This window comes from Cajanus cajan, chromosome 7, assembly GCF_000230855.2.
Source record: "Cajanus cajan strain Asha chromosome 7, NIPB_CcT2T_4, whole genome shotgun sequence".
Taxonomy (NCBI): domain Eukaryota; kingdom Viridiplantae; phylum Streptophyta; class Magnoliopsida; order Fabales; family Fabaceae; genus Cajanus; species Cajanus cajan.
The window spans coordinates 16500779-16572867 of NC_138523.1; positions in this window are offsets into that span (position 1 = coordinate 16500779).

Here is a 72089-nt window from a genome sequence, read left to right on the forward strand (position 1 = left end):
AGTATTAAATGACATACATTTGACCTAAGATTATATCATGCAACAAGTAACTAAAAGCATGTACACAATTATATGTAAGAAATAAAAAGAATCGTAATAGTTCATGTACATATGTGCTATATATAAAATATACAACTATGTGCAAGATATCTAAGTGTTAGTTGATGTCTATACAAAACCAAAACTACATTAAAGCAGCTACAATAAAAGAGAACTGACCATCTCCAATATTACCTTCCACAACTAGACAAGCTAACCTACTAGTCTTGTCTTGCTACCATACCAAGTTTGATCATTGTAGTTTCAATCACAAGAAAAGAACAAGATAAACTTGTGAAAAGAAATATCATATAATCATAATTAAGCATCTTTCAACGATACAACATAATTAACTCATCATTTTTAAAACATCTCAACACATCTCAACTTACTATTCATTAACAACACCATCAGATCACAACACCACAACTTACAATGTCAAAATAAAATCAACACAAACAACTTTAAACAATTAATGCGTCGTTACGCATATCAACTAAAGAGGTCTCCTATAATAAGGATGAGCAGTTTTAGTGGTTTGATCTTACCAAATCACAACGTGTGACCTATCTTAACCAGGTTAGCTTACAATTCAATTTGATTTTGCAGGTTTTCCACTTAATCTACGAAGTCTATTACTACTATCAAGGTAAAATAATTTAGCTATGAGTTTACCACAACATTAACTTGCATCATTAAGCCACTTATGAGATTAGCCTACTGACTACCTTCCAAGTACTACACCCCTCCAATACTCGGTTAGCGATTGAGTCCTCAACTTCATACTTTACTCAGTCGCTTTATACATGTATGTCTCAACCATGCTTACATACAAATACCACATAAATCCTATAGGAGACAACACAACAACTTACCATTCAGAAGTCAACTTACTTACTGAAGGTTTTTCAACAAATGGACTCGTTGAACATCACATCTCATATTCATACAATGGGATATTTAATTTTGAAATTGATACTTACTATCCTCTAGGTTTTATGTATTTTAATTAGGACATGTATCTCAACCACATGCCTAATAGTTTAACAACTTAACGGCTTGAACTACTCAACAACATGCAACTTTAAAACTTAATCATCTATCAACTCACAACTTATAACATGAACCATCAATTATTCATCAACTTACAACATATAGGTTTTCCATCATACATCATCATCCATACAACTTTTCCATCATCATTCAACTTATCAAACCACTTAAAACAACAACTTCATCATGCAACTTGTGCTTAGTGCCACTCATAGGTTGTTTGATGCCATTAAGGCAGGGGTTCCCTATCTCAATCACGCCTGATGCCAAACCACTCATGCTTAACGTGGTTGAGGTAAAGAGTCTATTACACTCTTATGCCTAGCATGACAAAACTCACGCTCGACCCAAATTAGGCAGAGGGTCTCTACCTGATTCATGTCTGACACTACTCCATTAGCACTTAATGCGAATCTAGATAGAGACGAGTCTCTCTCTTCACATCTGATGCCATTCAACCCATGATCAGTGTGATTCCAACCTGAGATAATTCTTTCTCCTCACACCCAGTGCCACCAATCCTACACCTAGTGTGAACAAGACAAAGTCCCCTCTTTGGAATCACGCTTGATGCCTTGAAGGCACGCCTATTGCGATATCGATTTTTGCACTTATGCAAAAATTGATTTCGTCAAATCTACGTACCTGAAATCCATTTCAAAACCAAATTGCAACATAATATATAACACATAGATGCCATAAGGAACTCATTTCCATCAACAAAACAACATAGATTCATTAAGGATTAAGAATCGTCACATTCAACCCATAAGTAGCTTCAAGAACAACCAAAAAACTTCAACCATTCATCAATTCATCTGCTTACATTTCATAGAAATTAACCTTTTGATGAAATCTAGAATAATTAACATGTAATTCAAACAAACATCAAAAAGCTTTCCTTACTTCTCGAAGAATCAAATCAGCAAGAAGAGAAGAGGAAGGAAATGATTCCGTATGACCCTGATAGCTCAAATTTCAAGTTTAGCAACTATGGATTAGCTACAAAAAGGGAGAAGTGAGAGTTTTTAAAAGAAATGGAAGAAGAAAAAGAAGAAGAAGAAGAATAAGAAGATTCGGTTCAAAGAATTGTTAGAAAAGAATGGCCTAATCCAAGAGGGGGGGTGAATTGGATTTAATGACCCTTTAAAAATTTATCAGAGTTTTTTGGATCTTAATTTCACTCAAAACTTTTCTATGACAGAATTTTCAAATGAAGCACTCTTAAAGACTTGTTACAATGATATGAATGCAATGTGCAACTTGATTACAAGATAATGATGTTCAAATATAATATCCAATTATAGATTTAACCCATCTAAATTCACATACACATGTTAATCAAGTTTTATCTTCTTTAAAGCTCAACCAAGAAATTGCAAAACAAGAGATAAGGTTGAAGAAGATTGCACAAGTCTTTTATACTGGTTCAGCCACTCCACATGTGACCTACATCCAGTCCTTAATCACCACCTGATTAAGATTTTTCCACTATCTTTAAGCAAGAAGGTTTACAAGCAAACACACATGCATATACTTCACTACTAAAAGATAATCACTTTCTTGACCCCAAGAAAGCACCCCTTGTAGATCCCACTACAAGAACCTTAATCACTTGAGAAACCCTTCTCAAGATTTTCCACAAAGATTCACAAAGAAACAAACATGAAACGAATTCACCTGGAATTCTTGAACAATTCTTTGTCTTTCTCTTTCAAGGGTATGATGATGATGATGATTTTCACAAGTTCTTTCACAAATGTTTTTCTTCTTGGATTTTCACAAAGAAACCTCTCCAAGATGTCACACAGACTCTCTAAAGCGTTTTTAGAAGTTGAGTATCAGTTCTCACTCAATGTTATTAAGTTTCAAAATAGTTCAAGTCTATTTATAAAAGTTCAAACCCAGATAATCGATTATTTTAAAGAATAATCGATTATTTTGTTCTTCAGATTTCTGGAAATCAACCAAGAACAATTTAATCGATTATTTAACTGGATAATCGATTATTCCAGAGAGTTGTTTCTGAAATAATCGATTATTTTGACAAATAATCGATTATTACAGCAAGGCATTCCACTTAGCCCATTTGCTGAAATAATCGATTATATTTAACAATAATCGATTATTTTGAGTCAGTTCTTAAAACTTCATTTTAAGTCTCAAAATAATTTTCCAATGTTCTCAACTCATCATCATCTACTCCCTACTTGATTTTAGACAAGTTTTGCTCAATGCACAAAGCACACACACAAGTATACACAAATATAAAAATTCATCTCTTAAGTTCTATTACATAGTCTTAGATCATAGCATTCTCTTGACTCTTCTTTAACTTTGTTTTTGTGTTCTCCAAGTTGTTGCATGTTGTGATCATCAAAACTCCTTAAGCTTCAAGCTCTCCTAAGCTCAACAAGAATCTCTCACTATCCTTTCTCTATGTTTTCTGAAAAACTTGAGTTATGAGCTCACTTCTAAAGAAAACACTTATATACTTTTTCATAAGTTAACACAACTTAACTCTACTAAAACTTATCACTTAGCCACACAAATGAAGTAAATAACTAAAAATGACAATGTTACATGCGTTACGATCCCAGTTGCGAAAGTTGTATATGTAGAGAATTTGTATGACTTTTAAGATAGTTATTATAATAATTAACAAATTTATCATATATGTGAATTGTGATTGGATCACAAGTGTATCATCATTAAACTCAATTGTATATATTTTTTATTGTTATATATATAGTTCTATTAAAAAAATCTTAAATATGTGTTTACCCTTTAAATTCAGAGTAAATTTATTTTTGGTCTCTTAAATTTAAAATTATTTTTAGTTTCTATAATTTTTAAAAATCTTGTTCTAATTCTTCAAGTTATCAATAATATATCTAAAAGTGATAGATATTGATACAGTCATACATCATTAACTAGATTTAATGTAATGTTTTGACTAATAAAGACATAAATTTTATATGAGAGTATTTGACATATTTCTTAACAAAATTTGAGAATAAAGATTAATATAAATTTTTTTGAAATCACATGGACTAAAAGACTAATTTCAAATTTAAGAGATTAAAAATAAATTAACCTTAAATTTAAGAGAATAAAAATATATTTAAATTAAAAAATAAAATAAAATAGGATAAAACCGGCCGTCCAAATTCCAATGGCATTTCGTCACTGATTTTTCATTGGTCAAAGTTCATTAATTGTATAAACGTCAACGTACTCTCTCTCAACGAATTATATTTTTCAAATAAATAATACCCTTTTTCTAAAATTTTGTTGTTGTAGTATTATGAAAATTTTGAGCATGGTCTACAGATAGTCTTCCTTTGTGTTGTCTCTGCAGAAAAAAAAAATAATAATAAAGAAAAGAAAAAAAGAGGATGGATAAATGAATCAAATGATAAAGAAAAAAAAATACCTAGAGATATAGAGACTGGAAAGGATTGAGTAGGAGATAATTCAAATATAAAATTATGTATGTTGCTAACTAATTATGTATGATAATACCAGTATGGTATGGTATGATTGACAAACCATTGCATCTCTTAAACACATGGAATAATATATTTCTTGAGTTCTTTAAATATATTTTGGTACTTTGAGTTTTATTTTTTTTTAATGTAACAAAGAAAAAAAAATCAGAATTGCATATACATATAAATTATTTTCATTTAGCTGATTAATTATATATTTTTAAATAATTTTTTAGGTAAAAAAACTATAGTAACAGCAATGAGAATTAAATTCAAGTTATATGTATCTACTTCAATTCCTACTGGGCAAACTCTCGTTAAGCATTTATCTCAAAATACATAATATATAATCATTTTATTAATTTAAATTTTTTATCTAAAATATTTATAGTTTTAAGTTAGTTTATTATTTAATAATTCATATAATATTAAGATATATATTTAATTTTCATCAAATTGATTACCATTTAACTTTGGTTAGATCATTAAGTCTTAAATCAATTCTTTCACCAATTAAATAAATAATTACTCCGGTTTTAAAATAAAAACGTTAATTTTTCTTCCCTTAATTTGAGTAAATAGATGTTTTTCCTCCTTAGATCATACTAACGATCATTTTCATAGATCATTCACGAATATTTAATCGTTTTTTTTTCTTTCTAAATCCTATCAATTAGCTAGTTAAACTTTTTATAATCTCCCGATCAGGATTAGGATATGCAAACGAAAGGGAACATTCATTTCAATTTGTTGGCCCAACCCATTTTAGGTCATCTTGGTCCAGTTCAACTTGACGGACCCATTCACTAATAATATTATAATATATATATATACCTCTATTTTTTTAAAATACCTACACCTCATTTATTTTTTTTAAAATATCCATAGTTTTTTATTCTTTAATTTTTTAATTTTATACCTCTAACTTTCAATTTATTATTTTCTTCTTCATTTTCACATTTCCTTCTCTCTTTTAGTTTTTAAATTCTTTTATTCTTTTAGTTTTAGAACAGTAAATTTAGTGTTCCAAAAACTACTTTTTGAAAGTATGTTAAAAATCTAATTTTGAAACATATTTTTGGTAATATTAATTTTATTATTCTGAAAAGTACTTTTTGAAACGCTAAAATTATTTAATGTTGTTTTTTCTGGACATGTAAATAGGATAAGTGCTCGAAGAAAAGATGCATATTTGTCTCAACACTTTTGACATTGTCAAGAAAGTCACATGCACTTATATGTGTTGTCAGAAACTAATTCTACGTTCTGAATGCGTGTAAAAACTAAAAGAGTGGAGGAAGAAGATAATAGTGAGAAAATTGAAAGAGAATGAGGAAGACAGTAATGTAAAACTAAAAGGATTAAAACTACTTTCTAAAATAGGTAAAGGTACGGGAAAGGTAAGGTTGTACATGTGAAAACTAATAAGAGGATGAAAGGAGGTGTGTGAAAAAATAAAATAAAAATACTAAATTAAATGTTGGATGTAAAATTAAAAAATTAAAATTATAAAAATTAAAGATATTTTAGGAATTTAATTATTTTTTTAAAAAGAAGGAGTACTTAATATATATATATATATATATATATATATATATATATATATATATATATATATATATATATATATCATAAGCTATAATATAAAATTGGTTTTAGATGTTTAATTTATGGGCCTTTTATTTTCACACTCTCATGTTAGTTCATGTTTGATTTATAGATGAAAATCTACAAAATGGTCTAGAATGGAAAAGACTAAATTTTACTTCTTAGTTTGGCTTATTAGGATAGGTGAATTTTCCTTTGCATTAATGCAGTTCTCAGACACACTAATAGTCTCTCCAAAATTAAAACAATGTCAAATAAGATTGAAAATGTAAATCGATAATCATATTAGTCCAATATTAAAAAAATTGTATATGTAACACTGTAACTTAAATAATAATAATAATATTAACACATGTTTAGAGACTAAAAGAACATTAAGTAATTAAATCTAGAGACTTATTTGGCATAAGTTTAAGATATTATTGTTTTTTGTATAACAATTAAACCATAATAATCACCGTGATAATATACTCAATAAAATAAATTAAATATGAATGAGTAATATAATAATGTGATCTCAACATACTTATATAATTCTTAATTAGTCATCATTTAGTAGTTAGTGAGAGATGAATTCAAAGCTTTTAAATGCACCATACAATGCATTTAAAATAAAAATAAGAAACTTCAAAATATGTTTTTATAGAATATATATAGAAACTAAAATAGAAAAAAATAAAGATCAAAATAAATAAATAAAAACCTCTCGTATTATAGAGATTAAAGTTGTTTAGTTTTCATATTAAATACGATGGCTACGTTTAAGACAGAAAATGTAAGTTCCTATGGTTGTTTGTTTATGAATATACGAAGTTTAGTGGAAAACACACAAAAGGGGGTTGAATGTGTGTGTACGCAGGATTTTAAAAGCGTTTTCACAAATGTGCTACTTTCCGTTAGAAAATATTGTTTCAGCTGCATAAAGAAAGTGCAAGGTTGATTAAAACACTAGTACAAAAATGACTTTTAAAATCGGGATTTTAAAATCGGTCATAAGGTAGCCGATTTTAAAAGTGACGCGGTGACAATTTTGTAAATAATGGCATTACTTTTAAAATCGGCTACGTTATGACCGATTTTAAAAGTCTCTGACGCTACTTTTAAAATCGGCTCTTGAACAACCGATTTTAAAAGTCTACTTTTAAAATTGGCTATTTGATAGCCGATTTTAAAAGTCTACTTTTAAAATCGGTTATTGTATAGCCGATTCTAAAAGTAGCATCAGAGACTTAATCTATGCTATCTCCGCTCCCATTCTTCTCCTAACTCCATTCTCTACTCTTTGGCTTCAATAGTTCATATATTCTTCTTTTTACTCTCTCGGGCTCTCATCTGAAGTGTGCAGTTTCTCATTTTCTTGGAAGAATACAACATCAAGGTAACATTCTCGTCTCATGTCTCTTATTTCGTTGTTGCTGGGCGAATTTTGAGTCTGGAACGGCCCTAGAACGGCCCGTTCTACAAGCAGAATGGCCTGTACTGCTTTCAGTACGCCCCGTGCTGCAAGCAGAACGGCCTGTGCTGCTTGTAGAACGGGCCGTTCTGGGGCCGTTCCAGACTAAAGTTTTAGGCACTACAAGCAGTTTTAGGCATTTTTCTAAATTAGACCCCTTGTATGTATGTGTTATATATTTGTATTTTATTAATAATTTGTGATATATTTAATGTCTACCTAGTAATTTAGTGTTTAGAAAAATTAGGTGCTTTATTTGATTTTTATAAATTAGTATGATGTTATATTTATGCACATATTGAGTGAACCTTAGTTTCCCTTTTGAAATTTAATACAAATGATTAAAATAGTGAGATTAACATTCATGGTCTATGTTTTTTATGAAAAACAGAAGTTATGGATAAAAGTTGGTTATTGAATCGAAGTTGGATACATGCATCACGTATAAGTGATGAGTATGAGACTAGAGTAGAATATTTTATTGAATATGTAATACGAAATGCTAATGATGATATGAATGGAAGGTTTTTTTGTCCTTGTGTTAATTGTTGTAAAGCGACTCGCCTAGAACTTGATGTTATAAGAGAACATCTTTTGTGTGATGGATTTCTTAAGAATTATATACGTTGGATATGACATGGTGAAAATGTTGACATTTAAAGTGTATCAGTCGAAACTCAAACTCAAACATTTACACAAGAGATAGATATGGATGATCGGTTAGAGGAGATGCTTCGTGATGTGGGTCCAGAATCATTTAGTCTGCACATATGTATGAAACTATGTGCAACGATTTGGAGAAGCCGTTGTATCCAAACTGTACAAAATTCACAAGACTTTCAGCGATATTAAGATTGTTCAATTTGAAGGCAAGAAATGGATGGAGTTATAAAAGCTTCACAGAATTGTTAGAGCTACTGAAAGAAATGCTTCCAGAGGGTAACACATTGCCTAATCGTAACTACGAGGCAAAAAAGGTGTTGTGTCCTATGGGTTTGGAGTATAAGAAGATACATGCGTGCCCAAATGACTATATGTTATATCATGGTGAGTTTGAAGGGTTGCATCAATGTCCAAGATGTGGGTTGTCACGAGATAAAAAGAAACAAGATGATTCTGATTATGATGTGAGCACTAAGGTCCTCCAGCAAAGGTTTTATGGTATTTGCCAATTGTTCTGAGATTAAAACGTTTGTTTGCTAGTGCGAATGACGCAAAGCTAATGAGATGGCATAAAGATGAAAGGAAGTGTGATGGAAGTCTTAGGCATCCAACAGATTGTTTGCAATGGAAAAAATTGATTCTATGGTTACAAATTTTGCAAGGAGCCAAGAAATGTGAGGCTTGGACTAGCTACGGATGGAATGAATCCGTTTGGTAACTTAAGTACTAAGCATAGTTCATGGTCTGTTTTGTTGATAATTTACAATTTACCTCAGTGGTTGTGCATGAAACGCAAATATTTAATGCTATCTATGATGATTTCTGGTCCAAGGCAACCAGGAAACAACATTGATGTTTATTTAAGTCCATTGGTGGAAGACTTAAAGATGTTGTGGGTAGAGGGAATTGATGTGTTTGACGGGTATTCAGGTGAATTGTTCAGGTTGCATGCCATGTTGTTCTGCACAATTAATGAATTTCCAGCATATGGAAACTTGTGCGGCTACAGTGTTAAGGGGCATAAAGCTTGCCCTATATGTGAAGAGGACATTTGTTACCACCAACTACTTAATTGGAAGAAGACAGTTTACCTTGGCCATCAAAGATTTCTTAAACCTAATTTCATTATATGATACTTTTGTAGGTGAAAAGAAAGAAGGCACAAGAGACTCAGTCAAAGAATGAAACCTATGTTGTGACGTCTCATGGAGGTTATGAATGCCTTTAGAAGAAGATCATAAAGGAGAAAGCTATGAAGCGCCAGACTAGCCAAGATGACAGTATAGTTAGTGATCCTCCATCTCCACCTGGACACCATGAATTATGGAAGGTTGCCCGCATAAAAAAAATGGCGAGTTTACAACTGAGGCAGCAAAGGAGATTGTTAGCAAGATAGTAAGTATAATTGTATTGTTCATATGATGCAAATTAACATATTGATTGATAAGAATTTGTTAAATTGTTTATGTGTCATATATTGTAGGATATATTAGATCAGCAGGCGAAAGAGAGATCTTTTGTTTCCCATGGACGACAACATATACTCACTGTTGCCATTGGGAAGCCCGAGCACACAGGTCGAGTTCGGGCAGCAGGTAGAGGTCATACCTTGCAAACTTACTTTGGACCACAGTCATCTTCACATTCATCTAGGTCGGTGGACCAGTTGCTGGAATTGAAGGTCTCTCAGGTTGTAGCAACTTATGAGGATAAATTAAGCCAATTGAAAGAGGAGATGCAAAGGCAATGACAAGATGAGAATAGGCAATTGAAAGATGACATGCAAAGGCAACTGCAAGAGTATATGCAGTCACTTAGCCAACAATTTCAACGGAAAACTCCACCAATTGAACCAGTTGTTGCACATGTGAGTACAAAAGATTCATGTGCAACTACAAATCCCTCTACTTCTGCTACTGACCATGGTACATCTAATAAGTTTGAGTTATTCGTTGATGGATTACTCGATCTTGTGGGCATAGGGAGGATTCACATGTTGGGGTCTGTTGTGCACCATCAGACCATGGGAAATGATATGGTAAGGGTTTCAGTGTTGGATGTTAGAAACCCAAAGGCTAGAGTTCATGTGCCCACACAAGAGGTTCAGACGATGGAACAAGCCCTAAATACATTCCTTCAATGGCCTTATAAGTTGGTAAAAGTGATACGGAGGTAAGTTATTTAACTATTTAATTTTAACTTGGTGCTATTTTATTATAATGTAGTATAACATTATTTGTGTACTTTATTTAATAGGATGTTGTTGCCCCACCAAAGGCTATGCTTAACCATTCTAGAAATCTAACTCCGATGAAAAAGCTATGGAGATTGGTTGTAGATATGGAAGATGACAATCGACCCAAACAGGTCCCTTGGGCTCCTGAAGTGTTTGGCTTCTGTAGTAATGTCCCCTTGTATATAAACCAGAGCAACATATCAGAGATTACAAACGGGCACTGCATGCTGAACATATCAATTTTGCAATTGTGGTTATTGTAAGTATTTGAATTAATTTTAATTATGTTTTGTTGCTTTTTTCTAACTTTATTTCTAATCTTGTAGATTTATCCATAAATTGAGTGTGGATAAAGGGAATGATCACATTTATGGATTTTTGGAACCCGAGTTAATCCAAAATATTGGGAACAAGACAGAAGAAATTCAAGCTTACATCCAAAATTGGATGTCTGACTCAAATAAAAAAGTTTACTTAGTTCCTTACTTTTCTAAGTAAGTCTATTTGTATATAATTGATTATAAATTTTTAAAAAATGTATTGTCTATTACTGATAGTTTCTCAATGCAGTGCTCATTGGCAACTTCTGATTATTTGTCGTATGGACAATATATCTGTATGCATTTGTTCGATGCACAAACCTCCTCCTACAGACTTTAAACAATTATTAGATAAGTAAGTTGTTTTAAAAAAGCTACTTTATTTTATTTATCATTACATTTTATTTTAAAATATAATAATGATGTCCTTTTATCATTAGGGCTATGGAAGGATACCATATACTTAAAGGTCTAAAGTTGAAGAAAAAAATGCTTTGGGTCTCTCTTAAAGTAAGTTATTTTAGTAATGATATTTTTTCTAAGGTATTTTCTTTTGAATTACCATTACTACTAAAATTGGTTTTTATATTATTTTTGTAGTCTCATAAGAAAAAAGGAAACTATGAGTGCGGATACTATGTAATGAAGGCAATGCATACTATTGTTGATTCACAAATAGTATTTGGGTGGACTGAAGTACGTTTTAGAATTTTAAAATTTTTTATTTTAAGTTTGCATTTTATCATGTTTTAAGAGTTACTTCTAATTGTTCTAACTTTTCTTAACAGATATTTATAGATCGATCACCATTGTCACTAGAAGATATAAACACCATTAGGGAGCAATGGGCTACATTTTTCATTGAAACATTGGCTAGCTATGAGATATGTTTATAGTTTTACTCATTTTGTAGTTTAGGATGCATCATAATTCGTAAGTTACTTTGATTACATAAATGGTTGACATTTACCAACTCTTGTCATTTGTATGTAATTTGGTATATTAAAAACATATGAATTGTCTGGTATTTTATTAATTTGCAGGTTTTGATCAGGGATCTTCCTAAAATAAGTCAAATATTTAAAAAAAAATTAACCACTTTTAACATCGGTCATGCCCGATTTTAAAAGTCCAACTTTTAACATCAGTCATGGCATGACCGATTTTAAAAGTCCCACTTTTAACATCGATCACTGTTGACCGATTTTAAAAGTGGGACTTTTAAAATCGGTCACTGTTGACCGATTTTAAAAGTGAGACTTTTAAAAATCGGTCACTGTCGACCGATTTTAAAAGTGGGGACTTTTAAAATCGGTCAGCGACCAATGTTAAAAGTCCCACTTTTTAAAATCAGCTCTTTTAAAATCGGTCAGAGAACCGATTTTAAAAGTAAAAAATGACCGATTTTAAAAGTATTTTTTCCACTAGTGAAAGGAACTATGTGTCTGAAGTTCTATCGTCTGTTCGAAAATGATTTTTTCAGTCAAACAAATATGAGTTCGTCTAAATATTATTTAGAAGATAGATAGTAGTAGACGAAGTTTTTCAAAGTGATGAGTCAATATGAGTGAAACTGCGCTTCTAAGTTAAATAATAGTGCAAAGAGTTTTTATACCGGTTCACTCGTTCTGAGCTACGTCCAGCCTACTTCAATTGAAGGGTTCCACTAATCACAACAGATTACAAGTATTCTTAACCACTTCTGGTTCGTCAACCTCACTTGCTAACGCTAGTATTCTTAAACCACTTCTGGTTCCCCAAGTATTCTCAACCACTCCTGGTTCGTCAACTTCACTTGCTGACGCTAGTATTCTTAAACCACTTCTATTTATCCAAGTATTCTTTTGCTAGCCTCTTCAGGCTTTTACAAACGATAATTATTTTGAGTGTGTTTGTAACTCTTGCAAAGAGGATGAAATGTTTTCAACACTCACTAAGGTTTTCAACCTTAGTTTTACAAGAATGAGTTTAGAGTGTGTATGTAACTCTCACAGAGAGGATGAAATGGTTTCTTATCTTAGTTTTACACGAATATTCAACTTTTTCACAGGAAGAGAGGTAAGTTTGTTTTTGACGGTTGTTTTGGCTTATTGCTTGTTGCTTTCTCTTCCCTTTTTTTTTCTTTCCAGGTCTTGATATTTATAGCCTTGTGTTGGATCTGCTCGTTATTTCAACTTGAATGTGTCCGTTGAGGCCGAGCTTTGCGTTGGTGTAGATAAGCGTTCGTTCATGGCTACACAAATCTTCTTCATTTAATGCATTTGATTTTGCATTAAATGCTTTGCTTGCTCAGTTTGTCTCACGTGAAGTCTTTTGCATGATTTGTCTCCTTTTATTTCTGACTTTAATCATGCACTAGATATGTTTGTCCTTTTTCTGTCATTATAGCTGTGAAGGCCTTGCTTTTCTGAAAAGTAGGTGTACTTGCCCTAACACATGCAGTTTTGACTTGTGGATTCACGCTCTTGCATTTTTCTCCCTTCTTTTCGTATCTCTGATATCTCTGTGCATTTTTCTTTTAACTGAAGATGATGTATCATCTTCTTCATTGTGACTAGTGGATCCTAGACGCTTTTCATTGTGCTTCTTTTGCGTCTAGGAAATTTAGTCTCCGTCTAAGATTTAGACTTTGACTTTTTCATTTCGTCTTATCAGTCTTGAGGATGAATAATTTTTATTCCGTCTGAAATGCTTCTTTGTCTTGAACTATCCAACGACTGATGATTGCTTTGTTGGTTTAAATATGTATGATTGACCCTTGAGTTTCGTCTGAAGTTTGTTTGGTGTTCATTATCGACCGATACGCAAGCCATGATTATTTTATTGTTTGACTTGTCTTGTTAGATCCTTGTTTTGCTCGACCTTGCTCTTATACATATCTGAAACACTACTACACAATTTAGTAATAACAATATATATTATATTTGTCATATTCAAAACTTTTCTGAAAATTGCTTTTTTTGACTTAACAATATATATATATATATATAATTTTTATTTTTACTTTTAATTATAAAAATGTCATGTTATTTCCTGTTTTCAAGATTTTCTAAGAAACAATAAAAAAGCAATTTTATATCATTTTCATTTTCCTATATACAAACTTAAATTAAATAAAAAATATTTTCTAGATTAATCAATGCTAACATTTTTTTTCTTAAATACTTTAGTTTTATGATAAAATATATGTGAAAAATGTACTTAGTGTCTAACAATATTTTGGTTAGTGTATTTTATAAGTTAAATATTTATTACATATAATTAAATTTTATGATAAATTATATATATAAATAAATATTATATTTGAATATATATAAATTATATTTAAATTTTTTATAAATAGATATTTTTAAATATATAAATTATATTTTACATATAAGATAAATAATTTATATAGTGGCATAAAAATTTATAATTATTGATAATTAGTTTTAAGAATATTGAATTTAATTCTTAAATAAATATGATAAATAAAAAATTAAATTTGATAAGAAGTTAAAATAATATCTAAAAGTTTTCTTACGGATGATAGTAGTTCATATTTAACATATAGATATTTAATTAATTAATAAATAAATATGATAAATAAAAAATTTGAATTATATAAGAAGTTAAAAGAATTCTTACAAATGTTCCTATTGAAGAATAACTCCTAAAAGCACTCTTATGAAAGAGAATAATTCGTGTTTAATATATAAAAGTTGATTTAGATAAACTTCTTTAAAATCACTTCTAGTAGAAAGAATAAAAATAAAAAATGAAACAAATTCTTCAAAAGTTAAAATTAGCTTATGCATAAGTTAATTAGTAAAATCTCTCACATGTAGTTTCTAAAAAAAAAATATTATTCACTTATGTATAAACCAATTTTAATTTATAAAGAAACCTACTTTTTTTTTCCTTCTAAAAATATTTCTAGAAAAATTTATCCAAAAACATGTACATAATCTTTGAAAGAAATGTACCATTATATGTTTTGCTTTTGTGCATGTAATGAGTTGTTTGAAAATAATGTGATGTTTTATGATGTTTTAATGTTGTTGAGTTGTATTTTATGTTGTTTATATGAGCTCTAAGGGTTAAAAAATCCTTATGAGATGAGTTGTTTAGGTGGGGTCAAAGTTGACCAAGAATAGAATGAGGTATATAAGATTTTAGGAAAGCATGAACTTCATAAATTCATTTTTTTTCAATTTTGGATAAAGGTTTTTAGAAAGAATACTTTAAAGTCGAAGAAGTTTGATCTTCATTCTGATTCCGCCAGGACCATCCTTATCCTTCCCTGAGGTTAAGACCAAGAAGTAGAAGCGAAGATTCTAGATGAGGAACTTAGAATTTTATAGAGAAGTCAACCCTTAAGGGTCTTGTTGTTCTTCCTTGATTCTTCTTACTTTTGATGCAATTGAGATAAGGGAAGCTTATAGATTGATTCTTTTTGAGTTGTATATGTTGATTCTAATGTTGTTTCGCCCATTAATGACATTTGTGTCAAATTTGGTATTGTTGGTGAAAGTGAGGTTTGGGGTTTTGGAACCTAACTTGAGAGTTTGATGATATCTTGCCTTGTGATGAATGCATGTGTTGTTTTTCATGATCTTCATGTTATGTGAGTTGTTTGGAATTGGTTAATCAATTTGCATGTTGTTTTGTGTTGTGGAGTGGCTAGAGTTGAAGATAGAAGTGTGAGCACCACGGATGTGTTGCACATTCTCGCCCATCAAGATGGTGAACTCATTAAGAAAACCTTCAAAATGAAGGCCTCTTAGCCTAGTGAGAATGGGAGTTCTTGATGGATAGTTTGAATGCGTGCTGGATGACACATGTGTCACCTAGCATAAGGTTGTGGTTATGGAGGGGCAGTGTGGGAAGCTTGCCTAATAAGTTAGAGCTCTTCCAATGAGGGAACCCATAGAAGGTCCAATTCTCTTAGTGAGTTGTAGCCACCCAATGAGGTGACCCATACAGGGTTAAGCTTGCTCAAAGAGCTAAATGTCATGCAACAAGGGGAGTCATAATTAACAAGTTTCTCTCATTGTGCGATAATAGCCCACCTAGTGAGGATCTTTAGTTGGATTTGGGCGCTTGATGAGACTATGTAGGCTAAATGAGATTCCCCTATTTTTGGTGTGTTGTGTTTCTTGTGTTGAACATTGTTGAGATGTTTGGTGTGTTGAGTTGTTAATGGAAGTATGTTGTTACTTAATGATATTATGTTGTGTTGATCCTCTTATCTTGTAAGATAACAAATATTTTATATTGGTGATGTTGAGTTGAGGTATATTATGTTGTATCAAAAGAGAGTTGTTTGAGTTGATTATCCGTGATGAGTTTTTTGTGTTGTGAGTTGAACTTATAACCAAAGAAGAGTGAGTTGTTTTCTATAATGAAATATTCCATTGTGAGGATCAGAGTTGTGGTACTCTAAGATCCCAAAAATGAAAACCCTTTATTGAGATCGAGAGTTGACTTGTAAAGTGGAAAGTTGTTTTAAAAGTTATTTTCTCTATGTTCTTAATTAATATAGTATGTGACAAGGTCAAGTTGTGACGTGACCGATGAGTAAGGCATGGAGTTGAGGGCCAAAATTCCTAATTAAGTGTTGGAAGGGTGTGTAGTATTTGGAGGGTAGGCGATGGCTTAATCCCATATAAGCTTAGTTGATGTATTCTAGTGTGGTGATAGGCCCACTTGCATTATTCTTGACAATAGTATTAGACTTTTTTTTAGTTTAAGTGGTGAAATTCAAAAACTATTTCTGTGTTGATAATGACTTTTAAGCCATAGTTGTGTCGTATGACCTAGAGAAGAAAGGTCTTTATGTGTTGTTGGTTTGATATAGTCAAACCACTTAACTTTCTCACCTGTGTTGTAAGAGATCTCCTAAGTTTAAATGTGTGACAAGTATAAAGACGTTGTGTTCTTTATTGTGATGTTGAGATATGAATTTGTGTTGATCTGTTATCTAACTATGTTGTTGAGTTGTTATGTATCTTAACTTTGTAGATGATACATCATGAATTTTTTCCCATCTCAAAGGACAAAGAACATTAAAAATGATCAGTCTCCATTACACGCAAATGCACCATGAACAAAGTACCCAAAATCTAAAAAGCCACACAAACACTTTGCAACCTAGAGAGCATGCACATTCACACAATGCAAGCGATTTAAGAGTGAAAAATGTTGGAAACCAAATTTCCTAATTACTTTACTCAAATGGCCTCAACCAGATAAAAAGAGACCTATACCATTTAATAACATAATCCACAGGTTATAACACCCAATTTTCCTAACAAAATATCAATTTCTTAAAAAAGAAACTAACATATACCTTTTCCCCAAAATCCAAACCTTTCTAGTCATCAATTGTTTCCCAATCTCCACTGAATTTCTATTATCAAGGAAAGGAGCTCCCAAAGCATGGAAACAACAGAACATGACATCAGAAGGCATAAAGGCCAACAAAGGGTGACTTAGTAGCCCAGAACGGGCTGTTCCCAAAATGGAACGGGCTGTTCTCAATATGGAATGACCTATTCTAAAACTGGAACGGGCCATTTTAAAACGGGAACGGGCCGTTCAAAACCATCACAAAGGCCTAAAACCTTAGTTTGGAACGAGTCATTCCAGCATAGGTTGTTATGAGTAAAATTTGAACCCAAAACGGGCCGTTCCAAATTCTTATTTTACCCATAACGGACTGGTCCAGAACAGGCCGTTCCAAATCCAGAACGGGCCGTTCTAGTCAATTTTGACGTCTATAAATAGATAACTCAGACACTACTCCAAGGGCTGGGAAATTTTGTATAAGACTCCTTTGAGCTCAAAAATTCTCTCTCTCTCTCCCTCCTATTGTATTTCTTGAGATTTGTGAGGCATATTATACTGTGAAAGGTTGCCACAAAGCACCTAAAGATGTCCATATTTGAAGATTCAATAGAGCTCAATTAAGAGGTATTTCAGTCAATTCTCTCTTCTTTTCTCTATTCCCTTATATCAAATATTGTTATAATAAGAGTAATCATGTAGAAGTTTTAGAATTAACCGTGTAATTTAACTGGAAAGGCCAGTTCTAAAATTGAGTTTTAACACAACTATCACATTGGAACGACCCATTCCAAACTAGGGTTTTAGGCCTTTTTGGTGGTTTGGAACAGCTTGTTCCAGTTTTAGAACAGATCATTCCAGTTTCAAAACGAGTTGTTCCAAGATGTGAAATTAACACATAACGTAAAGATCCAGAACGACCCGTTCCAAATCTAGAACGGGCCGTTCTGGAAATTTCTGATGTTTATAAATAGTAGACTAGGGAACAATTCTCAAGGCCAGAAAATTAATCCAGAGCTCCTTATAGCTCGAAAATTCTCTCTTTCTCTCCCTTTTTGTATTTCTTGATATTTTTGTGAGGCATATTGTAGTGTGAAAGGTTGCCACAAAGCACCTAAAAGTCTCCATATTTGAAGATTCAAAGAGCTCGTTCAAGAGGTATTTCAGTCAATCTTCTTCTCTCCTTTTTATTTCTTATCTTTGATAGACATTGTTATAATAAAAGCAATCATGTAGACATTTTAGAATTAATTATGTAATTTAAATTTCAAGCATGTAAATAATCATTAATAAAGGGGATTAAATATATAACTTATTAATTCTTATGCTAGCTTCATCATAGGGTACCGATTAAGGGCGTTGTATGGGTGCTTAATACCTTCCCTACACGTAACTGACCCCCGAACCCAATTCTAGTTATCAAGGCCATTATTGGACTTTTGAAAAACCTTTTCTTTTTCCAATGTTTTGAGTAAAATATTGGTGGTGACTCCATGAACTCATTTTTCAAAATCATTAATTAAGGATTAGTCTGGTGTCCAGGCATTCCTTAATTGATGAGATTTTCAAAAGGATGTCTAAACCATAGGTCGCGAGATCAAAAATTTCCAAGTTGTGACACATGGCGACTCTACTGGGAACGTTTAAAGATGGTCAGGCCCATATAAATGATGAATTTAATAAAATAAGAATAATAATTTAAATATTTTCCCTTTTACTTTTTTTGTTTTATTTGTTTGGCTTTAATATTATTTTGGTTGTTTAAATTCTGCACCTGTTTGAATAAAAATTGTACACAAACCTTTGCACACAACAGTTTCCCTTACACCCGGGGGCATGAGAGTATTAAACATAGGGAGTGGTTGATGTACGATCGACCCAAGTTTGGCCTTGGAGCCTGTGAGCCTTGTCAGAAATCACACTCAAGGTGATAACCGTTACTCTAGCCCGAAATATTGCGATAGACCTTAGAGTTTGCCACGTGATGGCGACAAAGATATTGGGTTCGTATAATGGGGGCACCTTGGGGCCTTAAAGACCAGTGAGATTAGAACCATCCTATACAATGCACTTTTCTCGACAAGGACCACAGACCAAGGATTTGAACATGATCGTTTGTGGGTGTACGTTGTTTGAGCATGTGTGTGTGCATTTATTTGTATTATTTTGTTCTAAAAAGATGGATTTGAATTTTAAAATAAGCAAATAGATAATAAAGAAATAAAAAAAAAATAATAAAAATTTTATACCCCTTTGTACATTCTTAGGTCATCATTCCATTAATATCATATAGGTAGTTTCCTTTTTTTTTAAAAAAAAATGAATAAAAGAAATCTCATCTTCATGCATCATTCCCCTTTAGATAATAGAAACATGATAAAGATTAGGCAAAAAAAATGACATGCATTCTAGATTTGGTCATTAATTTCATTCATTTTATTTTATTAGCTACGAAGGATTAGGTTGCAGTACATATAGAAAGTTAAGAAAAGTGAATACTCTAATATGCGACAGTATCTGCGCTCTAAAGAAAAGCCCAAATCAATTTTTAAAAATACTATGGTTGGGCCCTTGCTTTGATATGTTTGTTGAAGTAAGTCTTCTTAGAATCTAATATAGATTCTCGCTTAATACTGTCAAAATCTATTTAAGCCTTCATAGATAAACAAATCAATGAGACTGATATTTATTATTCTCAACTTTCTCTGCATTCTGCATTACATTCATTTAGAACATATCCTTCTTTGTAAAAGTATAAACGAGTATAAAAAGGGAAATTAACCTATGTGCGTTAGTCGAAAGTAATGGAAAGTAAGCCATGCATAAAGAATTTAGAGTAAAGAACTCCACAATCATCAAGACGCCAACTCTTTCCCTAAGAGGACAAAGCCGTGTCGTGCAACTGTGAAATCCAAGCGGAATAGGAAAAATGACTAGGAATGGACGAATCCACACTCCTAACGAGTTGCAAGCTAATAAAGAGAACCTGAGGAGGACGAATCCCTCAAACACTAAGGCAAAGTGAATAGAGCTTTCTTGAAAGATGATTTCAACAAGAGAGAAGCCTTGCTTGTTAAGAAGTTGTTAGAATGAAAACCTGCAAAAGGCATTCTAGGAAAAAACAAAAAAGAGCAATGTTTGTTCGAGTTGAAAATCGAGAGATAGCTTGAATGTTCCTCTTGAGAAGCAAGACTTCATGGAAAGCTCTATCATCTCTTCTACCCATTCTTACTTCTTAGGAAAGGCTCAGGATATGAGTTGACAACACCTTCATGAGAGAAGAAGCCAAAGGACCTCCCTCTATACGAGATCATCTGAAACGTCACATCCAAGCAAGTGGAGGACTAGCTCTATAGTCATACCACCTAGGCCTCTCTAAGGGGCAACCTCCTTCTACTTCTCTGTTTATGAATCACGAACTCAGGGCATGCCTGAGCCCTCGAACTACATTAAATGGGCATGTGTAAATTGAAAATTCTATTTTAATGCCATACATTTTTCTACTTCATTTTTCTTCTCCCTTTTATCTACTCTAAGCCGCGTTAACCAACCTTAAATGAACAAGTACATTTGAAATAAGGATGTCATTAGAAACAAAGGCTTAATACGCGATAAGGAACACATAAAGACCAATCAAATTTGGCATGACTTGTGGATAAAAGTCTAAATGAAATCAGTGCAAGGGGCATCCCCCTTTAATGAAGGAATGAAAGATGATCACAAATGCTGCAAAGACAAAAGCCTCACAAGAAACCAATTGAGAGGGCAGTGCAAAGATTAGGGCAAGGTCTGCTAGGAGACCCACAAACAAAAAAGGTAGCCTAGGCAAAAGTGAGGATCAAAAAAGAAAATGTCTGCTAGGGAACACACCTCAAGTAACCTAGGCAAAAGTTAGGACAAAGCAGCATCTTGAGCTGAAAACCAAAAGGTGGCTCGGGAAGATCATTTAATCAAAATGCAATCCCAAGTTCTCATTTAACTTTGAAGGAAATAATAAGCTAATGCAAAAAAATGATTTCCTCATTTTTAAACGTGCTCGTTCATTATCCTAAACCACTAGCCTACCTCGGCCAACCATTCTTCTAAAAACCATTTTTGAAAAAATTCTTTCTAACAAAACATCTGCAAAAAAAAAATGTATATATCTCTTTCTTCTCTTTCCTCTTGACCTATATGGCATTAAGATAAATTTGAGAGATACATGAAGTATGCACAGTGAACATTCACAGGGAAAAGTTGAAGGTGTCCTAGAACAGGGTCTAGGTACACCTGATCTAAGGGCTAACATATCATATTCGGTGATGGAATAGCATGGACCAAGGGTCCAATCACTAGAGCTATGGCCAGGAGATTACTTGAAGACTTGACTGCTTCAGAGCTTAGTGGACCTAATGGGCTTGGGGGGCCTAGGGTGCTTCTCACTTGGGCTTTACTAGATTGACACGTGTCGCCACCGGCCCGAAACGGGCTTTCGGCATTCGCGAAGGATGGTTGGACTCTTTTATTTGTTTAAAAATATGGATTGCTAGAATAACTTATTCTCAAACTGAGACCTTGTCAAACGAGCAATTTTATTAAAAGGCTCACCAATCCATGTTAATCCCAAGCGGTACCCTCCATGGATTAGCGGTTTTCATAAAAAAGGAAGGGTTCTTGGAGTCGCCACCAATATTTTACTCAAAACATTGGAAAAAGATTTAAGGCAATTGATTTTATAAATCAACTTTGGCCATTACAACCAGAGTTGGGTAAGGGAGTCGGTTACGTGTGGGGAAGGTGTTAGCACCCCACAGCGCCCCTTTCGGGTTCCCTATGACAGATTATTTCTAAAAATAATAGTGCGAAATTACTAAATTACCCCTATTTATTCTAAACAATTATAACTTAACTATCTACATGATGACAGTTAAATATACACACAGAAAGCAGTAAAAGGAAGGTCTTAAGAAGAAACCTTTGAAGCGTGCTTTTATATTCAAGTAAAACTGGGAAGCTTTTTGGCGTTCCCTCGCTCTACAAGCCCGCTCGCTCCCTCCTAGAAAATTTTAACTATGGAAATCCGGAGGATTTCCCTTCGACTCAGTTCGAGACTCAAGCAAAAAGCTCAGAACTCGAGAACTTTGTCGGATCAACTCTCCGAGTGATTTCTAGGCAGAGCACTGCTCAAAAAAACCCAGAATACTCAAGAAGAGGGTTAAAACTCAGTGTGAAAGTGTAGAATGACGTCCAAATGACGTCTTATTTATAGGGAACAGGCGCAATACGGGCCCTGGAGTCAATACGGCCCGTATTGAGTTTTTGAACTACAATACGGCCGTATTGAATTCAGTACGGCCGTATTGAAGTTCAAGAAACCTCAATACAGCCGTATTGAGTTCAGTGCGGCCGTATTGAAGTTCAAGAAACCTCAATACGGCCGTATTGAGTTCAGTGCGGCCGTATTGTAGTTCAAAATGTTCAATACGGCCGTACTGAACTTTTGGGAGGCCGTATTGGGCTTCATATCCTCCACTTCCTTATTTTGAGCTATACAAGACCTCTAGACCTACAGAGAATCCTCCTAGGGCCTTCCATGAGTCCTTCTGGCTGACTTTCCTTCAGTCCTCAAGAGTCTTCAAGCTTTATTTCCGACCCGGACAATTTTAGGGGTCTACAGCTGCCCCCCCTTTACTTAGTCGGACGACCTTTTGGTGTACCGGCTGACAAGTAAAGGAGTTGACCCAATTGTCCGGGTGATGTGCCAACCTTCTGACTTGTAGCGTCTTCCGGTGGAAAATTGTTGAGTAGCCTCTCCAGGTTGTTGCATACCTCGGCGCTTCTGACAACCTCGGTAGCTAAGTTTACCCTCTCCAGGGTCAACTTCACTCGACGCCCGAGCCGGAAGTTGAACACCAACGTGCCTCTGACGACGCTGATGGTTGAGTACTGTCTCTCCAGACCTTGAGTACCGTCTCTCCAGACTTTGAGTACCGTCTCTCCAGACCTTGAGTACCGTCTCTCCAGACTCTGAGTACCGTCTCTCCAGACTTTGAGTACCGTCTCTCCAGACTCTGAGTACCGTCTCTCCAGACTCTGAGTACCGTCTCTCCAGACTCTGAGTACCGTCTCTCCAGACTCTGAGTACCGTCTCTCCAGACTCTGAGTACCGTCTCTCCAGACTCTGAGTACCGTCTCTCCAGACTCTGAGTACCGTCTTTCCAGACTCTGAGTACCGTCTCTCCAGACTCTGAGTACCGTCTCTCCAGACTCTGAGTACCGTCTCTCCAGACTCTGAGTACCGTGTCTCCAGACTCTGAGTACCGTCTCTCCAGACTCTGAGTACCGTCTCTCCAGACTTTGAGTACCGTCTCTCCAGACTTTGAGTACCGTCTCTCCAGACTTTGCTTCGGTTGTCTCTGACGACCTAGGCAACTGAGTTTGCCCTCTCCAGGGTCTGCGTCCGTGTCTTCTGATCACTTCGGCAATGCGAGTTTACCCTCTCCAGGGATCTGAGATGATTTTTTGTCTCCACAGTCCACTATGCTGCTTCGATGGTTTTTCTGATTTTGTGCCACTGAGGGCTGGATAACGCAGGGATCTGTCTAGGGGATGTGCAGTCATTCATAGGTTCTTGTGCCCCAACTTGCATTTGCATAATTGGTACCCATGGGGAATTTCTGACTCCTTGGGGTGTAGACACAGATGCTCTTCTTGAATTGAGCGATGCCTTATGTTTGGCTGACGTCCTTTGACGTTGGTGGAGTATCCCGGTTGTCCTTATTCGGGTGTCTCTTTTGATTTTTTTGATTTTTGTAGCCTCTGTGTAGGCTGTTATCCGCTGGGGGATTCTGTCATTCAATTCTTGACTGGCCTCTTCTGTTAGGCAAATCATCTTGATATTCGGTGTTTGGCTGATGCCGAATTCCGCTTGGGGAATATTTATTGATATATTTTTTATTTTTCTCCTTTTGTAGGGGTGCCTCTTGAGTAGGCGACTGGGGATTTGGGGATCTTATGTATCCTAGAGTATTATTTAGGAAGCCTCTGCAGGCTTAGCCTCACTCAGCGCTTGAGTCAGAGAGCTATCTTCCACTGAGGAAGTTTCAAGTCCTTTGACTGAATATTTTGCTTGGATGATCGCGCTTCCATTGGGGATTTTGACGATCTTGCTTTGATAGCTCTCGCTGGGGATTTGTTCCATGAGCTTAAGCTGAGGTTTCTCTGGGGAGTATTATTTCTGCGAGCCTCTCCAGGCTCAGTTATTCTGAGAGAGTATTATTTCGGCGAGCCTCTCCAGGCTCAATTATTCTAAGAGGGAGTATTGTTTCTGCAAGCCTCTCCAGGCTCAATTATTCTGAGAGAGTATTATTTCGGCGAGCCTCTCCAGGCTCAATTATTCTGAAGGAGTATTATTTCGGCAAGCCTCTCCAGGCTCAGTTATTCTGAAGGAGTATTATTTCGGCAAGCCTCTCCAGGCTCAGTTATTCTGTGGGAGTATTATTTCGGCAAGCCTCTCCAGGCTCAGTTATTCTGTACGAGTATTATTTCGGCAAGCCTCTCCAGGCTCAATTATTCTGTACGAGTATTATTTCGGCAAGCCTCTCCAGGCTCAGTTATTTTGTATGATGCGGAATCTTTGTCTTTTTTGTCAAATTTTGACTTTTTCTGTATTTTGCCTTTTATCGATGTTTTTGGCTTTTTCTTTTGACTGTTGTCATACACAAGCAATTTTTCTATTTTTCTATTTTATGCAATTGCCTCATGAAGAGGTCTTTGAAAATTTCTTTGTGGCTAATACGGCCATATCCATTTCAGTACGCCCGTATTGAGTTGAAAATTTGTTCATAACCCTATTTTTAGTACGGGTGTACTGAACATGATACGGGCGCATTTGTTTTTTCTGAAGTTTGATTTTTTTTTTTTTTTTAATAAACAGAGAATAAGTGATCTTCTAGTACACCTATCATCTGTATGCATGTATGCAAATATGATGCACCTAATTCTATTTGATTCATTTTTCAAAAGAATTAACCGATGCGTTTTTTGCTTGGATTTTGCCATTCCTCCAGACGGACTGTGCGCTGCCGACTTTTATGACCGAGGAATGATGCATATTTGTTTTTTGTGTCATCAACCCAATGATCTTTCCCTTCCTTTAGAAGATGTGTCAACCCTCCTATTGACCACTATATCTCCATGTTTCCACTAGATTATTAAAAAATTGTTGGGACAAGAGAGAAAAGAAGGAAAGGATATATTTTCAAAAGTTTGTGTTTTAGAGGGGATTATTATTTTTTTTTGAAAAAAAATGATTTTGTAAGAATGGCTGGCCAATGGTAGGCTTAAGTGTTTAGGCTTGTTTGTTTAAGCATTTATGAAGTTAATCAAATCTTGTTATTGACGTTGTGATTTGACAACTTAGATAGCTTCCCTTGAACCTTTCTTTTTGAATTCAGTTCATGGTACCATCATGGATTTATTTTCGTTTTTTGATTGTCCTTATTTTTGCCTAAAACACCCTTTTGTGGCGTCTTAGCGGACTTTTGTTTTTGTTCATTTTTGCAACCCTAACTTTTGCCTTGGTCACCCTTTTGTGGGATTCCTAGCGGGTCTTTTGCTCTTATTTTTGCGCAGCCCCCTTTTTGGGTTTCCTGCCGAGCTTTTTGTTTTTTAGGATTTTTGTCCTGAATGGATTTCTTTTTATCCATGACGGCACTTATTGAGGCCAAGAAAAGGTGCTCCAAGTTGTCACACACTTCCACATAAAAAAAATGCGGGTTTATTTTTATTAAGACGATTTTAACCTCATTTATGTTTATTCAAACAGGGTTAAATAATGCGGTCTAGAATTTTATTGTAAGCAAGAAGAGAAGCAATAAGAAATAATAAAGAATGATTTTATTATAATCATAGTGGAAACATGTGCCCTATCGAGGCTCGGGGGTCGGGCTGTCCCCGAGGAGTGATCTCTAACAGTCATCAGGTCTATACATCCCTATCGGAAGGAGAAGAACACTTGATGACGACGACCGGCCTTGACGCTTGTGAACTGGCCTTCCTAAAGATCTGGCTTAAAGAACGTCGAGGAGGATCTTGGTTCCTCTTCGTCCTTTGATCTTTAATAGGGTTGTATCCTAACCCTTGTTTCCCCGGATTATCTTTGATGATGGGTAGCTCGGGAATTCCTTGGGAATCCTTGCCAAGTCCTTGTCCCAGCAAATATCCATTCTTGGTGAGCATATGGGCTACCTTCTTCATTTCTCGGGGAAATGTCTCAACATTGGCGATCTCCAATGCTTGGAAGGCGGTTTCTAAAGCTTCCTCTGCTGCATCCACGTAAGGTATGGTGGATGGCTTGCTGATGAGTATGTCATCTTCAGCTTGTACGGTCACCAGTTTGTCATCCACTATGAATTTGACTTTCTGGTGGAGCGTAGAGGGAACAGCTTTCGCATCATGAATCCAAGGTCGGCCGAGGAGACAACTATATGCGGGAGAAATGTCCATCACTTGAAATTCGACGTTGAAGATGGTGGGTCCAATTTGGATTGGAAGATTGACTTCTCCCACCACTTCTCTTTTAGATCCGTCGAAAGCTCGGACGATCATGTTGCTCGGGCGCATTTGGATTCCCTTGATTGCCACTTGCTCGAGCGTTCTTTTTGGCATTACGTTCAAGGAAGATCCATTATCTACCAAGATTTTAGCGATGTGATACTCCTTGCACTTTACAGAGATGTGCAAGGGCTTGTTGTGATTTGGTCCCCCAGCGGGGATTTCCTCATCGGTGAAAGTGAGGTGATCATTAGCCGTGATGTGACTAACAATCCCCTCAAACTTGTCTTGGGAGATAGTGTGCGACACATATGCCTCGTTCAAGACTTTCAACAGAGCTTGCCGATGCGGTTTGGAGCATAGGATCAACGACAACAGAGTAATCTTTGCTGGCGTCTTATGAAGTTGATCCATGATGGAGTACTCGCTCTGTCGGATATATTTTAATAGCTCATCAGTCTCCTCCTCGGATTCTTTATTTTCCTCGGTTTTTTTCTTTTTCTTTTTCCTTTTCTTTATTCTTGGGAGCTTTATCATGAAGATCATCGGGAGTGTAGATCCTGCCACTCCTAGTCATGCCCCCAAGTCCAGCGATGTTAGAGATATCGCTGTAGGCAGAAGAATGGATGTCGTATATCCACGGCACAACCTTATTTGATTCGTAGGGGAAAGGTCTTGGAGTAGTGATCCTTAATGGTGTTGGACCTTCCCCTTTATTCGTCTTGATTACCAACAACGGAGTTGATGTGCGCTCGCTTGGCGCGGTTGTTGGCTTACACTTAATAACAAATGGCGTGCGATCCATCTTGAACATACGCATCGATTATTTCTTTCTTTTTATTAATGTTTATTAATGATTTATTGGGAGGGATGTATGAAATGCAAACCTAGATCCCTCCATGATCTTTGATAAGAATGCATGACATGAGATGATGACGTTGAATATGCATGCATTGTGTTTATTCAACTAAGCATTATTATGTTTTCGGGATGTTCCTAAGATGATGCATGATATTGCTTGGTTTGGATAAATAACCCTTTTTTCTTTTTTGGGTATTTTTATTTATTATATTTTTTTTTGTATTTTTGGGTGAAAAGGGAAACTACCTATATGAATGTGATGAAGGTAGATGTTAACACCATGTAACGGAAGATTCTTATTCCCATTTATTCTTTTAAAAAGGAATGTTGTATGTTTAAAGAATGCAATGTATGCTCAAACAATGTCACATAAACAATGCACAAACAATTCACTCATCCACGAACAGTCACGAGCGAATCACGAGGTAGGGGTATCCTGCAGAAAAGTGCATATTCAAGGAGGTTCTAACTGTTCTCACTGGTCTGAGGCCCCCAAGGTGCCCCCATTATAGGGACCAAATTCCTCTCGTCGTAGGTCGATGGAAAGTTCCAACGCACTGTCGGACTTGAGTTCATGGTTATCACCTTGAGTGATGTTTTCCGACAACGGTCTACGGGCACCTATAGACCCATTCGACAACCGGCCGTACTAACATCCACTCCCTATGGCTTTCCACTCATGCCCCCGGGTATAGAGGGAACTGTTGTGTGCAAAGGTTTGTGTACAGTTTTTATTTCAAACAATTGCGGAAATTTAAACATACAACAGTTATTTAAAGCCAAATAGATAAAACATATTATCATACAAACGAGGGGTAATAAAGTAATTTTAAACTATTATTTTAGAAATAATTCATCACTAAATGGGACTGACTCTCGAGGCTTCCCCAGTGGAGTCGCCATCTGTCGCCACCGGCCCGAAACGGGCTTTCGGCATTCGCGAAGGATGGTTGGACTCTTTTATTTGTTTAAAAATATGGATTGCTAGAATGACTTATTCTCAAACTGAGACCTTGTCAAACGAGCAATTTTATTAAAAGGCTCACCAATCCATGTTAATCCCAAGCGGGACCCTCCATGGATTAGCGGTTTTCATAAAAAAGGAAGGGTTCTTGGAGTCGCCACCAATATTTTACTCAAAACATTGGAAAAAGATTTAAGGCAATTGATTTTATAAATCAACTTTGGTCATTACAACCAGAGTTGGGTAAGGGAGTCGGTTACGTGTGGGGAAGGTGTTAGCACCCCACAGCGCCCCTTTCGGGTTCCCTATGACAGATTATTTCTAAAAATAATAGTGCGAAATTACTAAATTACCCCTATTTATTCTAAACAATTATAACTTAACTATCTACATGATGACAGTTAAATATACACACAGAAAGCAGTAAAAGGAAGGTCTTAAGAAGAAACCTTTGAAGCGTGCTTTTATATTCAAGTAAAACTGGGAAGCTTTTTGGCGTTCCCTCGCTCTACAAGCCCGCTCGCTCCCTCCTAGAAAATTTTAACTATGGAAATCCGGAGGATTTCCCTTCGACTCAGTTCGAGACTCAAGCAAAAAGCTCAGAACTCGAGAACTTTGTCGGATCAACTCTCCGAGTGATTTCTAGGCAGAGCACTGCTCAAAAAAACCCAGAATACTCAAGAAGAGGGTTAAAACTCAGTGTGAAAGTGTAGAATGACGTCCAAATGACGTCTTATTTATAGGGAACAGGCGCAATACGGGCCCTGGAGTCAATACGGCCCGTATTGAGTTTTTGAACTACAATACGGCCGTATTGAATTCAGTACGGCCGTATTGAAGTTCAAGAAACCTCAATACAGCCGTATTGAGTTCAGTGCGGCCGTATTGAAGTTCAAGAAACCTCAATACGGCCGTATTGAGTTCAGTGCGGCCGTATTGTAGTTCAAAATGTTCAATACGGCCGTACTGAACTTTTGGGAGGCCGTATTGGGCTTCATATCCTCCACTTCCTTATTTTGAGCTATACAAGACCTCTAGACCTACAGAGAATCCTCCTAGGGCCTTCCATGAGTCCTTCTGGCTGACTTTCCTTCAGTCCTCAAGAGTCTTCAAGCTTTATTTCCGACCCGGACAATTTTAGGGGTCTACAACACCATGTTTATATTGTAATTTCATAGAATAGGGATTTACTTTGTTTTGGTCTTGTATTTGACCATAGATTAGGGTTTGTACACGTTGGGCTTATTTTTGGGCTTCATGGGCCTTTGGACTTTTGATACCCAATATTAGGCTCATTCTTCTTCTTGTATTTTTTCCTTTTCATTGTATTTGATTGACCAATGTATTTAGGTCATTAGATTAGGATTATACGAAGGATTCATTAATAGGTGCATTAGGTTTCATTTTTATGTCATTTAGAAGTTATTTGATTTGAATTTGAGTCACATGGATTGTATGGTGAGGACCGGCCATGTGAACCCTAAATTCAAATCCAAATGGCTTCCAAATTACATTAGAATGAGAGTGGGATCCGGATTAGTCACATGGTTGTCCAAAGTTTGAATTTCAAATTCAAATTTGAAATTCAAACTTGGCGCCAATTAGCTTCTCACGGATTGGTGCCACTTTAGATGCATCCACACCTATAAATGAATGCCTTAAGCCTTGTACATACACTTTTGAATATATTGAATTTTCTGAATCATTATTCAGCTAAATTCTCAAGAGTCACCGAGAAAGAGAAAGAGAAAGAGTGCCTTCAAAACCCTAGGAACTCACCTAGCTTCCTACCTTTTGAAGTGAGCAATCTCTTGTTGCTTAAGCTTGGATGCTTCCTTCCATGGCTTAGGCCATTCCATCCAAAGAAATCCTTCCTTCTAAGTGTTCATTCATTCGGTCCTCCATCTCCAAAGAAAAGATTCGTGCATTGGTGAAGCTAAGGAGAGGAACATTTATCACTTCTTCTTCCTTTGCCATCATTTTTGGTATCAAGAGCAAGGTTCTTCTTGGAGATAAGTTTTCTTGTGTTTGAACCATTTGTTTTGTGTCTTTGCTGTTCTTGTTTGTCTTACTTTGAGTTTTTATTCGGATCTATTTGTTTTGAATTCAAATTGTTCCATAGATCTATTTATTGATTGTATTTTGATTTTCTTTCACAATCAATATGTTTAGGACCTATTTGCTTGTGCTTTTTTTTTGTTTTTGTTTGAGTCTCTCATTTCTTAGCATGTGTCCGTGATTGGACTTCATCCATTGCATTAGATTTTTGCTTTTGAATCCTTGTTTTGTCTTAGCAAGTCATGTTTAGTTCTTATATGTTGCAAATTCCTTGAATAGCTTGATTAACCTAGTTTTTCTTTTGTGTTGTTTGTCTACTATTTGGTCTCGGTTTTGTTATAATCTTTGTGCCTACCTATATGTGCTTTTTGTTTTACCTAATTGAGTTCATAATTTGCTATTAGTTCTAGCAAATTTCTTTAGTGTTAGGTTTCCATTGTGTACTTAATTTTTCAAATCACTTTCTATAAAATTCTTGAAACAACTTTGTGTTACTTGAAATTTTAAGTGAATTATCCTACTTTTAGTGCACTATTTCTTTTGGATTCAAATTTAAAAAGTTTAGTGGCTGGAAAACAGAGAAAATATAGAGCATTATGTTTCAAAATAGTTATAAAAAAAAGGAACAAAAGAATCCAATCAAAAACCTAAAAACTAGTGCACTAGTTCATTCATTTTCACTTGAAATTTGTCAATCTAGTAATCTCGGTTTCTTTACATTGGAATTGTGAAAATTTTGAAAACAAAAAGGCAAGTGTCTTCTCTGGAATATACAAGTGAATTGAGAAAAAAAGAAAAGAATAAAAATATATATATATAAAGCATTTTTAAGAGCAAAAGCCGTGAAGAACAAAACAAGAAAATACACTTGATTCCACCAATTTCTTTGGACTACTATTTTGTTTGTTCTTGTTCAATTACTTCCAATTTTTTTTGTTGTTGTTAATCTACTCTAGTGCCTATCTAGGAACCTTCCTAACTGAGTGCTAGCCTTTCTTTGGAGTCTTATTTTTCAGTTTTCATTGTTGGATATCTTTGAGTTTTGTCATAAACACCTTACTCTTCAATTTTTGGTATAAGCTTTATAAATTGTGATTTTGTTGCTTGTCTTTTTTTCTTTGCTTAAAAATTTTGTGCTGGAAGTGGCCTCAAATCATTGCTTAAGGATCAAACATTGACTCAACAAAAAGTAGGAAAGAATTGGTTACAAACTACTTTGAAATTTGACCTAATTTAGTGACCAAAACTTTCCTAAACTACCTTCACAAGAGTGATCACTTCCTTAACCTCGTGAGCAGCCTACATTCATAATTTTGTTTTGTTCATTGTGCAGGGTCCAGGAGCAACTCAAATCAAGGGTTAGTGGCGGATTGGAACACTTAAACAAGTGTTGGAAAATTTGGACAGCAAATCCATCACTAATTTGGTCACTAAAGCTGCCACAATTTGCTTCCTAGTGTAGTTTAATTTTTTGCAATTTCTCTTGTATTTTTAATCAATTTGTAAAGCTTGGAGGGAGTATTAAGAAGCTGGTCAGGTATATCTAACCCTTGGTAGCTGACTCACGTGTAGTACTAGTAGAAGTGGCTTGGAAATTTCATATGTTTCAAGCTTCCACTTAGGACAAACCGTCTAGTTACTTATCCTTACTTCCTTTAAGTTGTTTGTTCTTTAATTTGTTTACTTTGTTGCCTTGATTCGACTAGCATTGTGTAGCATTTACTTTTTCACGTTTAGCTAGTTTCAAAAATAATTGAGAAAAGCATCCAACATAAAAAATTTTGTGAAAATCTTTGTGGAATTGAAAATACCACAAGGGAGTTTAGTGATTTCCACTTGAAAAGGCTTGGTTATTAAGTGGCTCTTAGTAGCTCACCTCCCTTGATAGTGCAACTTGTACACTTAGATTTCCAAGTGCTATTTTTGTTCCTAGAAAATACCAAAAATATTTTTATCTCTTTTGCATAACATTTAAACTTCTTATTGCTTAATCATGAGTCATATTTCCCAAAGTGATAGTGATCTTGAATCTCCTAAAAGTTTTTCTAGAATTGTTAAGGAGGTTGAGGCACTAAAACTATGGAAGCAACAAGATGTACTTCAAAAAGAAAGAGAAAAGATTGAAAGAGAAGTACAACTTATTGCTCTTGAGGAAGAGATAAACAAAATTAACCAACAAGAGGAAAAACTTTTAAAAAAACTTAACAAAAGAAAAAGTCAAAAGAGTTCCACTAAAAGTTCCAATGTCTCTACTAGCCAAGAGGATGTGGGTAGTTTGAATGTTGATGAATATTACCAACCCATACCTAGAAGAGTCATTAAGGAACCCAAAGTGAGGGAATCAAGGGTTGATCTTCCTTACTTTCATGGAAAAGAGGATGTTGATGCCTACTTGGATTGGGAAATGAAAGTGGAGCAAATCTTCACTTGTCACCAAGTAGGTGAAGAAAGAAAAGTTCCCTTAGCCACCTTAGCTTCCCAAGGACAAGCTATGTATTGGTGGACATCCTTGGAGAGAGAGAGAATACTTCATAATGATCATCCTATTGTGTATTGGAAGGAATTGAGGAGTGCTATGAGAAGAAGGCACATACCTTCTTATTATAGTAGGGAGCTTATGGATAAGCTCCAAAGACTCCAACGAAAGAACATGAGTGTGGAGGAGTATAGACAAAAAATGGAGTTGTATCTCATGAGGGCTGAGATAAGGGAAGAGGAAAGATTTACCATTGCTAGGTTTCTAAGTGGTCTTAATTTTGATATAAGAGATAGGGTTGAGTTACTCCCTTATAGGGACCTTGATGATTTGGTCCAACTTTGTATAAGGGTGGAACAACAAAATTTGAGGAAAAATTCTTTCAAAGGCAAAACTCAAACTAGCTCTTACATCAAGAAAGACTACAAGAGGGAGGGTCAATATGATTCTTCTAAGAAATTTAGCAAGAGTCTAGAAAAAGAAAAAGAAAAAGAAAAAGAAAAAGAAAAAGAAAGAAAAAAAATAAAAATGTTGTCACTTATAGTAGTAAAACTAGTGACATCAAATGCTTTAAATATCTTGGGAGAGGCCACATAGCTTCTCAATGTCCAACTAAAAAGGTCATGATTTTGAGAGGACAAGACATTTATAGTAGTGTTGATGAATCTAGTTCTACCACTTCAAGTGATAGTGAAACTAGTGAGGAAGACCATCCAATTGAAAGAGCATATCCTTATGATGGTCAACTTTGATGATTAGAAGGCTTCTAGGAAGCCAACCTAATGAGTCTCACATTTCACAAAGAGAGAATATTTTTCACACAAGATGTAAAATTTCTGATAAAGCTTGTTCTCTCATTGTGGATAGTGGGTCTTGTTACAACTGTTGTAGCACAAGATTGGTGGAGAAGCTTGATCTTACTCCAATTCCCCATCCAAAACCATATCAACTTCATTGGCTAAATGAAGATGGGGATATCATTGTTGAAAAGCAAGTGAAAGTCAAGTTTTTCATTGGTAACTATGAAGATTATGTGGTGTGTGACATAGTTCCCATGGAAGCTTGTTATATTTTGTTGGGAAGGCCATGGCAATTTGACAAGAAAACCATGCATAATGGCCTTACCAATGAAATAACTTTCACTCATAAAGAAAAGAAGTTTGTACTTCATCCTTTGTCTCCTTCACAAGTGATAGAGGATCAAGTACAAATGAAACTAAAAAGAGAGGAAGAAAAAAAATTGATAAAAAAAAAGAAGAAAAGAAGCATAAATCTTCAAAGAAGAAGAAGGGAGAGAAACCTCTTCCAATAGAAGGAATTCAACAAGAAGAATTTGAAAACAAACTTTACTTGTTGAAAAGCCTTCTTACATTCTTCTTTGTAGAGGTATGCTTAGTTGTCATAATTTAAGTCTTGAACCTAGTTCTTTACCTCTTGAAGTTTCTCAATTATTAAAAGAATTTGATGATATATTCCTTAGTGAGGGTCCAAAGGGCCTTCCTCCTTTTAGGGGTATAGAACATCAAATTGATTTTGTGCCTAGGGCTAGTCTACCTAATAGACCAGTCTATAGGACAAATCCACAAGAAACTAAGGAGATAGAGAACCAAGTTCAAGAATTATTGGACAAGGGGTGGGTGCAAAAGAGTTTGAGTCCCTGTGTTGTGCCTGTATTGTTAGTGCCCAAGAAAGATGGAAAATGGAGAATGTGTAGTGATTGTAGGGTTATTAACAATATCACAATCAAGTACAGGCACCCAATCCCTAGACTTGATGATATGCTTGATGAATTACAAGGTGCTACTATTTTTTCTAAAATTGATCTTAAAAGTGGTTATCACCAAATAAGAATCAAAGAGGGTGATGAGTGGAAAACTGCTTTTAAGACCAAGTTTGGATTGTATGAGTGGCTAGTTATGCCTTTTGGTTTAACCAATGCACCAAGTACATTCATGAGGCTTATGAATCATGTCTTGAGAGAGTGTATAGGAAAGTTTGTTGTTGTTTATTTTGATGATATTCTAATTTATAGTAGGTCTCAAGATGATCACATAGGACATCTTAGAAAAGTTTTGATGCTCCTTAGGCAAAACCACTTGTTTGCAAATGTTGAAAAATTTACTTTTTGTGTGGATCATGTGGTTTTCCTAGGGTTCATTGTGAGTAAAGAAGGGGTTCGTGTGGACCCCGAGAAAATCAAAGTTATTCAAGAGAGGCCCAAACCAAAGAATGTTAGTGAAGTTAGGAGTTTTCATGGACTTGCAAGTTTTTATAGAAGATTTGTTCCTAACTTCTCTAGCATTGCGTCACCCTTGAATGAGCTTGTAAAAAAAATGTTTCTTTTGAATGGACTTCAAAGCATGATCATGCATTTCAACTTCTTAAAGATCAACTTACAAATGCACCTATACTAGCTTTGCCAAATTTTGAAAAGACTTTTGAGCTAGAATGTGATGCATCTGGAGTTGGCATAGGAGCTGTGTTATTGCAAGGAGGACACCTCATTGCATATTTTAGTGAAAAAATAAAAGGTGCCTCCCTTAATTACCCTACCTATGACAAGGAGTTGTATGCATTGGTTAGGGCTTTACAAACTTGGGAACACTATCTAGTGTCTAAAGAGTTTGTCATCCATAGTGACCATGAGTCACTCAAATATTTAAGAGGTCAAGGTAAGTTAAATAAGAGGCATGCCAAATGGCTAGAATTTCTTGAACAATTTTCATATATTATTAAATTCAAGAAAGGAAAAACAAATATTGTAGCTGATGCTTTATCTAGAAGGCATACATTGCTTATGTCTCTAGGTACTCAAATTCTTGGATTTGATAATATGAGGGAATTGTATGAGAAAGATCTTGACTTTGGCGTTAATTATGAAAAATGCCAACAAAAAGCTTTTGATGGTTTCTATATGGCTGAGGGGTATTTGTACAAAGAAGGAAGGTTATGTATACCCCAAGGATCCATTAGGAAACTATTAATTAAAGAGAGTCATGAAGGTGGACTTATGGGGCACTTTGGTGTTGATAAAACCCTTAGTTTGTTAAAAGAAAAATTTTATTGGCCCCATATGCGAAAGGATGTCCAAAAGCATTGCTTTAGATTTTTGGCTTGTTTACAAGCCAAGTCTAAAGTGATGCCTCATGGTACATACACACCTTTACCAGTTGCTTCTTCCCCTTGGGTAGATATTAGCATGGACTTTGTGCTAGGTTTACCTAGAACCCAAAGGGGAATAGATTCTATCTTTGTGGTTGTGGACCGTTTCAGTAAAATGGCTCATTTCATTCCATGCCACAAAGTAGATGATGCAAGCAACATTGCAAAACTCTTCTTTAGAGATGTGGTTAAACTCCATGGACTTCCTAAGTCTATAGTTTCAGATAGAGATACTAAGTTTCTAAGCCATTTTTGGCGTGTCTTATGGTCAAGACTAGGAACTAAACTCCTCTTTTCAACTACTTTTCATCCTCAAACAAATGGCCAAACAGAGGTAGTTAATAGATCTTTGTCTACTATGCTTAGGGCAGTCCTAAAGGGCAATCACAAATCTTAGGATGAGTATTTGCCACACATTGAATTGGCCTACAATAGGGTAGTTCACAAAACTACCAATATTTCTCCTTTTGAAGCTGTATATGGGTTTAATCCTTTAACTCCTTTGGATTTGATACCCCTTCCTATTGTTGAGCATTTCATTCATAAGGAAGGAGCATCAAGAGCTGAATTTGTTAAGAAAATACATGAAAGGATTAAAACTCATATTCAACTCCAAAATGAGAAGTATGCTCAACAAAATAATAAAGGCAAAAGAACTATGATCTTCGAGGAAGGAGATTGGGTTTGGCTTCATCTAAGAAAAGAACGTTTTCCTAAACAAAGGAAGTCCAAACTCAGTCCTAGAGGAGATGGTCCCTTTCAGGTCTTACAGCGTATCAATGATAACGCTTATAGGCTTGATTTACCCTCTGATTATGGAGTTAGCCCTACTTTTAATGTCAGTGATTTAAAACCTTTTGTAGGTGCCAATGATGATGAGGAGGAGTCTTTAGATTCGAGGATGAATCCTTTTCAAGAGGGAGGGAATGATGGAAGAGCATGGACCAAGCGTCCAACCACTAGAGCTATGGCCAGGAGATTACTTGAAGACTTGACTGCTTCAGAGCTTAGTGGGCCCAATGGGCTTGGTGGGCCTAGGGTGCTTCTCACTTGGGCTTTACTAGATTGATACCATGTTTATATTGTAATTTCATAGAATAGGGATTTACTTTGTTTTGGTCTTGTATTTGACCATAGATTAGGGTTTGTACACTTTGGGCTTATTTTTGGGCTTCATGGGCCTTTGGGCTTTTGATACCCAATATTAGGCTCATTCTTCTTCTTGTATTTTTTCCTTTTCATTGTATTTGATTGACCAATGTATTTAGGTCATTAGATTAGGATTATACGAAGGATTCATTAATAGGTGCATTAGGTTTCATTTTTATGTCATTTAGAAGTTATTTGATTTGAATATCAGTTACATGGATTGTATGGTGAGGACCGACCATGTGTGTTAGAAAAGAATGGCACAATCCAAGAGGGGGGTGAATTGGATTCTATGACCCTTTAAAAATTTTCAGAGTATTTAGGATCTTTATTTCACTTAAACTTTTCTAAGACTGAATTTTCAAATGAAGCTTCTTTAAAGACTTGTTATGAAAGTATGAATGCTTTATGCTTTCTTGATTACAAAATAATGAGGTTCAAATGTAATGCTCTAATTCAGATTAAACCATCAATATTCACACACACAAGTTAATCAAGAATCATCTTCTTTAATATCCAACCAAGAAATTACTCAAAGTAAAAGATAAAGGTAGAAGAAGATTGCACAAGTCTTTTATACTGGTTCAACCACTCCACATGTGACCTACATCCAGTCCTCAATCAACACCTGATCAAGATTTTGTTCCACTATCTCAAGGAAGAAAGTTTACAAGCACACTCACATGCATATACTTCAACACTAAAGATAACCACTTTCTTGACCCCAAGAAAGCACCCCTTGTAGAAACCCACTACAAGAAATCTTACCACTTGAGAAACCCTTCTCAAGATTTACAAGTATTCACACAAAATAAAGGAACGAATTCACCTGGAATTCAGAAGCAAATCTTAATCTTCCCCTTTCAAGAATATGATGATGATGATGATCCTCTAACAAAGTTTTTCACAAACGTTTTTACTCTTGGATTCACAAAGAAAACTCTCCAAGATAGTCACAGAGACTCCACAAAAACGCTTTTCTCAATTTGATTATCAGTTCTAACTCTTGTCTGAAGTTTCTCAAAGTTCAAACTATTTATAAAAGTCTCAGACGCAGATAATCGATTATTTTAAAGAATAATCGATTATTTTGTTCTTCGGGTTTTCTGGAAACCAACCAAGAACAATATAATCGATTATTTTGCTGGATAATCGATTATTCCAGAGAGTCATTTCTGGGATAATCGATTATTTTGGCAAATAATCGATTATTGCAGCAAGGCATCCCATTTTGCCTGTTGCTGGAATAATCGATTATTTTGAGTTAGTTTTTAAAACATCGTTTTAAGTCTCAAAATAACTTTTCAATCTTTTACCTCATCATCATATACTCTCTACTTAGCTTAGATATAGATTTGTTCATGCACACAGCATACACAACACACTAAACCAATCAAAACAATTTATACACTAATTCCTATTACATAGTATTGACTTTTCTTTGACTTTGTTTTTGTGCTTCCAAGTTGTTGTTGTACACACACATTGTGATCATAAGTTGTTGTTGTACACATATTGTGATCATCAAAACTCCTTTAAGCTTCAAGCTCTCCTAAGCTCAACAATGTGAACCCTAAATTCAAATCCAAATGGCTTCCAAATTACATTAGAATGAGAGTGGGATCCGGATTAGTCACATGGTTGTCCAAACTTTGAATTTCAAATTCAAATTTGAAATTCAAACTTGGCGCCAATTAGCTTCTCACAGATTGGCGTCACTTTAGATGCATCCACACCTATAAATGAATTCCTTAAGCCTTGTACATACACTTTTGAATATATTGAATTTTCTGAATCATTATTCAGCTAAATTCTCAAGAGTCACCGAGAAAGAGAAAAAGAGAGAGTGCCTTCAAAACCCTAGGAACTCACCTAGCTTTCTACCTTTTGAAGTGAGCAATCTCTTGTTGCTTAAGCTTGGATGCTTCCTTCAATGGCTTAGGCCATTCCATCCGAAGAAATCCTTCCTTCTAAGTGTTCATTCATTCGGTCCTCCATCTCCAAAGAAAAGATCCGTCCATTGGTGAAGCTAAGGAGAGGAACATCTATCACTTCTCCTTCCTTTGCCATCATTCGGTACAAGCGAGAGGGCCAAACTACACAAATCTCAGGTTTAAGAAGCAACACTGAATTCGACAAGGTTAAAGGCTGACAATCCACGCCAATAATTAACGCGCATAGATTAGTTTCTTGAAAGTAAAATCAATAAGCATTTGAGCATTAGCATAGAGGCATCATTGCATAGCATGTATATAGCACAATGATGCACAAAAAAGGTATAAAAAAAATAATAAAAAAAAGAGAAAAACAACAACAATAACAAAAAGGATCACCCAATCCATTCTTGCTTTATACTCTCTCTCAATCTTGCATCCTTGTTTTGTTTGTTGCTATCATGGGGAACTCTTTAGCCAAAGCACCCGCAAGCGCCAGAAGGCTCGACCATCAAGTAAGGCCACATGTCAACAAGAAGGCGTTAGAAGCCTAACTCTACAAGGGAACTCCATACAAGTGGTTTCATATAGCCACCAAGAAAAAAACACACATCAATAGTAAGACAGAGCAACACTCGCCAAGGAAGAACAACCAAGCCTACATGAATAGATTACAAGACGAAAGCCAGGAGTGGCTTTCAAAATAATACTCATCAATAAAGATTCAGCAAATAACATCATGGGAATAAATCCCTGCAATAATGATAACAATAAAGAGCAAAAGCAACATGATAAAAAGGCAAGCTTCGTAAATGTTGAAAAAGCCGAAACATTTAGAAAAATATAAAACAGAAGAAGGCAAGATTTAAACATGAAAAAGACGAAGCTAAAAAATACAATTCAGAAAAACCCTACCACAAGCTGACGCCTGGAGAGGCATCACAATACTCACATGGGAGGGGCAGCACTAGAATCCCTGTCACCCATCTACTCCTTTGCCCACCAGCACAAGGAAACCACCTACCAGCAATCCTCATCTTCATCAAACGTCCTCGCCAAAGAAAAGGGGCAATCAAATCACAATATCAGCAGCCAGCTTGGAGAGGCCGGTATAATAATACTCACCATCAGCAGCCAGCCTAGAGAGGCTGACATAACAATACTCACCATCAGCATTCAGCAGGCAACCTAGAGAGGCCATCCATAATAATACTCAACATTCAATAGGCAGCCTAGAGAGGCCAGCCATAATAATACTCAACATCAGTAGGCAACCTGGAGAGGCCAGCCATAATAATACTCAACATCAGTAGGAAGCCTGGAGAGGCCAGCCATAATAATACTCAGCATCAGTAGGTAGCCTAGAGAGGTCATCCATAATAATACTCAGCATCAGCAAGCAGCCTGGAGAGGCCAGCCATAATAATTCTCCCTTTTTAATAAGCTACAAATAAAAGAACACACTACCATGCGACAAATAGAACAGCAAGAAGCATCTACATCAAGCCAGAAGCCTAGATGGTACAAGTTTACCATCCTTGTCACTCAATCGAGCATACAATCCAACACTCAGTTGCTATAAGGGGAAAGGATATAGGTAAACACCATCTAACCAAAGGAAATGACGTGGAGGCATCTAATGTCAAAATAAGAGAGAAGACCCAAATCTCCACCTCACTATGACAAGAGAAACAATGGAGCATTTACTTGAAGACTGAAGATCAGGTGTACAGTTTGTCAGCCTTGTTACCCAATAGAGTACGCAACCAACACTCAACTGCTTTAAAGGGCGAGGATACGAGCAAATAGATCTATCCAAGGAAAACAACGTAGAAGCCCAACGAGACGAGGAGAAGACCCAAACGAAATGTCTACGTCTTTACTTGCCTTTGGAAAAGTAACACATAGCTATTCTAAAGGACAAGTAAAGAGGGGCAGTTATAGAAACTAAATTTTGTCTAGGGGCATAAAAACAAGGAAATAAACTTATATTATCAAAGAAAGGAGCTCCCAAAGCATGAAAACAACAGAACATTATATCAGAAGGCATAAAGCCCAACAAAGGGTGACTTAGTAGCCCAGAACGGGTTGTTCCCAAAACGGAACGGCCCGTTCCCAAACTGGAACGGGCTGTTCTCAATTTGGAATGGCCTATTCTAAAATTGGAATGGACCATTTTAAAACTGGAACGGACCGTTCCAAACCACCAAAAAGGCCTAAAACCCTAGTTTGGAACGGGTCATTCGAACGTGATAGTTATGTGTTAAAACTCAATTTTAGAACGGGTCGTTCTGATTTCAAAACGGGTCGTTCCAAGATGTGAAATTAACACATAACGTACAGATCTAGAACGACCCATTCCGAATCTAGAACGGGCCGTTCTGGTAATTTTTGATGTTTATAAATAGTAGACTCGGGCACAATTCTCAAGGCCAAAAAATTAATCTAGAGCTCCTTATAGCTCGAAAATTCTCTCTTTCTCTCCATTTTTGTATTTCTTGAGATTTTTGTGAGGCATATTGTAGTGTGAAAGATTGCCACAAAGCACCTAAAACTCTCCATATTGAAGATTCAATAGAGCTCATTCAAGAGGTATTTCAGTCAATCTTCTTCTCTCCCTTTTATTTCTTATCTTTGATAGACATTGTTATAATAAAAGCAATCATGTAGACATTTTAGAGTCAATTGTGTAATTTAAATTTCAAGCATGTAAATAATCATTAATAAAGGGAATTAAATATATAACTTATTAATTCTTCTTATGCTAGCTTCATCATAGGGTACCGATTAAGGGCATTGTAGGGGTGCTTAATACCTTTCCTACACGTAACCGACCGCCGAACCCAATTCTGGTTATCAGGGCCATATTGGACTTTTGAAAAACCTTTTCTTTTTCCAATGTTTTGAGTAAAACATTGGTGGCGACTCCATGAACTCATTTTTCAAAATCATTAATTAAGGATTAGTCTGGTGTCTGGACATTCCTTAATTGATGAGATTTTCAAAAGGATGTCTAAACCATAGGTCACGAAATTGAAAATTTTCGAGTTGCAAAAAGGCATAAGCTTTCTTGATGAAAGAAAGATCTAGCTTTTTCTACAACTAGTAATATAAAAGCAATTAAATTCCCAATCCAACATGAACAAATTGCACATAATCACGCATTGTTAACATTTAACACTTATAAACAACCTAAAGTTCATTTTTAGATACCATTTCCCACAATCACTACAAAAAATGTTCCATATAGTGACATACAAAAAGTATCACTATAGGTATAATATATGTAGGTATATACCTATTTGACATATAGCTACATACAATTTTAGTGTTGATTTTGAATGAGATTTAACAACATATTTTGTGTGTCACTATAGTCTATACCTACACTCTTTAACAATATACCAACATATATTACATTTATTGTGTGGGTAAAAGTAATTTTTAGTGACACGTATTGTGTCACTATAGGGTGTGTGTCGCTATACGGCAATTTTCTTGTAGTGAATGGTATATGTTTTCCCTTCATAGTCAGCACCCATGTTTCGTAGTAAATGTCTTGCACGTCCACATATCTGAAACCATGAAGACTCTTTATAATTTTACAACTAAGATGATGCACTCAACAACCTATATATTGAAAGTAAAATTGTTTGATTTTACAATTTAATTTAAATAAATTGAAGAGAAATCTATACTCAAAGTTTCTACTAACTAAATGCACATACCATAGACTTCAAGTATCGTTATCGAAAGGATGGACAAACTTTTGGCAGTGGTGGGTTACAAGTTGAGGTCATCGGATATGGTGGAAATGGCTCATAAGTTGGATTGTCTTGAGGAAGCCATGGGAAATGTACAAGAAGGAATGTCGATGCTTTCAAATGATGTCGTTCACTACAACCCCTCCAACATCCCCAACTAGCTTGAAACCATGCCTTCCAATTTTGACACCCTCCCTCCGACATAAAGGCTTATCTAGGGAAAGTAATCTATGCATTGGCACCACAACAACCTAACCCTAACAAGCACCTCAATGCATGCGATCATCATTGTACACTACAAGAAAAACGCAAATTTCCAACGGACATAATCTGTCATAAAGAAGGAAAATCCATTGAAAATTCTCTATTTTCGACAGATTTTCGACGGATTCAAATCCGTCAGAAAATGGGTGTCGAAAAAAAAATCCATCAGAAAAAATTTAATTCGTCGGAAATTTCTGACGGATATATTCGTTGGTAATTATCCGTCAGAAATTTCTGAGGGATACATCCATCAAAAATTACCGACGAATATATCCGTCGGAAATTGTTTGAAAATCTTTATATGATTTCGACGGATAAATCCGTTGGAAAATTTTTTGTTTAATTTTAATAAATTTATTAATGTAACAACCCTCATATTTGGCCTCTCAATGATTCTATTTCACGACACTTCACTTTTCAGCGTATTTTGCCCTTACTACACAGTTTCTAGGAAACTTCTCAAAATGTCACACATCCCTATATTATTCCAAGTCAAGCACGCTTAACTGTGGAGTTCTGATGAGATAAGCTACAAAGCAGTTGCATGTTGTCAATATAGGTAATACAAATTAATTCATTTAAGTCATCCTCAACTATACAATCTCATACTTATACTATCTTTGAATCTCTTTCATTTCGGTATATCCGGACTGTTATAAAAATATAATAATATATAATAATTATATTATCAATAATAATAATTATAAATATTTATTTATATATATATATACTTACTTTTATAATTAACAATCTACTTATTTTTATTTAAAATTAATATTATAATACAATTTAAATTATTTATTATAAATTTAAAAACTTACTAAATGAGTAAATGTAATCACACAAACCTTTTCTAAAAAAAAAAAAAAATTGTCATACACCAAATCCGCCACAATTAAAAAGAAAAAAAAATAGAAAACTCAAATTAATTGCCCCCTATATATATTTAGTTTGATCATATAACTCACTGAATTTGCTGCGTCCACCTTTAAAGCTAGTCAACCAAAAGAACAAACCAAATTCTACGTAACCAAACAAAACTTCAATTTGGCACGTGAATTTAATTTGTTAATTAATGTTGACGTTATAGGAAGACAATTGACCAGTTCAAGCCATATGTGTGTCGCCATTTAAGGTCAACATAATAATTTATATAAAATATTACCTTCACCATGTATCGATATATATTATATTAAAAAAATTAGTTATGAAAATTCAAATTTTAATTATATTTTGTTAGTTGCAGTTCTCAAAACGGATAATAATAATAATAATAATAATAATAATAATAATAATAATAATAATAATAATAATAATAATAATATTATTATTATTATTATTATTATTATTATTATTATTTACTACTAGAATTTCTCTTATTACATGCGACTTTTCTTGCGAATTTTTCATAAAAATTTGCAGGAACAATGTTTCCTGCAAATTTTTCTGCGAAATTTTATTTGCAGATAATACCTTCGTGGATAATATATTTTTGCGAATTTTAAAATTCGCAGGAAATTTTCCTGCGAAATTTCTTGCGAAAAAAATTCGCAGGAAAGTTTCCTGCAAAAAAAAATTTGCAGGAAATTTTCCTGCAAAAAAAAATCGCAGGAAAATTCGCAAGAAACTTTCCTGCAAATTTTTTCGCAAGAAATTCTGCAGGAATATTTTTTACGAAAAAATTAAAAAAAATTTATTATAAATTCTATATTTTAAGAATTCATAATCTTTTATTTTCATGCCTCATACATAATCTTTTAAATTCTAAGATTGTAGATTACAAGCCTAACACTCAAACATACAATTTAACTTGTAAGGTAAGTGTTATTCCAACTTATATACTCTTTAATTGTTTTATTTTCAATCGATGTGGGACTTGAAGATTTTTTAAAATATTAAACTTATTAATTTAAATATATTTTTTATTTTTCCTGCGAATTAAAATTTTCAGGAAAATTCACAGGAAAAGTTACCTGCAAAATTTTTCTACCATTTAGTAAACATTACTTGCAAATTTATTTTTGCAAGAAAATCTGCAAGAAACAAAATAAAATCCTTACAATATTTTCTACAAATTTTTACCATGAAATTTTTTTTCTATGATTATTAAAATTGTAGCAAAATTTGTAAGAAATATCTGTAAATTATTTTTTGTAGGAAAATTTGCAAAAAATTTCTGCGAATATTTTTTTTGCAGGAAAATTCGCAAAAAGTTTCTGCAAATACTTTTTTGCAAGAAAATTCGCAAAAACTTTCTACGAATATTTTTTTGCAAGAAAATTTGCAAAAAAATAACACTTTTTAGTAGTGTTATAACTTAAAATATTTTAAATATGTATGAATTATATTGCTGAATATTAACTGTATAAAATAAAATATATTATATATAATGGAATACAATATATATTAATGTCAATTAATTATCAAAATTTAAGATATTAATGTAAAATGTTTCGTATATGACTTTATTGTGTCTATAATTTTTTGAAGAATTCTATTGTTATTCAATATAATTAAAACCGAGTTAAAAATTATCAATATGTAAATCTTATTGTGTGAGAAAAAAATATTAATCAAATATGACCTTTTATCAAATGGACTCTTTTTAATAAAAGGTGTTAAAATGAGTTAAATTTAGTGGATCAATCCAACTCATCAAAGGTTTGGTGTGTGTGTGTTCAAATATGACCTTTCATCAAATGGACTCTTTTTAATAAAAGGTGTTAAAATGAGTCAAATTTAGTGGATCAATCCAACTCATCAAAGGTTTGGTGTGTGTGTGTGTGTTTTTAATAAAAGGTTTTAAAATGAGTCAAGTTTAGTGGATCAATCCAACTCATCAAAGGTTTGGTGTATGTGTGTGTGTGTTTTTTTAATAAAAGGTGTTCAAATGAGTCAAATTTAGTGGATCAATCCAACTCATCAAAGGTTTGGTGTGTGTGTGTGTCTTTGTGTGTGTGTATGTGTCTGTGTGTCTGTGTGTGTGTGTGTGCGTGCGTGCGTGTGGGTGTGGGGGGGGGTTTAAGTGAATTGTGAATAAGTATCTTTTTCATCAATTGATTTTTTTTTCTTGTATAAGTATAACTAATTTTGCCTGCATAATTTTTTTTCTTCTGTTGATATTCTTTTTAGTTAACCTTGCTATATTTATTTAGATTGAACTAGGTGTAGTGGAACTTGGTGGGAGGAGAAGAAAGATGAGGGATGTTTGTAAAAGTGTAGTTTAGATTTGTGTGGAATTCATGGCTAAAATCTTCTATGCAAAAAATGAGAAGTTCAACTCATGACTCAAATCAATCATTGTTGTGCATGCGCGCATGCGTGTATGTGTATGTATAAGAGAGATTTATTTATTTTAAAAGTAAGTTTTTGTAGATTTATTTCACTCAATAACTCGTATTTTCTATCAAATTTCATTGATCAAACTGTTGAATTAAAAAAATTTAATGCATAGATCAAGTTTGCAATTTTTAACAAAAACTAGAAAATTATATGATACTTTGTTATATGAATTCAAATCAAAGTGTAAAATCTTTTTATGATTATCGTCAATTTAAATTAATAAAATGATGTACCAAATAGTTTAAATTTTTTTGAAAAAATTTATAAATTTAATTTATACATTAAGAACTTTTAATTCAACAAATGTGTGTGTGTATGTGTGTGTGTAATGTAGAGAAGGAGAACACACCAAGTGAGAGAAAAAAAATTAAATTGGTTCTGTTTAGATTGGATCCAAATAGGAAAAAAAAATCCACACTAATTAAATTGGTTATATTTGAATCATTAAGTTCATCTAATTGATCCAATCTGATGAACACCCCTAAGAGGAGAGATCTTCTTACTTCAAAAGTAAGTTTATTTATACTCACTTCACTTAAATATTCTATATCAAATTTTAATGATCCAACCATTAAATTAAAAAAAATTTAATATATAAATCAGGTCTGCAAATTTTTAAAATAATTTGAAAATTATTTAATACTTTATTTCATTAATTCAAATTGACAGCTAATCATAGAAATATTTTATACGTTTATTTGAATTAATGAAATGAGGTATTAAATAGTTTATAAAATTTTAAAAATTTGTAGACTTATTAATCTATTTATTAAAAAAATTTAATTCAACAATTGAATAATTGATATTTGATGTAGAACATGAGTTATTGAGTAGAGTAAGTATGAGTAGAATTACTCTTTGAGTAATTGGATCCTCCCTTTATATATATATATATATATATATATATATATATATATATATATATATATATATATATATATATACACACACACACACACACACACAAAACACATATACATATATGAGGAGGGTTCAAACAACATCGATGTAATTTTTACTAAGTAATACATCGCTCAATAACTTTATATTAAATGTGAATTTTGTAAATCCAACCATTGAATTATAAATTCATATTACTTTATATGTTTATATCAAATTTTGTTAAAATTTAACAACAACTTGAAGGTAATCAAAGTGTTCATATTTTTTTATATTTTGAAATGTATATATTACGTCAATTTTGTTTTATAAGAATAAATTATCAAATCATCTTGGATTAATATAAAATTTTGTATATATGATATAAGAGTAAAGATCTTTCAATCTAATGGTTAAATTTATAAAACTCACATTTAATATAAATTTATTGAGTGATATAATACTTAGTAAAGTTACACCAATGTTGTTTGAATCCTCCTTTACATATATATTATTGCATATATAAGTTAAAGTGTAGTGTTTATTTAAAATATGTTATCTAATAAGTTACGTTATATTAGTGTTAACATTTCACTATATATGAATGGTCAACTAATAGTCAATAGATATTGTAACACCCCATTTTTTAAACTATTATTATTATTATTATATAGTATCTAGTCAATATTATTTTATTATTATAAGAAAATATTATTTTGTACGTTTTAAATAATTATTTTTACATATTAAATAAGTATTTTTATTAACATATTTATATATTTTAAGGGATAATTTGAGAGTTGATAAATTATATATTTTATTTTAAAATCTAAAAGGTTGATTTTATATGATATTTTAATATTAAAATTATTGATGGAGCCTTCTTAAGATGAAACTCCATGAACTTGACTTCAACTTCTCCGTAGGAACCTTGAAGAATTTTCAAGGAAGAGGTGATAGATGGAGAAGCAATGTTGAACTAGGATGAACTAAGAGTCTCGGATAGAAGAAGATGAACCTAAGCCTACAAAGAGAAAGGCTCAATGTGACAAGGAGAAGAGTTTTCTCCTTAAGGTGACTTCGGTGGAGACAAAAGAGTTTCTAATGAAGAAATTCTCATTCAAATGCCAAAGTGCCAATTTACACGTCCAAAAGGTAATATATAGGTCAAGGAAGTGTGTTAGGGAAGCTTGGTTAACCTAAGGTTTAATTAAACCATGGTATGGTTAATTAAACCTTAGGCGCCAAAATTTGAATATTCAAATTCAAATTTTGGTGCCAAACCGTCACCTCTCCCATGTGGTACTCATTTGAATGTCATTTAGCATTCATTTGAGAGTTAATTTCGGACACCCCACGTGCATGCAAGCACATGACCGAAATGCTCTCCAAATGCAATGTTAATGACATTTAAATTGAGATGCACATGACACTTCTTTTAACCTAAATTCAAATTACATAGAAATGAAATGCCTAATCTACTTAGCCAAAATACAAGGCCCAAAAATAAAATACAAGGCCATTGGGCCCAAACCTAAACTACATGGGCTTTAGGATATAGCCCAACTAAAAAGAACTATGGGCTTTTCTTTAGCACTGGCCCATTCTTTATGTATCCTCTTGGCCATAATCCTAGTAGTTAGGCCCTTAGCCTATGGGCCTCTATCAATTATATTATTATATTTTGGGTCAGAAATATATTATTATTATTATTATCATTATTATTATTATAGAGGGAAACTATTTTATATTATATATGTATTTATTTTATTTAATTATTTTGGGGAAAAGAGAAATAGGTCAAAAGAGCAAGAATATGGATTGGGTTGACCCAGCCCAGTGGATTATTTTAAGAAATGGGTCAAACAGAGTTAACCTTATCTGCCTCATTTGGGTTCGAAGGGTTAGAAAATAAATAAAGGAGAAACAAATAGCTCTGAGAAAGAGTACCCAAGAAAAGATCACGAACAAATTTCCCTACATCAGAATTATTTGGATTTACACAACCAGGTACGGGGAAAATGGTTTATTTGTATGCAAAGTCACATGAGAGAATAAGTAGAGGAGGAATTTCATAGGGCTATTGATAAATTTACAATTGTTTCGGTTTGAAGAATCTATGATTCCATTAAATTCTATGTGTATTGAGGATTAGGAATATGCGAACAATTAGCGAAGATGATGATCTGGGAGAGAGAACGAAATTGTAGAAAAGTGTCTCTGAGTTAGGTTTTGGAAAATTTGGGGGTTTTACTATTTGAGTTAAGATTTTATAAAATTGATGATTCAATCAGGTTTTATATTGATTTATAAATATGGTTGTTATATTATTTGGTAAAATTAATGATCTGGATGATATAATTGGATTTATTGAGATGTGTTTTGTAAGTTAGGGTTCTTGTAGATTGATGAACACCATTAATTATATGAATTAACGAGTAATTGGGAGATTTTACTTATGGAAGTACCTTAGTATTTTTGTAATATCTTTCTATGTGATTAACCAAATCAATTTTTGTTTGTTGGGTTAGAAAGTAGGTGCTTGGGACTATAATTTAGACTCTAGAATCGTGAAAAAATGTTAAGAATTGATTGAGTTATGCAAATTATAAGTTTAGTCTCTATTCTAGTGCGTGAAGTATTAAGTTTTGTGTTATCAACCATGTGAGGTGATCTTAACGACATTTTTAGACTTCATGTTCTTCATAAAAGTTGTAGCTTTGGGTGTTAGCTTTCCAATGGCTTTAGAATCACTCAAAAATTATGTGTATAACTCAAGTTATGATCAAAATAGTGAGTAAAGGTCAAGTTATCAAGATTTACGGTGCCCAGCGTAGGTATTCTATTTTAGTTGCGTTTTTGTTGCTTGGGACCCCCTTTTTGGCATGTTTGTGATATTTTATGATTTCTTAGTGATGTTTTATAATACTTATGATATGATTGAATGAGTTTGATGTGAGATTGTGAAATATGGTATTATATTGATGGATTTTGATGATGGTTGTGAATTATATGATGTCATATAATGATTATTATATGAATAGATATAAATGGTGTGTGCTGGATGGAATAATTAAATGTGAATTACAAAATTGATGTGTATGAGGATGGTGTGCATGATCGGTGTATATTATTGATTTATACGTGGAAATGTTGGTTTGTGTGTGTGGCATTGAGTTAAATTGAGGATGTTGTGCGATATCCCGACACATATGCTGACGTGGCACAATGCTGGCATGTGATGCTACAGCGGTGGCGTGAGCATAACATAGTGTAGGATGTATGTAGCAATTAGCACATATTTCAGCGTGGCATGACGTTGGGAGTGTGATACGACAACGGTGGCATAAAAATGACATGATGTTGGATGTGTGATATGGTGGATATGGATGATGTGTGTACATATATGATTTGAGATTTGATGATGGAAATTATTGGTTGGATATAGACAAAATTTCACATGTCTGAATGTGCTTTGAATATAAATATTTTCTTTTCTTACCGTACATATTATTGTTTTTAGGTGAGAAAAATTCGGATGAGTGAATCTAGGATGCTAATAACCGAGTCATGGGTCTTCTCTGGTATTATGACATCGAGGCAAGGATTTTCTAGAAATGAAGTTTATTTGTATTTAGAGTTATATTGATCTCCTTTGTAACATTTATTGAACTTTTATTATTTTAAATTTAATTTTTAAATCATTTGGTTATTAAAGTATATTTATGAAAGATTTATGTGAACCATTTTACCTTTATTAAAAATTTATTTCTTTATTCCTTTATATTATTACAATATATGTGCTCGGGTAAAATGGGTGTCATAGATATTACTAAAAGTTCTTAACTTAAAAAATGAATTAAATATATTTTAAATTCTTGATATTTTGTATTCTTTTTAGCTGTTGAATTATTATTTTTTTTATTAATTTCAGTCCCTAAAATTTTATCTCTAAAGGCAAAAGTAAAATATTAAAATAAATTTTAAGTGTTTGAGTCAATTATATTTTTTTTCAAAAATATAATGTTAAAATTAAATGGGTAGATTAAGAATAATATTAAAAATAATAAAATATGTCATTCATGATATATTAAAAATCGAAATAAATTTAAAAATAAAATTATATATAATTATCTTATTTATATAAAAATAAATATATTATTTAATTAAAATATGCACATAAAATTAACTTAATTATGTTAATTTAAATATTATTTGTTGTCTTAATTATCTTAATCAATATTCTATATTTTGTGTAACTATTTTAGCACTAAACTAACTAGAAATGTTTTTTTTAACTATCTAAAGTTAGTGATAAGAACTAAAAACAACACTAAGAAAATATTAAGAATTTGAAAATAAAATTTTGTTTTAGAAATACTAAAATAATACTTGATCACACACAGGTACACACTATATATTAAAAATTGTCTATACAAATTATAGTGCAAATATGTTATTGATTTATGTATAAATTATTTATTAAATAATTATTCTCTTAAAAATATATATTTAGAACCAGTTTTTAATATTTAAAATAATAATTATTCCATTAACTTTAAATAATAAAACTAAATTATGTTATTGATTTATATACAAATTATTTATTAAATAATTATTCTCTTAAAAATATATATTTAGGACCAATTTTTAATATTTACAATAATAATTATTCCCTTAACTTTAAATAATAAAAACTATTTTAAATTAATCATAAATTATTATAATATTTAATATATTTTATGTGTTATAATAAATTATTAAATTTAAAATGAAAATTATGTTTTAAAAAAAGTGTAAGTCCCCTCCCTCCACAATTTCCTAGAAACTACAATCCTAAGATCCTATCTATCGCACCCCCAACAATTTCCTAAAACCTATAACCCCTCCAAAAAAAATTCCAATTTTGTAAAAATGAAATCTCACCCCGCATCCCCCGTCCCTTAAATCTCCAATTTTGTAAATGCCCCCCAAATCCTTATTTTCCAAAAATTAAAAATCCCAAATTCTCGAATCTTCCTTGAGCCTAAAACCCCCAAATCTTTAATCTTCACTCGTATGCTTACCTTCTTTTAGTTGGGTCTCAAGTAAGCTTCTCCTTCTCGACTGTGAGATTTTTCTTTTCTTTTTTAATTTTTCTTTTCAATACTAATTATTATTATTTGGGTCAAGCACTAATGGTTTATGTAGTCTATGCTTCATTGTTTTTATGGGTCTCATATTTGATTTAAATCTTTATATTTAGTGGACCTTGCCACAACTTTTTGCTTAAGTTCATTAATTATATGCATGTCATATACTTATGTTGGATGTTCTTTTACTAGTTGTGATTTTACGATATCATATACTTGTTTTGGTTTCTTTATTAGTTATATATTATATACTTTATTAGTTGTGATTAACTATATATATACTATTAATTTTAGTGTTATTAATTTTTGTATAAATTATTTATGACTATTAATCAAGTTTAAAATGAAAATTAACATAAAAATAAACAAAATTGTGTTGTAAGAATATATTTGGACATTGGTTCTTCTATCTCTAAAAAACAAAAAGAATAAAAAAAAAATAGCGACTGAAATTCAATCATAAAGAGAAATAGATGTGCTACATTAATTAGCATCTAAATTTGTAATGGAATATGACTTACAAAATAGCTACCAAGTATAACAACTGAAATAATAATATGATTTAATTATTTATATTATTAAATTCCTCAAAATAGCAGCCAAGACAAAAATTATTTAATTTTTTGAAATATAAAAAAATATAGTGACCGATTTTGTGATGGAGAATTCGGCCACAAAATTGGTGTCATTAGCAAAGTGACTAACTTATCTTTGTGTAATTGAAAATTTCGGTCAGAAACTAGCAATGTGTTTTGTAAAATATTTATATATATATATATATATATATATATATATATATATATATATATATATATATATATATTTCTAAGCTATCCATATGAACAATTCAATATTTAATACGATGATTATATATTAATTGTGTAACTATTATATTCAATCTCAAACAAAAATTTAATGTTTATTTATAATGGATCAATATTCCTAAAAGGTATAATAGAATACTTTGAGATAATCAAACATATAATTATACTTAGTTAAAACTCATGTATAAAATTAACAATATAATATACACATGCAATTAAGCATGTCAAGATAACAAAAAATAAGTTAGTAATAATAAAAGTATTCATTTAATTATTACTAACTTATAGTGTAATAAAATTATTTTAATTAAGAATTTTAATTTTTAATTTATATATTTTAAATTGGCTATATTTCTAATTATAATAAAGGTTTAAATTATGAGTACCTAAAAGATATTTAAATTAATGTCCAATATTGTATAGGTATCTAATGTAGTACTTACTAAATTTGTACGTTCCAACTCACATGTGGAGAAAATAAAGACACTAAAAGGAACTAAAATAGTATCAATAAAAAGCTAAACACTTTTTTGAAATAGTGAAGTAGTATTTAAAACCTTGTGAGTGCAAATGAAGAGTTAAGAGAAAAAAAAAACACAATATTTTTATATTGGTCCGTCTCAACAACTAAGACTATATCTAGTTCTTAATCAACCTGATCAAGTTTTACTATGTTTTATAAAGATACAAGTATTTTTTTACAAGCCACTTTTGGCTCAACCAAAGTTTTCTTTTACTTGTCTCTTCAAGCAACTACCCAACTATTTTTGAACACAAAGTTTCTATAGGTTTCAAGAACAAGTATTCTTTTACAGTCAAGCTTCTTTAAGCTCAAAACAATAATACAAAGTTAAAGTTAAAAAATCACTTTGTTGTTTTGCCTTCCTATCAAGGTGCAATACAATCAATTTAAGTATAAAGTTTTTATAAAAAGAATGAATATAAATTTTTTTACAATTAATATTCTCTCTTTCTTTCAAAATCTTCAAGTTTCTATATATAGGTGTTTCATGAAGATGATCATTGCAAATTCTTAAGCATCTCTCACAAGCTTGCTTCTTTTATCTTCGTCTTTGTTCCTTGTGGAAAGAAGTATTCCTTGGTGCATTAAATATGGACATTAAATATATTTCACCAAATTTTCACTTCTTATCTAATAAAGGAAGCTACTTATCACCTTTAAGGTACCAAACAAAAGAAACTATTGCGCGTGTAAGTTAGAAAAAACTTTTTCTAATACTTTACATGCTTTGAGGGATTTATTTCTCCTTTCTCTGATAAAGGATGTATATATTCCTTTTTTATAGTGTGAGCACCGAAGAAGATTTTTATTCCATTCAATCTATTAAGGAATAACATAGGTAAATATGATTTGGTTGATTATCAGACATCATAAATGATATGTATTAAATGTTTTTGCCTTGAATTTGCATATGAGTGAGAAAGATATGAGAAAGGAGACACAAGAATAAAGGAAGAGAGAAAAAAAAATTTATTTGTTCATAAAGAAATAGTATGAGAGATGAGAATAAAGAGAGAAATGAGTTGGAGTCTTGAAGATGGGTGTTGAGAGGAAATGGAAAATGTTTTCAATTTTTTAAGAAAAAAAATCACATTAACAACTATAAATATTAAATAATAAGGTTGGCATCCAAAGACTATAAATTAGTTTGAAATAAAAAGCAATTGAAACTAAACAAAAGAGAAGTATAAAAGTATTTATAACTTGTCCAAAAAGTATTCAAGTAATATCTTATGGGGTCGAAAGACAACCTCACTATCCATAATTTGATCCACACTCATGAGCGAGATAACTCACTTTCTCCTTACCTAGGAAAAAAAAAAAAAAAACAACTCTTGTGAAGGTAAGGGTGCAAAATAGTGATCCTCTACTTGAGATATTTACTCCTCAACAATTACTTCTAACAATACAAGAGTTTCAAAAAGACAAACAAAAATACAAGTATATTAGGTTTGACCTAATAGACTTTTTAAAATGAGTAAAACATCATTTTGTTGATAGAGAGTAGAGATAAAACCCCAAAAGTTTAAGATATTATTTCTTTCATTAAAGCCTTTTCTTGTTTTCCTTAAACTTTTATTTAATTATAAAAACTCATTTACCACAATGCACAATTTTTTCATAATATTTTATTTAATTAAATTTCAACCTTTATTTTATATATGAAAATTTGAGTGTTATATGAGGGCTCTCATGCTTAGCACCAAAATCACTAACATTTTTTTGTGGGCATCATGTAACACAAATTAAGTCTTGTAACATCCAAGGAACATTGAAATGAAACATATCCATTGCCTACATATATGTGAGATTGTACAATTGAGAATTAGTATATTACATATGCTAACAAGATGCATATATTTTTTATTAATTCATTACTTAAGAACTTAATAATTTCATGCATGACTTGAGTAATTTAAGGATGAATGACCTTCTATAATAAATTTTCTAAAAAGTGTGAATAAAGGAAAAAGACATTGAAAAATCTTTTCTTGATTTGTTGAATAGTCGAGAATCATAGAAAAAAAAAAAAAGACAGCTCATAAAAGAATATTTATAGAGGTTTTGATCAATGAAAGACTTTAATTAAACAAAGAGTTGAATGAAGTGTTGTGGAGTGAAATTTTTTTTCCAATTTATAAAATTTGCAATATTTTATAAATTGAGATATAAACTTGAAAAAAAAAATCTTTACAAAAATAAAAACTCACTAAATTATAAATTTTAAAAAATAAAAATGTTGTTAAACCAATAATTTCATAAAAGTGTTGTGAAATTCTTCTAGTGAATTCCTACTAACCTTCAATTTGACAAATAAAGTCATAAGTCAAATTGAATAGTGTTGAACTTCAACTAACCACTAAATGGATAGTGGTATTTGATTTGAAAACTTTTAACATGCTATTGATTCTCTATTCAATAGTTATGAATGTGATTTCATATATATTTTTTTTATGAATAAAACAGAACCAATAATTTTATAAAGGCACAACACAAATGATGAAATAAATAGGAAGATTGTAAGTTACTAGGAGTTTAAGCACCCCGAAAAATAAGGAATTTATAAAGTCGTGGTGCGTTTTAGAAAGTACCATAATGACTGGAATAATTAATAATAGATAAATTTTATGGTACTCATATTATTTGAGAGGGTATCAGTACAGTTGTAATTATAATTTTATTTTATATTTTATATTTTATATTTTTAATAATTTATTTAAATAATATTTATGATATTTTATTCTTTTATTTTTTTAAATTATTTAATCATTTTATTTTTATTTTCTATGTTTTAATTTTGTTTGTAATAATATCATTATTTATTTAAATAGTTTAATTTTAATAATTTTTTAAGTATATTTTTGTCTTTTCACTTTAAATTTTTGAATTTTTATATTGTAATTTTAATAATTTTTTATTTCTATTATTTATTAATTATTTTATTTTTTAATGTTTAGGCTTTAGGATTTATTTATATAATATTTATGATATTTTATTCTTTCATTTTTTTAAAATTATTTGGTCATTTTATTTTTATTTTATGTGTTCTAATCTTCTTGGTAATAATATTATTATATATTTAAAATATTTTAATTTTAATAATTTTTTAAATATATTTTTGTCTTTTTATCTTAAATTTTTGAATTTTTATATTATAATAAGTTTTTATTATTTATTAATTCTTTTTTTTTAATGTTTTATAAAATTATTAGAATCTTATAACTTTAATCTTTTATAATTTTGTCTTACTTTTTATTTTATAAATATAATTTAGATTATTTATTTTATAATTAAATTATTAATTTTTTATGAATTTATATAAGAGAATATACTGAAATGGCTCTATCTGAAGGCAACGTAGCAACTTCCTTGGTACAGCAGGTGTACGTTGGATAACACATACATTATGGGTTATGGCCCTGCCTCGGGTTTAGACTTTTGTGGCGGCTTTGACATTTTATATTTGTCCTATTCACTACACATTGACTCACCACGTGATCTATTTCATCACTCATGGCCGACAATTGTGAGTTACATCATCACCACCGTCACCAAACTTTTTATTTTACTTACCCTTACTTTCCTTGTCTATCTCGTTTTTCTTTTGATCATCACTTTTTGTATCTCTCGTTTTCTTCACGCTAATTCCTAAACTTTTTTTGAACGTATTATGAAAGCTATATAATGTTCACAATTCCACCACATCTATAACATTAATTCATATATGGCATACCCTATTCCCCTCACTCTATGTATATATACATATTATTTTTTGAATTAAATTATTTAACTATTCTATTATTTTAAAATTCACTATATAATTTTAAAATAAAATTTACAATGAAAGAATGAAATGTCTTCTTTTGACTAATAATAATAATAATAATAATAATAATAATTATTATTATTATTATTATTATTATTATTATTATTATTATAACAAGAGTAAAACACGTTGATAACTCCTAATAATCTCAAAGGAAGAATGATCCTGCTACATTCTTTAAAATGTGAAAAATGGTACACTACTATAAAAATGTTATTTTTCCTACAAATTTTCTTACAAAAAAAAATATTTGCATAATTTTTTTGCGAATTTTCTTGCAATAATAATTTCACAAATTTTTTTTACGAATTTATTTGCGAAAAATAATTTACAAATATTTCTTACAAATTTTTTTTATGAAAAATAATCTACAAGAATTTTTTGCAAATTTTGCTACAATTTTAATGATTATAGAAATTTTTCCCATGGTAAAAATTTGCAGAAAATATTATAAGAATTTTATTTTGTTTCTTGCAAAAAATAAATTCGCAAGTAATGTTTACTAAATTGTAAAAAAATTTCGCAAGTAACTTTTCCTGCCAATTTTAATCCACAGGTAATTTTTCTTGCGGATTTTCCTGCCAATTTTAATTCGTAGGAAAAATTATAAAAATATATAAATTTATGTTTAATATTTTAAAAAAATTCAAGTCCAACATAGATTAAAAATAAAATAATTAAAGAGTATATAAGTTGGGGTAATACTTGTGAGGCCTGCTCTTATTTTCCTCCTCTTCCCCTATACTCACTTTCATTCCCACTCTCTCATTCACTCATTCTTCCTCAAACTCTTCCTACTCACTTGCTGATTCTTCCTTCTTGGGTGAGCATAGGTGCTGTTTAGTGGTGTTTGTAGCTAGTCGTGGGCGTGGAGTTTCTTTCCTTCTCCATTTTCTTCTTCATTCCTCTTCCCAGAAGCTCGGATTCTTCATCGAGGTAAGGGAAGCTAGTTTTGTTTGCCGTTTTTGGTTGAGAATGAGTCTTAGAAACTCATTAGCTAGTTGTTGATGAATGATTTTTGGCTGAGATCGAAGAGGATCCGTTTTTGGGTTTTGGGTGAAAAATTGGGTTTTCTTGATTTAATGGTTGCATGCTGAAAATGAGGAGTTTTTCATGATGTTTGATGAAAATGTAGTACTTTGGGCCGATTGCATGTGGATTTTCCTGGTTATTTTACAGGTTTTGAAGAGATTTTCAAAAGTTTGAGGGTTTCTACTGAGTATCACGCCGGGCGCAGTTCTTCGCGCCGAGTGCGAGACCACCAGAGGGCTCCATTTTGGCAAGCCGCCGGGCGCAAGGATGTGTGCGCCGGGCGAGCTTGAAAATGTGAGCCTCTGGATGGCTTACGCCGGGCGTGGTGGGATAGCGCTGGGCGCGATATCAATAAGTGACATATGTTTTGGGGTTCTGGTTTGGCACCAAGCAAGACTTTGTCACGCTAGGCGTGGAGACTCCTTGGGAGTCTCTGCCAGAGGTGGCGCTGGGCGCAATTTATATTGCGCCGGGCGTGAGACCCTAGGGGAGGTCTTTGCTTTCTTGCGCCGAGCGCGAGATGAGCACGCCGAGCTTATGAGACCTTGTGAGGTCTCTGCCTCCCCTCTCGCCAGGCGCAATAGGAATTACGCCGGGCGTGCTGGCTCCCTGGTACTCTCTGGTTGTGCCACGCCGGGCGCGACCATGAGTGCGTCGGGCGTGTATGTGTTGTTTCCTTATATGTTGTTCTATGCTGAGCCGAGCTGTTATTGATGAATGTTAGTCATATTGAATTATAATATTGTTGTGCTGTAAGTTGTTTAGATGTGCTGTAAGACGATAATGTTGTGCCGTAAGCTGTTTAGCCGTGCTGTAAGTTGATATTACTGTAAGCTGTGTTGTGCTATATGCTGATATAAATTGTTGTAGGTTGTAAGGCTGAGCTGTTGTAGGTCGTAAGGCTGAGCTATTGTAGGCCGTAAGGCTGAGCTGTTGTAGGCCGTAAGGCTAAGCTGTTGTAGGAGATCTCCGAGCTGATATGCGTGACGACGCATTGCATGTTTTATTGTTGTTTATGTTGTATAGCTGATGAGTTGTATGCTAATGATGTGTGATGAGTCATTATTTTCCCTTATTTTCTTACCTTTCTGTACTTATTTTAATCTCCAATTTTTGCTTAATTGTTGATGTTCTGGACTATTTTCTATTTGGGCTTTAATTGGACCGGTAATTCATATTTTAACTAATTTGAATTTTCTGAATCTAATTATTCCAAATTTTATTTTCAGGGCAATTTAATAATCATTTGGGCTTGGAATAAATTTTTGGACTTCAAGTGAAGTTGCCACATCATCTGCCACGTCATCTGCCATGTCACTGCTGCACCATTTTCCACCTCAGCATTTATTTTCAGTTTTTAGTCCATTTTATTGTAGTGGGTCAGACTTGTATTTTATTGGGCCCAATTCGTTTTTTTTTTTGCTGATAGGACCCTAGGGCTAGGGTAGGGCTAACTTGGCAGTTACTAAATGAAGGGGTTGAGGTGACTACGTGAACAGTAGCCCCCTCTCTTAGTTTTTACGTTTTATTTTCTCTGTAGGCAGAAGTTCACGTTTTTGGCTCTCTTTCTCCTTTTGGGGTTTTACGTTTTGGCTTTCCTGTGGCTTTTTACGTTTTGGTTCTGTTTGAGCTGCCATTGTATTTTCGTTTTACTCTTCTCCTCTGTGGTTGTGGAACTTGAACATTTATATTTGAAGAATACAGATTTCATTTTCCTTCATTTTCGTTTTCCTTCATTTTTGTTTTTGTTCATTTTCGTTTTCCTTCTCTGCCTTGCTGCATTTTCGTTTCTGTTTGTTGTTCTGTTTTAATGGAAGGCTAAAAACCCTTGGGGTTGGTTCCTTGAGCAGATTGCAATATCTATTTGAGGTTTTATTTGTATTTGAATCTGTGTTCTACTTGGTTCTTCTTCATTGAACCTCTGAAACGTTTTCGTTTTTGATAGCTGTTCATGCTTAATGAATCAGGTTGCTCACAAGTTGCTTAATCTTGTGGGGAGGTTTAATGTTGTATACGTTTGCTTAATTCATGTAGGGAAATCTTGAGTTAATCTTCGCTTAGTTGGTTAACTCGGATGGAACAAGGATTAAGTTATGAACAGAGAAATGTTCTGAGAACCAGGGATAAAAGAGTTGAAATCTGAGCAGGGAACCAATCTGTTTTACTTACGGTTTTATTTCGTATTATTGTGTTACAAACTGAAAATCCGAAAACAAACCCCCTCCACTGTGTGTTTAAGCCTTTAACAGTAAAAGACGGTCCTTGGGAGACGACCTAGGAGTCACTTCCTAGTACTACATTTAATTGTATTTATTTGACCGGATACGGCTTCGATCAATGTGATGATAGTTGTAGTTGTTCATATTTCTTAAAATATGTTTTATATGCTGATTCTTTTCACTAGCTTACCCTTTGTTGTTCCCATGTGATTTGGACTGCGATGATCATACTATGTATGGGAGCAGAACAGGGATAAGCTAGTCTTGAGGCAGGTCTGCAGCTGGCAGATGGAAGTTTGCTGTTTTGTAGTTTTTGGCCACTAGTTGGCTATTTTGGATGTAATTTGTTTACTCTGATGTTTAGCTCAGATTGGACCTTGTGTATATATATATATACTTGTTCTCTCTGTGTGGTGCTGTTTTGTTGTTCAGTGTGTAACGACCAGTCGGGTCGTTACAATACTTACTTTATAAGTTGATTTGTATGGTTGAGTGTTAGGCTTATAATCTACAATCTTAGAGTTTAAAAGATTATGTATCATATGTTGGAGGCGTGGAAACAAATGTTTCGAATAAATTCATTGTAAAACATTTGAAAGTTGAAGAATTATTGATAAATTTTTTTGTAATTTCTTTAATTTTTTTTGTAAAATATATTCTCGCAGAATTTCTTGTGAAAAAAATCGTAGGAAACTTTCCTGTGATTTTTGTTTTTTTGCAGAAAACTTTCCTGCGAATTTTTTTTCACGAAATTATTACGTGCAGATAAAATTCGCAAAAAATTTGAAGAAATAATGTTTGTTGCGAATTTTAATACAAAATTTAAAAAAAAGAAATGTAATAAGAAAAATTCTAGTAGTGGAGCGTTAACTCCTCTTTTTAGTTCATGGATAAAAACTTTCTTAATTTTTCAAAGTTTTCATATCATTGTGTGGCAAACCTTGCTGACCTAAGTTACCTTATGACTTTCTATAGTGTTAAGTGTTCTTCCGTTTTGTTTTCTTTATATTTTGTCATTTTAATTTTCTCATTCAAAGATCATTACGTGCCATTTACATTAATGTTCTTAAATTTGTGTAAATTTCACTTTTTGTACCTTTCTTCTTTTCTTTTATTTGCATAATTCTTGACTCTAAATTTCTTTTATTTGCATAATCAACTCAAGAATGATGTAAAAAATATTTGAATCAAACATGGATCATATTATGAATACATTTTGAGGTTGTGAGAACACTACTGCAAAATGAGATACAAAATGAGTTATTTAAAAATCGATTTTAAAGGAGAGACGATAAGGACCTGTTTGGTTTCACCCTTTTTATTTTTATTTTTTTTTAAAAAGCACAAAAATATGTTTATTTTTAATTTTAGAAAACATTTTTAAAAGAAGCCCAAAATTGAAAATGAAAAAACATCATTTTCACTATTTTTTTTTGCACTTTAGAAAACAGTGGTATGTGATGATAATTATTAAAAAAGAATTTGAACTTGTTTTTAAGCTTACAGTTTTGCACACATAATTCATTCCTTTCGTTCGTGTCGACGCTGTTCCTTCTCATTCCTTTCGTTCTCACTTTCCCTTCATTGTCACTCCATTGCCTCTCGCATGACCAGCGCACGCCGTTGACCGTGGTGGTGTGTGCCTTGTTTAAGGAAGTTTTTGCATCCAAGTTTTGTCCTTAAATTGTGTACTCATTTGTTTGTGTTATTGTTATTCGGATTGTTGATAAATATATTGTTACTGTTAGTGATAAACAAGTTGGTGATAGTTTGTGTCCCACTGTCGAGCCTCTATCCTCTCATTGCTGCGCTTTCTTTTCTTTCTGAGAACATGTGTTCAATTAAACGTACTTGTTTCTTTGGGTCTTGTGTACCAAATGAAGGCAGTTGCTGAAAACATATTAATCATTATAGTTGGAAGGAGGTGAAATTATATATAAAATTAGTTAATAATAACCCATTTTAAAAGTTGTTTCTCATTAATGTTATCATAATCAATTCAGTAGGTGACTCTATCATGATATTAGATTCAGTGGGTTAGCAGTCGAACTATTGAGTCATTAATTAATTTGTGTGATTTAATCTATATTAAAAAATTATAAATAATTAATATGTAAAATTTATGCTTTAAAATAAATATTATAAATAGGTAAATTTATATTATAAAGTTTTTATGAATAGAAACATTAAAATTTTAAGATTATAGACACTTATCAAATTTGAATTAAAATAACTAAGTAATATAATAAAAATAAATAAATAAATAATTAAAGGCTCATCTATAAGCAAGTAGCCATAGAGCAACATTCACCTAGTCCAACGGACTAGCAAGCAATAAAAATAAAAATAAAATAAAATAAAATGTAATTAATTGGCTCATGCATTAAAGTAAGATTGTTTTATCATACGATAGGTAAATGATAAACTTGTCATTGTATGATGATGAGATGATGAATACATCACACTAACAACGTTACAAGAATGTGCGATATGGTCGAAATTGTATGACAAACTAAAGAAATTTATAAACAGAAGAAAATCACTAACGTCATATTACTAAAATAAAAAAAAATAATGAAAAAATGCATTGATTCAACCAAGTCAACAAACTCGTCAAATCATGGATTTTTGGCCAAACCTGCTGAGTTGCACTGGATCACATCGGGTTGAAAGCATCTACGATCCATTGATAGCTCGAAACAGAATGACTGGTTTCAAATCATTCGTTCAAATTGGCCAATTCGAGATGAGTCTAATAACATTACTTCTTACAACATTGATTATTTTAAAATTAGATAAATAACCAATATTAAAAATAAAAAATAAACAATTTTGAAACCGGTTTTCATATGTTGAACTTAAGCTCAATTTTTGTACTGAACAACTTTGGAGAGGGGTGAAAAACTTGAAATGCGACTAAATCTTTCACCCGAGATTAATCTCATGATTAACACAATACCGAAACTGGTAGGAATACCTCATGAGCCACAAATGAGCCAAAAGTCCTATTTATAATACTAACCAAGACTATTCTTTAATATATCTAAGAAAAATTTGTCTAGACTTACTCTAATCAATAATTCATATTCTAAATTAAATTTTAACGATCTAAATGTTGAATCAATAATTTTTAATGTATAAATTGAGTTTACAAATTTTTAAAAAATTAAAAAATTATACTCTATTTCATTAATTCAATTTGACAAATAATCATAAAAATAAAATTATTTTACAAAGTTCTCTAATACACATATATATATAGAGAGAGAGAAGAGATCTATTTACTCCAAGAGTAAGTCTACCTGGACTTACTTCATTCAATAACTCATATTTTACATTAAATCTTAATTATTTAACCATTAATTCAAATTGACGAATAATTATAAAAATATTTTATATGTTGATTTGAATTAATGATATGAAATATAAAATAATTTTTAAATTTTTTAAAAATTTGCAGACTTGATCTATGTATTTAGAATTTTTAATTCAATGATTGGACCAAAACTTAATATAAAATATGACTTATTAAATAAAATAAATCTATGTAAACTCTTTTTTAGAGTAAGAGAATCTTTCCTTATTTATAATTGACCTCAGCTTCTCCACCCTGTTTTCAGGTGGATTTGGGTGGTAGAAAGGAAAAACTAAGAAAAAAAAGTAAGAAAATTATAAATGTGATGATATAATAAATATAAATAAATAAAGTAAGTGAAAAAAATGAGTTTATGTCTACAATATTTTTTTTTAGCTTTTCTTTTATAAATAAATTACACCTTTAATCATTTTCTTTTTTTTAATTTAAATTTTTGGTCTCCCAATATTTTAAAATAAAAAAATTAGTCTCCTAATTTTAAACACATACAATTGTTGTATTACTATTAATTTGATATTCATTAACTAAATTCTAAACATTCATTAACTATTAAGTTAGACATTGATGTGAAAAATATTGTATAATTTAAATTAATTTTTAACTTATCAGATTAATAAATAATATTATTAAAAGCATAGAAAATAAAATAAAATTTATTTTAATAACGTTATTTATTTTAATTTTATTTTAATAATTTTATTAACTAAATTTATTATAATAACATTGTTAAAATTTAATAAAAATATTAAATAAACATTATTAAATACTTAATGCAATTTAATTTATTTTAATAACATTATTAAATCATTTTAATTATTTAATTTAATTTAATAGTGTTATTAAATAAAATTATTTTAACAATTTTATTTATTGATGTTATTTATCAACATTAATTACTTGATTAAATTTTTATTTGATTTAAAAAATTTATTTATTAATTTAATTAATTAAAAAATAATTTAAATTAAATATTTTTTTACATCACTAATCAAGTATTAAAATTAAAAATTCATAAATGTCAGATAAATAATAAAACCAAAATTATATATTTTAAAATAAAAGACTATATAAAATTATAAATTAGTAAAAATAAGAAACTTAAAATACAATTTAACTTTTTTTATTTCACTCTCTTAATATGTCAAAGAGATAATAAATGTTGCAGAGAGCGGAAAGGAAAGAACCATGTAATTGACTGGTCTTATTATTCTTTTTATTTTATCTATAAAATTTGAACACAAATATTAATCGAGTATACAACATTCACTTGCAGAACCAACTTATATAGACATGTTGATGCCTAATATTATGTCCTCCATATTTCTCATGTAATTCATATAATAATATATATTCATATATTTCTTGAATTTATATATATATATATATATATATATATATATATATATATATTTATTTATTTACTAGGTACGCTGTTCGTATAAAACATTTAAGCAATCCCTTTAGTTGTCAAATGATTAATTCTCCTATTATCTAAATTTTCTTCCTGTACATTTCTAGCTAATTTTTTTCATTAACCATATTAAATAACAATAATATAATCAAATGTTATATATTATTGGATGCTCCATTAATTTGGATGGGAGTTACTTACAACTCACAAAGTCAAACCAAGAAATTATTATATATTTTCATAATATATATTACACACAGTCCACAACAAATATAATATGTATAACATTATTTAATTAATTAAAAATATTATACTATAAAAATTTAATTAAATTATATATATATATATATTATGGAGCTATTAATAAAGAATTTTTTTCAAAGTAACAGATAAGATGCGTAAATTAAAAAATCTATGTAAAAGTTGACTTTTTATTTTATTTTAAGCATATCTTAGCAAGCTGGCAAATTACAGAGAAAACTAGTTACAAAAAACTTGACATGCTTCATATTTTATATATACGCATACTTTTAAACATTTTCTAGTAAACTTTTTTAAGACTGAGTCAAATTAATGAGTTTGCTTGATGTGTATTTTTTTTTAGAAAAAAATAATATATGCGTAATATAAATGAAGAATATATTTTTTTTAATTTAATAAGACGTGCTTATTTGTTCTTTTCTTTTTAAAAATATTATAAGAAAATGTATACATAAATTTAAACGCTGACATATCAGCACCATTACACGAAGTATCCTACTGGCAATGGCAAAAGTCTGATATTGTGAGCCAGATTCCAGCTGCGTGCTCTTTGTTATCATGTTTATAAAATTAAGTGTTTGTTATAAAAATATGAAAGAACAACATAATCATGTGGTTATCTAAAATATGAAGATAATGTATGTATATGTTTGAATATGTTTAAAGAATAATCCCCTCCAACCATTTCAAATTCCCATTGTATATAAGGTCATCTGTACATAAAAGTAAACTAAACAAGAATATTATAATTCAAATTAATTCATTTATTTTACGGCAGGTGTATATGTTTGTTTTAGGTGCGATCCAGTTGAGGTTAATTCTAAATTCAATATATAATATCTTCAAGGAAAAATGTCTCAAGATGCTGTTGTCCAAAGTCTATTATATGTTGTATAGCCAGAAAATAAATGTTATGTAGCTCAAATTTTTAAAATAAAATAAAATAAAATAATAGAGTATCTATAGATATTATATTCTTTATTTTCAAAATTTTAATTTGTGGATTACTTATAGAAATAAGAATAAGTTGGATCAAGTTAAGTTTTAAAATTATAAAATTGAAGTCTAAATTTGATATATTTTCTATCATATATATATGACAGATGCATGTACAAGGAACTGACTCCCACTATCATTTTATACACATTTTCTTTATTTAAAAAAATAATATATTTTAAAAATAAAAGTTATATTTTAATAAAATAAATAAATATATTTAAATTATTATATGCATAAAATATAAATTTTAAAAAATTATTCGTTTATATGATATTTATCAAACTTTCAAAAGAGATTAGTTTTCATATGAGATAAAGAATACTCATTAATAACAAATTAATTTTTTTTTAAAATTTAATTTTTGATAAAATAAAAATTGCGGCATATATATTTATCTTTTGTGCTTTCTATTTATGTATACATTAATTAAAAAAATCAAAATGATAAAGATTGTAAGATTTATATTTTATTTAGTATTTTTATTATAAAAATATGTTTAAAATATTATATTAGATATCAAAAATATGTTTATATTATAAATAAATTAAACTTAATTTTTATATAGTTTAACATATTTTTTTTATGTTTTTATTAGTATTAAATTATTATAAAGTATATATTTTTAGGATTAGTTCTAACCAAACATTTAAAAATATCTATAATAAATAAATAAGTCATATTTAGGACATGTATATTTGAGTTTTTTTTACTCAAATAATACTATTTTAAAAAATATTTACCTAAATAGCAACCATGCAAATTTATTTCCCCAACTAGCACTTTTTATTGTTCACGTTCCAAAACGGACCGTTCTGATTCCAGAACGGGCCGTTCCAGATTAAAAAAGAACACATGACGAATGGATCAGAACGGGCCATTCCAGATTCAAAAAATGCACATAAAAAGTGGAACTAGAACGGGCCGTTCTGAATCTGGAATGGGCCGTTCTGGCCTACAGATTCAGGTTTTTTTTTTCCCAATTTTCACTTATCAATTACCAAAACTCAGACACTACCATTAAGTGATTAAATTTATTGAATATTAACATTATAAATATAACTAAATAAATTTATTAAATTTATGTTGTTTATTTAATATACCAAAACTCATACACTACCATTGATCTTTATTGTTGTAATGAATTTTAATAAATTTATTTAGTTATATTTATAATGTTAATATTCAATAAATTTAATTACTTGATGGTAGTCTCTGAGTTTTGGTAATTGATAAGTGAAAAAAAAGCCTAAATCTGTAAGCCAGAACGGTCCGTTTTAGATTCAGAACGGCCCGTTCTGGTTCCACTTTTTATGTGTATTTTTTGAATCTGGAACGGCCTGTTCTGATCCATTCGTCATGTGTTATTTTTGAATTTGAAACGGCCCGTTCTGGAACGTGAACAGTAAATAGTGCTAGTCTGGGAAATAAATTTACACAGTTGCTATTTGGGTAAATATTTTTTAAAATAGTATTATTTGAGTAAAAAAACTCTGTATTTATTTTTTAAAAAAAAAAGTTAGGTTCAAATCTACTAAATTATAATATAACATAGTATGACCTGACTTACTTTCATCCTTAATCGTAATTATATATAGATATAAAAGCTTGTAAAAAATAATTATGATATATATTTATACTTTAAAAGTTATATGTAAAACTTTTAATACTATAAATATATAAATGATTATTGTTCCCACTATCTAAAATTTTTGGATCCGTCACTGTATATGAGCTCTTTTAAAAGTTGGGTTTACTAGTCCATTTTATAACAATAATGTTAAATAAGTTAATAAATTTAATTTTAAATAAATTAAAAAATTTAATTATGAATACACAAGTAAGTCTTTTTTGAATTAGCATGACAAAAATATACTTTACTTTATTATTATTAAAATTTAGAATTTAAAATAAAAATAAAAAATTAACGTTAGAGGGACAACTCACACACACTCATGTACATTAATGTACACTCATACATAAATGTGATAAAAGAAAATAATCTTGTAGAATATTTTTTTAAATAATGAACCAATGAAGATGAAAGAAAAGAACAAACGAAGATGAGACGATTAGATTTTTCTATTTTCTATTTCTTTATTTCACATGAACATTGTAACGACCCGTCATAATCCCTACGCTTAATGGAATTGCACTACTACTAGTGAACTAAGAGAATATTAAAACTGAATTACTCATACATACATGTATATAAATATAAATATAATAACTATGTTTCTATGTACAAAATATAACACCATATATGTACGGTCATCCCAAAATAATAACCTCCTAGTGTCGGTCAAGCACAAACAATAGTTACCCAAGAAGGTAACTTTGACACTAGGACAAAACTCCTCCTCTCGCAGCGGTCACCTCTACTTCAAGCTAGCCCTAACCTACTCCCATATAAGGTATAATCATCGCAGTCCATCCACATGGAAACATAAGGGTAAGCTAGAGTTTAATAAACAACCAAACTAGTATAGAACAATAATCTATACTACACAATCATCCAACTATAAATCATGAAGTCAAACACCATACACTTCATCATCATAACAATCATCCAATAACATGCAACTCATGACATATATCAATGCATATCAATCATCTAATGCGTCATCACGCATACATCTAGGAGATCTCCTTAACAGTAAAGTAGTATAAGTGACATCCCAATCCTACCGAAACCACCCCAACCGTTTTCACGCCCAATGCGCCCGCTCGGTCATAACTAAACAGGATATAAACCCTCATTCGGGTTTACTCGGATGATGTCACTTACACAATTGGAAGTCCGGTTCCACCGTTAGGTATAGCACAGCTGGGTACAGGCTTACCACGACCTTGGCATGCATCACCAAGTCACTTGTGGAGTTTGCCCACCGACTATCCGCAAGGAACCACACACCTTCCCCAGTACTTGGTTAAGGGAATAACCCTCGACCTCATACTCCTCTCCAACACTAGCTAAGGACTTAGAGGAGACTCACCCAAACTAGTGGCCTACCTGAGCACCACTCTCACCCAAAACCAGTGGCCTATCTAAGCATCACTCTCATTTATATCAGTGGCCTATCCAAGCACCACTCTCAAGAGACTCTATGTGAGCTTTTCCAGTTCGAAAATATTTCCCTCTCCTCAAGTCCTAGGCTAGACACATGCCATAAGGCATCACATGCAATAATGCATCATACATCATACATGGTAAACCCACCATCATGATCAAAATCATCCTTATAATATGAACATATACATACATGTCATATCTTATTAAAACATTCATATATATCATCACAAAGCATACATACGAATCATACACCACCATACATCATATATCAGATATACATGATCAATTCTTCCATTTTAAACATGCATAAGCATCATTTCAAATCAATCATTCATAACATATTCACGCTCGACTCAGCTTGAGCGCGCCTGGCCTAATCCCAACCCGAGAGTCCTAAAATTCATCCACGCCCGACGTGGAATACCCACGCTCGACGTCCTTGAAATAGAGACTCATAGGAGTCTCCACGCTTGGCGCGCTCACCCTGCACCCGGCGTCAACCTATAGAGACCTCCAGAGGTCTCCATGCCCGGCGCGCTAACCTTGTGCCTGGCGCAAAAGCAGGCAGAGACCTCCAAAGGATCTCCATGCCTAGCGCGACAACCTTGCACCCGGCGCTGCACCAGAAAAACACTTCCAAGGTCACTATCTGATATTGCGCCCGACACGGTTCTTGCCACGCCCGGTGCGACCTATCCAGAGACCACCATCTCAATTCGCGCCCAGTGTGAATTCAAAGTGGTTGCTATTATTAAGTTAATGTCATGATAGATCCATATCTAAATTGTTTTACCTTGACATAATATCCTACTTTCTAATTTAAGTAACAAAATTTGAGTAATCAAATTAAGTTGTTTATACCTACTCTCCTTAAGGCCTAACATTGTCCTATATCTAACTTAACTAAGATAGGATTAAACCACTTAAATTCTCTAAGTGGAGTTATATTTTGGAGTCCTCGACTAGAGACTATTTTGTAGTAGTCTAGTTCATGATGTATATAATATATGTACAAAATTTTCTATATTGTGTATATTCTATATATTTTACTTTATACAAGTTTAGTTTTCGCTTAGAATCGATTTTCAGTATTAAGTACCATAACCTATTAGATTGTTATATCATATAGATAAATAGATTGACTTATTAAATGTAATAAACTTTTTTATAAATTTAAATCTAATTTTTTTTTAATAAATAGACTTTATTATAAATTTAAACTTAATTTTTTTATTAAACATATCAAATCAAATCAATAAGATTGAATCATAAGTACATGTTAAAAGTCTAACAAATTTTTATTCCTATTTACTTGTACAGTTATATTTAATGATAAGAGTCTGTTTTAAATCTCTGTTTAGTGGTGGATCACACTCATATGAACCAATTAATTAAATAAGTCAACCAATGTATTCATATATTTTTTTAACTATTTCATTTTACAAGTATTAAAAAAATTGTATATGTTATCATAGCTATAGACCAGATAAACTCCAGTCTTTTCTGACATTTGAAGGTACTATATATATTTTAGTAAATACAAATAAGGCGATGTCAACGCACATCTATATATAATACTAGAACGATGATTATTATTAACTAAAGCAAAGAATATAGATATTAAATGTTGATTGTTTTTCAGATTTACCTTTTTCCTATATTTTTTTATTATTATTATATCATCTATATCGTTATTTATTTATTTTTTTTCTTTTTTATATTTCTTTTTCCGTCCGCTCATTTCACATCAACAAGAAAGAAAATATTATCCATGAATATTTAACAAATACTTATTATTCAGAAATCTGTTAGTACTATCTGTTTTTACGATGAGAAAAT